Source organism: Callithrix jacchus, chromosome 3, assembly GCF_049354715.1.
Source record: "Callithrix jacchus isolate 240 chromosome 3, calJac240_pri, whole genome shotgun sequence".
Taxonomy (NCBI): Eukaryota; Metazoa; Chordata; class Mammalia; order Primates; family Cebidae; genus Callithrix; species Callithrix jacchus.
In genome coordinates this window covers 58,931,075-59,003,163 of record NC_133504.1, presented here as the reverse complement: position 1 = coordinate 59,003,163, position 72,089 = coordinate 58,931,075, and positions in this window count along the sequence as shown.

Below are 72,089 nucleotides of genomic sequence, written 5' to 3'. Positions count from 1 at the left end.
AATTCAATATTATTTGGAAATAAAAAGGAATGATGTACTGATACATGTTACAACATGAATGAACCTTGAAATTATTATATTGTAAAAAGAAGTCAGCCAGAAAAGACATTGTGTTGTGTCATTTATATGAAATGTCCAGAACAGGCAAACCTACAGAAACAGAAACTAGATTTGCATTTGCCTGGCAGTAGGGAGGAGGAAGAATTAAGAGTGATTATTAAATGGTATGGAGTTTGTGTTTGAAGTGTTGAAATTCTTCTATAATTATATGGTGGTGATGGTTGCAGAACTCTGCTAATATATTAAACTGTTCAGCTGCATGGTTTTTGAATTATATCACAATAAAACACACTCCCCTACACACACACAGCAACAGACCCCAAATCTCTTAAAAGTGATGATTACGATCCTCTTTGCCTTTATGTGCAAATCTTGGAAGACCTTTATTTTCGTCAGTATGTTGTGCTAATATAGTGATATGGTTATATAGAGTGGCAGGGAAATCATTTGAAGAATATAACTTTTTACAGCTCAAGTTGGATGAATACTATTCTGCAACTTTTCATCTCTGATGTGTTGATTTGGGCCTACATTACTTTGCCCTTGGGGATGCCTGGTTTTTTAATTTTTCTGCTGTTATTTTATATGCAATTGTCCATTGGAAAAAGAATCCTGATTGTGTAGGCTGCGAGGATAATGTCCATTCGTAGCCAATGTCTCTTTGAAGGACAGGGAGTGACCTTGGAGAACTGTCTGGATCAATCCCTTCTATTGCCTGTGGCTCCAGTTTGGATAATAAAATATATGGTCCATGATCAGTGTCTATTTAATTAGGTTAAATTATTTAATAAAACAGTTTGGAGTCAGGAATATTTTTTATTTGCTTGAGAAATTCACTACTAAACGTGTAGCTATTAAAAATTACCAAAAAATAAGCTGGGTGCAGTGGCTCACATCTGTAATCCCAGCATTTTGGGAGGATGAGATGAGACAGGTGGATTACAAGGTCAGGAGTTCTAGATCAGCCTTGCCAACATGGTGAAACCCCATCTCTACTAAAAATACAAAAATCAGCCAGGTGTAGTGGTGCGCACCTGTAATCCCAGCTACTTGGGAGGATGAGGTAGAAGAATTGCTTGAACCTGGGAGGCAGAGGTTGCAGTGAACCGAGATCACATCATTGCACTCCATTGCTCTGGGGGCGATGGAGCAAGACTCTGCTTCCGGGGAAAAAAAAATCAAATGATTTGTAACAAATTACCAAGTGATATTTAAAATCTCCTTCTTAGTCCATCCCAGAATCTTACTCCTTCCCTACCTAAGTAAAATGGGAGAGTTCCCTGATCACTCTCTCAGGACTTGCAACAGGGGTGCAGCTTGCCTGTCCAGTCACCACTGCTGCTCAAACCCATTGAGGGAGAGGGATCATGCAGACAGGCAGGAGCAGAGGCTGGGGCAAGTAATTTGGGCTCTGGCCCCATGGTATTGTCTAGGGGAGCGTGCCTGTGGCCCCAGTATTAACAATGCTCTCTTAGCTTTGCTGTCTGCAAACAGCTGTAAGTGTTAACCAGTTCAATGGACCTCTGCCTTTTTGCAAGGGCAGAGGGACAGTGTGACAGCTTTCTGTATCCCAAGCTCTTGCTCAGTGTCCTGGAAGAATCAGGTCACACATGGGCTTGAAGGATGAATGCAAGGTTTTATTGAGTAGTGGAGGTGTCTCTCAGTGGGTTGGATGGGGAACCGGAAGGAGGGGATGGAGTGGGAAGATGACCTTCCCCTGGAACCTGGCCATTCAGTTGCCAAACCTCTCTCCAACTGCCCCCAGCTGAACTCCTCTTAGTATTCAGACATTCCTCCTCTTCTTTCTCTGCCATGTCATTCTACTGTCCATCTGCTTGTCTCCTCATTTCCTTACCTGCTCATCTGCTTCTGGAGCCTGGGGTTCGGTGTTTATACGGGTACAGGACAGGGGGCATAGGAGGCCAAAAGGCAACTTTTTGGGTGTGACAACAGGAATGGCTGTTCTCATTTAGGGCCATGGTTTTTCAGGCTTGAGGGTGGGGCTTTTGCTAGGGAACTTCCCTTTTCTACCCAGTCTTTCCGTGTCTCCTGTCCCAAATCATTTGCATGTTGGGTATACAATTAAGGAAAATTTGGTAAGAGTAACAATGAATATGAGGACTAAATTAAAGATAAGGCTTGAATATAGGTTATGTTTTCTCTAATAAAATTATATTTAAGGACTTAAATCATGAATCTAAAGAAGACTTCTTCCTGATGCGGTTGATGGAAACTGTCATCACCTGCCATCTTACCAGGGGCAAATGTAAGATCCAGTGTAAACAGTTCCTGGTTTAGAACTTCCATTGTTACAGTTGACTGGTTCAATAGCTGGCACATGATTTGGGGTAAGGGAAAGAGAAACATTCTATAAGACATGACACCACTATGTCTCTAGCAATACGAAGGGTAGCAAGAAAAGGGATAACTGCTGACTACTGATCCCTTTCAAAAGTGCCTATAGGTCAAATCATTCATAAGCAAACAATTTACCTCTGTGTTTCCTAAGTCCTACCAATAGAAAGGGGAGCATATTCTAGCTATAAATTACCATATACCAGATATAAAATTCAATACTCCCCCAAAAGTAAGCACTCAAAAAAGTTTGCTTTTTTTGTCTTCCCTTATGTTTTTATTAATTATAAAAACTTCACTAAAACATTTTTCTATTGATTTTCAGTTATACAAACTATAGTTTAAAAGATCTCCTTACCTCAGAGGATTAGGAGTGGTGAAAGCACATTTTTAAAGCTGCTTGTCTATTGGAAAAAGTGTTCAATAATGTATAATGTTTATATTAACAAATGAAGATTATAATATTTATTTACATATATTTACTTATTTACCTGTTAGTTAATGGTGAAACAGAATTGTACTATCTGTTGTAGAAAATCATATTCACTATAAGGTTTAAAATTAAGTGTTAAGTACAGAATTGCAATCACAATTCTTTTCTAAAGTATTATCTTGATCTTGTTTCTCTGCATACTCAAAAATATGCATATCGTTGCCTTCAAAATAGCTTATTTATAGTACGTAAAGTTGTTTAAGTTTTACCCAATATATCTCAAGAAAATATAAAGATAAAAGAAACCTCTAAGAATGGCATAGCAAGTCAAAATTCTATTTACTTTTTTTTACATAGTTGTTCTCCTTTCTGAATTTTGCTCCAGAGAACCAATAAGACATTGGGGTTAAAATAAAATGTGTGTAAGACTTCATTGTCATAAAAGTTAGTAAAAGAAATAAAATCATGTGGGTTTATTTTCAAGTTTTGAAACTTCTATCCAGTGGATATTGTCGTACTTTTAAATTAGTTCAAAATAGAATTATCAAGGTATCTAGATATCCATGACGATGAATCAGCTCTTTTCTAATCAATGTAAATCAATCATTGAGTAATTAATTGGAATAGTTCACAGTTAATTTTATTCACTCGCTACTAGGACAGCTGGAGAAAACAAATCAATCCCTTTATTTAAGACTCTATCCTGTCAGGACTACCTTCTGAAAAGAAAGGAAAAGGATGGCCAACTTCTTGGTCAGGCACATAATGGCCTTTTTCTTTCTCTCTCTGGAAGGTTTTGTGAGTTGATAATAGTAAGCTACTCTTTTCATAATCTGTAATTTCTCCCATTAAATGATTTTATTCATATTTATCCCCTTTTGTTTGTTAGACAAATAAAAATTCAGAGATAGGCTTATATTTTTTCTGCACACAATTTTATATAAAATCAGTCAATTTCAACAAATATTTTGGTTAGAAACTTTCTTAGTATAAACTATCCGTGAAAAGTAAGTTCGATATAGCTGGCTGAGAAAATACTACTTGGTATATTGTAATAAGTGATAATTGTTGTTAGGAAGGAATCTTGTCCATTTTCTGACTCTTTTATCCCCAGTTGCTGAGAGCATATTACTGCTTTGTAATAATATTTAGAATAAAATAATTAGTATTTTTTGATACAAGACGTCTGAGGAACCCCCCTTGGGTGTTCATAATTTGAAAACAGTTAGTATGCATCAAGTTTGTGGAAATGAACTTTTGATATGTTTGGCTGGTCTCATAGAGCTTGATCTTATCATGACAGAACATTTAATTATTATTATTATTATTATTATTTTTTGAGATGGAGTCTTGCTTTGTCACCAGGCTGGAGTGCAGTGGTGTGATCTTGGCTCACTGCAACCTCTGCCTCCCAGGTTCAAGCAATTTCCCTGCCTCAGCCTCCTGATTAGCTGGGACTACCAGTGCTCACCCCCACACCTGGCTAATTTTTTATATTTTAGAAGAGAAGGGGTTTCACCATGTTGGCCAAGATAGTCTCGATCTCCTGACCTTGTGATCTGCCCTCCTTGGCTTCTCAAAGTTCTGGGATTACAGGCGTGAGCCACCAGGCCCGGCCAACTCAGTGAGGATTTTTAACTCACTGAATTCCAGACATTTCTTCCTGGACTGGAAAGAAATGTGTCCCTTCTGGAATGAGCACTGGTACTCAGGAACTCACGCAGGTCTTTTCTGTTTAGTATAGACGCTAAGATGGGAATATCCAAGGTTTAACCTACAAATTTTAGGACAATGACAAGGGGACTGTTAATTCATATGCTCTGACATATCAGAAGTCTGAAACTATGATTGACTTTAGACAAATGATACTTTTTAGTCTTTTGTGTTTTAGTCTCTCTTCCTAAAATGAAGAGAATAATGATGGTTATTGTGGTGGGTGGTAGTGGTGGAAAACATGAGAAAATACTCTTTCCAGAATAGAACAATTTATGAGTTAATGTAGCATTTGTACAGGACAAGAGAATAGTATACTAGCTACATTATAGCATAGCATCATTTTAGGTGAAAGCAAAGAGAGTAGAATATATAAGGCACTTTGGAATAAGGCAGTGAAAGTTTACTTTAAGCAAGTAAATGACCTAATGTTATGTTGATAAGCAACAGACGTTTTTTCTTTTGTTATTGGTTTGTTTTGCTTTTATTCAATTCTATTTTCTTATTTATTTCCACGACAAAAGTAAAGATTTCATCATAGCAGTAATACTTCTTCATACTGAAAAGTCAAATAGACTGTCAAAAATCTTAACACAGTATCAATACCCACAATGTTAACCAAACATTTGGCTATACGAAAAATGAATCACAAAATAGAAATATTAAGTTAAAATGTAACATCGCAATAGAATCTACCAGAATAAACATCTGCTTCATTCTACTTTATGTTCTGTTGAAGGCTAACTAAAGTTATAGTTTTAATCCTTCCCCATTTTCGCCAGTCTTCATGTATTTATCATGTCTTTTTTTTACAACTGTGAGAACTGTTATTTGAGAATTTTATCTTTTGTAGCAATTTTGTGGCCTGTTTCCAAACAGTTATCCAGCAACACCTATACATCAACTAGTATGTGCTTCTAATGGAGAATGGAAACATCAGATAACCATTTGATAATGAAAATCATTTTTCTTTCCTAAAGTACTGATTTAGTTAATACCCATCATAGCAGATTACATTTACATTTCTCAGAGACCCTCCATCCCTACTTGAGTCAAGCAAGGACAAAAGGTCTTTCATTATTTGTTGAACCTATTACGTCATATATGGTATCTTCACAGGTAGTCTAAAGGGAGGTTCATCGGGTTCTGTAATGAGCAGTTGGTTGAATTCTGCAGGCAAATCATTATCAAATTAGACAACATATATATTACTTCATCTGTGGTACAAACCTAGCAATTAATTACAATCCATAAATTGAGTTACATCAATCATTTATTGTAAACTTACAGGGGTGAATTACATGTGACCACCACCACAACAAAAAATCCCAGAAATTGGTAAGTTACCACTTTGCCTGGTGTTCACTCTTTTTCGAGTAGTGATTTTTTTTAAACTTGCGCTTAATATGAGTTTTACTGGTGGTGAAGTATATTATTTCAATGATACATATAAAGGAAATGACAGTAGAGAAAGAAAATTGTACTTCCCGGCTGACTGCATTGTCTTTTTTGAGGACCCTCAATGTAATGACCCTTTCTCTCATTGTAAGAATTAAAAATCAGTGAATGTCTCATCAGTGAATGGAAGCCAGTCTGTGTTACAAAATCTTCTAAATCGAGCTGACACCAATTTCTTCTTCTTCTTAACTTTTTTAAAAAATTATAGATATTACTCTAAAGCTATCCAGTGAAACATGGTCTTGTAGGTTTCTCTTCCTCCCACTGCTTTGGATTGTAAATCTATTGAGGACCAAAACAGTTTTCTTTATTTTTATCATATTCCCAATAGCAATATACATGGAATAAATGAACAATAATTTTGTAAAATCTTTTCACATCAAGGCAAATTTGATAAAAAGTGTACAAACAGGATCGCTGTTACAGTGTCAGAAACTGAAGAGATAATGATTCACCAAAAATGTGAGAGTTGTTAATATACAGAATTTTTTGTCTGCAACAAACTTGTAATTATACACAAAAGAGCAGTAGCATGCTTCCCTTCTAATTACTAAATCACAGATGTATGATTTCGCTGGAATGCAAAATGGCAAGTTTTAGGACTCCATTTATTCTCAATTTGGGTCTTTCAATTCTTTGGCAAACATTAATCTCTTCCCTAATATTTCAAGGAAGCAAGCTATTTGTTTTAGCCTCTATAGTTTCAGGCACACTGGATTGTATATTTTAATCTGACAACAACCACCTAATTATTTCCATTTCCCACTATAATATCAGCTCCAAGAGAGCAGAGATTTTTTTTTTTAATTCCATTACTTGCTGTGTCTGTGGGGTCTGTAACAGAGTAAGAGCTCAATGAACATTTCTTAGAATCATGAATCAAAATAAAGATGCAAATGATCATATAGCTAAGATTGCAAGTCCTGAAGTCAGATGCCCTGGAGTGACCTATCCACAGTAAATGTAGTCATGTTACTAGTCACCAGCCTTGCTTTTCCTCAGTATCTTCCTCAGTGAACTATGGATGATGATAGTATGATCTTCGTGAGGTTGTTATGAGGATTAAATTATTAATCCCAAATAAAGTGCTTAGTAGAGTTCTCTGTGCATATATGCATTTGATAAGTGTGTTTATTGTATTAAATATAAATAATTTAAAATTCAAATACTTTTTATAGCCAAAATTACAATTCTTTCTAATTTGAGAGCCTGTGTTCATTCTACTAAACCTTTCTGACTACCCAGGACATTGTACTTTATGAAGAACACAGTTTTCTTGAAGACAAGTAATATATTAGCACAAAGAGAAAAGCATCGTTTTCTTTAAGCAGAACTTCATACATTCATACTATTAACATTGCTCTAGTACCACTCAGGCTTAAACCTCAATTTTGAGGGAATCACCAAGTATGAGAATTGCCTTTAAGATATGAATTGGTTAGTTATAATTGTTAGAATATTAACGATTCTATGGTTATTAGAACAATAGAAATGTAACGTGACCCTTGAGGTGGGTTGCTCTGTGTGCAGAGCACAGCCACCACCGGATTTCACAGCAATGCTGGTGACCTTCTAACCAGTGCTTTCCTGATGCCCTTGGTGATTGGATTGTCCTCTGTGCCTTCCCTGGAACATAATTCTCTAATAAGTTTTATGGCCTCACTTAATACATTTCAGGATGTCCATATATAAGCTTTTTTTTTTCACTTTCTTTACCAACTGCCAGGTCAACACAGGTATTTTCACTGCCCTCATTATCAATTCCTTTAGGCTTCTAAGAAGCTGCTTTAGCAGCAAGGTTGCCTCAATCTAAGGCCCTTGCCAGAGTGTTAAATCCGTGTCCTGAAAAAGTGCCTCAAGCCAATGAATTTCTTTAGCTTAAAAAGTTTATTTAAAGCTCTGGTTAATGTTTTAATTCTTAAGACAGATTTCCAATGAATCACCTTGGAGTGATGTCTTCAATGACACTGCACACACACTATTCCCTGCAATCAGCTGTGCAAAGACAGCTTACCACCACTCCTCATTGTCACTAAAGGGTGAGTTTGACACTAATATATTTTTAAGAAATGCTGTATAAAGTTGTCACAGTTTGACTATATTTTCCAAATCCCAACTAAGGTATTCATGTCTCTGCATTCTTAGTCACTCTGGGTTTAATGAAAGGAGTTTTTCTCTGCACCAAAAGTATATTTGATGAAAACAGTTGTGACCAGTTATCCTTCAGTTCCTATTCCCAATGCTCCCCCAATAACCCCAGTTGATTGTGTTTGAAATTGAGCTTTTTGTTGTTTTATTGATTCTGCTTTCTTTTTAAATAATTTATTATGGGTGAGACATAACCATAGACATAATATATTATGATCTATCTGATTTCATATATTATACCTTATTAGACAGAAATTCATCAATCTTTAACGTGAAATGGAAAAATCCAATACCAAACTAGAGGGAATATCTTTCTCCTTACTCTGAATTATATGACTCATCACCATCAGATTATTCTAAATTGTATGCAAACATGGTTGCTATCTTATATGTTTAAGGGTATATTGTATAAATATACCCACATACACATTCACATATGTAAGTATATGAAACCTCTGTACATACCTGTATGTAAGTCCAAAAAATAACTTTGTGATTAAAATTTATTAAAATTAATTGTGTTTGTTGCAAAGTGTAAAATTTTGGTGTTTTTATTTTATTGCATTATTTCAACCAATCCTCAAGTAACCATATAATTCATCACCCAAAGCAAGACTTCATTGAGAGTAAAAGAGAGCAGTTTTAATATATTTGCTGGGAAAATGGCATGAAGATAGACTCCCTGGTTACAAAAAAGATGTGCCTTTGCCCTGTTTAATCCTCAAGAGGGATTCTCATTCAAAGAGAAACAAGTAAAGACAGTTGACCAGCTGTGGGTCACACAACTCCTAATTGTTAGGTTTCAAATTCAATTCCTGTGTTTTCAATAACTTCTTGCATAACATCTCACTTGCCTGGTTCTAATCAATTTGGCCAGGAGTGCTCTTTGCTCACTCTTTCAGTCAGTTGACATAGACTTTCTGTGAATTTCTCCTGTGACATTTATCTTACTTTACCTGCGTTATTGATATCTGCATACTTTTCTCATCTTCATTTCTAAACTGTGTGTAAACCACCTATTTCAAATATAACATTTAACCTTTCATTATGCCTTAATTATGTACTTCTTTGTAACAAATTACTCCCAAACCTCATGACAGTAAGCAACAAATATTTGTCCCCATTTTTTGCAGTAGAATCATTTTCTAAGCTTGTTTCCTGGGAGTTCAATGAACCCCTTTCATAGTGTACTGTCTTTCTCACTTACAGGGCAAGCTGGTAGCTGATAGTGTTTCTGTTGGTATAATTATCTCCCCTCCCCCCAAAAGAAAAACCTCTATGTCCTTTGGTGAATCTGAACTTTATTCTGTCAGTCAAAAGCTACACCCACAAATACTTGAAGGGTACTAGTCAGTTCTTTTTAATCTAACAATCTTATATCAATATTATGTCTTTCAGTGACTACAAATACTTCTGTCTCACCTATAAATTTTGGAATCAGTTTTATACTCCTATTGTTTTCCTCATTAATTAAATAAATCATTGATTCATCCTCTCTCAACTTGTAAGAGACTCAAGTTTCTAAGTGTTTTGAAAAGTATATTTTGAAAATATATTAAGTTTGAGGAAGCAGTAAGATTTCTACCATCAACATAATTTTGTTGGTGATAATGATGGCATATCTTTTTGATTTTAAATTATGTTTCAATAAACAAAGTTTATAAATGATAAGTAGAAATGAATGTCAGTAGAAGACAATAGAATCTCCAAGCATAAATAATCTGCCTTAGACAATGGGACCTCTAGGATAAATAATCTGCCTTAAGTAAGCAGGTAATTGGCTGGCTAAGCAGATTTTCTCTTTCTCTTTACGAAATGTTATAAAATTCCTCAGTTAAAAAACGTTGATAGACCTTGTTATTAGAACAGTACAGCTGGCTGGAACTTTCTGCTGGAACCTTTAAATATTTAAATATTCCATTTATTGGAGTGTATAGTGAAGAATTCAAGTCTCCATGGGAGGTGTTAAAGATTAATACAATTTTTTTTTTTTGCTCTGTGTAATTTAAAGTTCACATTAAGGAGAAACCTTGTCATCTTATTTAATCAAGAAGGCCATTAATTGAGGAACAAGTCGATGAAATAGCTAACTTACTTATCTGGAGAGAGACCACAGTAAGAAAGGAGAAATCAAATATTGTCACTTTCAGACTGACTGAAGCCTGTCTCATGTTTCAGATATGCAGAACATACAACAACTAGAATAAACTTTGATTTTCTATAAATTTAGGAACTATTCCCCCCCAAAAAACCCCACTGTAGGCTCAATTTTATGGCATTTTTTGTGCATTGGAACAATTTCAGCAAAAACTGAGGCTCTCAACTTCAACGACAATTAATGATATTGAAAAAAGTCACATATTATAAAATTCAGTTTGGCAAATGGTGATCTGATAAAACAGAAATCTCAAAAAGAAAAAGCTTTCTGCAGAACTAATTTCTTACCTTATATCTAGAATATAGGGATAAAGGTGCCTATAAGTTTAAATAACTTATATAACCATTTTATCTTCTGCCTATTTTCTAAAAAGTTTACTTGAGAAATTCAGAAAAATTTAAACACACCAAATCTTTCTGATATCCTTTATGCTTGCTTGCCCTTCGGTCATGTTCCAACTCCAGAGTGTGCATAGCCTTTAATCCAGTATAATAAATCATGAAATGATTTTTTCTCAGCAAGACAAAAGGGACATTACTTGAAATGTTAGCATGGCATTGGAATAGCGGGGAAGGCTGATGCAATTATCTAGAAGGTCTGTTTATTCCTTCTTCATTCCTCTGTACCTGAGGAAAAAAATTATTATTCAGCTCAGTTAGCTCTAGCTTTGCATCAAGAATGAGATTAGAAAATGCTGATCTATAAGGAGACTTATAGCTGGCATAAGAAATTCAAATAAGCAAAATGACTTAAAGGCTTTTAAATTTTTTTGTTTGTTTTTCTACTCTAGTCTGTTCCTTGCTAGCTATGTTTAAGTTATATAATAATTGATATTAAGAGTTTTGCTATTTATGTCTATATTCACTCCCATCCCAAATATATAACTTTATATTCAATTGTTGTTTCATCTTTGAAGCAAGAGAATTCTAATACGTAGACATATAAATCATACAGTTGCACGATAAATATGCCACAGAACATTAGGCCCCATGTCCTGGGAGGGAAATAAATAGCCTTTGAAGGGTACAGTGTTCTTACAGTTTAAAGCAAATGGTGAGAGGTGGAGGTCCTTATCAGATTTTTACCTTTTTTTTTTTTTTTTTTGAGATGGAGTCTCACTCTGTCTCCTAGGCTGGCGTGCAGTGGTGTGATCTCGGCTCACAGCAGCCTCCATCTCCCAGGTTCAAGCAAATTTCTTGCCTCAGCCTCCTGAGTAGCTGAGAATTCAGGCATGCACCACCACACCTTGCCAATTTTTGTATTTTTAGTAGAGACAAGGTTTCCTGGTCAGGCTGGTCACAAACTCCCTGACCTCAGGTAATTCGCCCTCCTTGGCTTCCCAAAGTGCTGGGATTACAGACATGAGTCTCCGTGCCCGGCCTACCTTTTCAATATAAGTAAAGTTTACTGGGCTTCCTTGAAATATATAAATTCACATTTTTAAATTTCATTTGTTTTGTAAAAGTATACCAGTCAAATACAATACTACATATTGGAATCCATGTGAGCAGAATGCAATACAAATCCTGCTGCTTCAAGGGTGTGCTCCTTTTCATCAGTGCTCTTGGACCTATCTTGTCTTTCAGACCACATGTTTTGAGATGCAGAATAATTTACTAGTCAGCAGAACAATGCCATATTACCAAGATGACTTATTTGAATTGAAAAATCAAAGTATTTTGCATTGCCCTTAATGTAATCTGCTGAAAGAGACAGACGGTAAAACAGGTGTAGGGGCTCATACAATAGACACATGCAGACTTTCTCTGCACACTAATTACAACACAAAATGCCAACAAGCAAAGCCAAAAAAAAATGGATGAACAATTATTTAAAATACCTGAGGAACATTTTAGAAATTATAGTATTTCATCCTGGTAAGCAGGAAGCTGTAATCAGTCTGTTGTACTATGTACTTAAGCAGGGTAATAACCATTGTGAGCCATTTGATTCTCCAGATAAATCATAATTCCTCTAGTACATTTTCTAATCCCCTTTGATAAGATGATCCCCAAGTTATTTAAAATATATTCTCTTTTTATAAAGAAGACCTGGATTAGAGTCATTGATTTCTAACTTCGAGTAGGCCAACTTTCCTCCCACAGAGGGAGGGGCAAATTGAGAACATTCTCGTTAAGGTGTATTATAACTAGTCAACTTGAGTCATTCAGAAATGTTCAGAATTATACATAAAATGGTGATATTTTCAATTAAAATAGGTCACAATTTTAAAGTGCATCTGTGAAATCTATAGTTATAAAATGTTTTGCATCACATTTCAAATTTTGACCATTAAACCTTGCTATCAAGAGCTATGCATAAAAGCTCTTTTATATTTGAGCTGCTTTTAAAAGTAAACATTGATAAACCAAGACTTAAAAAAATTTTTCTTGCAATAAAATCTGGTAAAATGTCACTAAAAGTACCATAAATTCAATTTGTATGTTATTAATTATAGTTTTCAAGCTAGAGTTAATAAAAATCCTGGTATCTATTTTTGAATCTTAATAACAGACACCTATCAAGGTGCCAAAGTTATTCTTTGGTAAATAAGAACAAGATATGAAATATGAAAGCAATTGAATTTAAGATAAAAGAGATCACTGGGTCCAACCTCTTTAATTTGTGCAGGCAGTTTAAACTGGGAAAGACATAGAACATTTAAATATCCAGGCATTTTCCCAGCACTGAAAATAAAGGCAAAATCCCTCCATGATGAATATATGTTGCAAGTAATTTTGATCTGATGGCAAACATGCTGATTCATGTTTTTTATTGACTAATCCACATGACACTGAATTTCATGCTAATCTAAATGACTGGCATTCTGAACCACCTCCTTTGTACAGGAGCAAATCTGAACTTGCAAAGAGATTTGCAAACATGAGCTAGTGCTAACACTGCTAAATCTAGTAACTAGGGAATTAGGAATGAAGAGCAAAAGGATCTTGTCCCTGCCTTGTTATCACTGAAATATCAAAGCAAGTCCTCAAGGATCTTACTTGCATTAAAGGCCTGTGGGTCTTACGATGGGAAGGAAACTGAATCAGAGACTTCTGACCTGGAAATGGGAACTCAAAGTATGATGGTAAAACAGAATTAAAACATCTTTAGTTCTTCAGAAGTATGCTGTAGGGCTATAGGAAATGTTCCCACAATTAGGTGGAAGTGGAAGGGCACTGCAAGGATGTAGCCGGTAAAGTAAATAGCATTTATTCAGAACTTACTACATGTCAGACACTGAGCTAGATTGCTTACATTAAAATATCTTCTCAACTCCTCAGAAGTCTATGAAGTAGACATTTTCCTCTGAATATGTGAGTTTAAGTTTCTTTGAGAAGGCCACGTCATAGAATATATGTTTATTAACGGGTACGAAAGATTTTCTCTCTAATCCTAATAGAGCCCAAATCAGCTATGCTTATAGAATAGTAATAAAATGCACATTTTTCAGAGCCACATTAGCTGGGTCCAATGCCAGCAGGCCAGCCGAATGATAGGGAAGTCACTTCCTCTAAGCAAGTTTTCTTTGTTCTAAGATAGAACAGATAGAGTGTCTGTGGAAGTGAAACGAGGTCATGTGGGTGCAGATCTCAGCCCAGTGCCAGGCAACCAACCAGTGAGATCTCAGCCCCTAGCTCTTGCTTGTATTATATATCTTTCCAGCAGAGGGAGCAATCAACCTATAAAAGCAGTGTTCTTGAGGGACCCAAAGGTCCAATCCTCTCAGAGGAATGGGAAATGTTACAACTTAGGGAAACACACTTTCCTTTTGGAGAAAGCATTATGATGGCTCACAGCAAACAGTTTGGTGTGGAGCCAATTTCAGAAGACCCCAAAAAAACGGCACAAGATCTGGAGACTACAGAAAGGAGGAAGAGGGACACTGATACACGGAAAGCCCAGCAACCCTGACGGTGGGGACGGAAACAGACAGCGTGAGTCAGCTGGGCAGGGCTGCCTGCAACACTTCCTCAGCTCATCCCAAACACCCCACTATGGAGGGAACTGAACTGCTGAGGCAGGTGGGGGAATAATAATGATAATAGCTAACGCAAACGTTATGTCTCAGAATATTGTTTTAGGTTAAAAGGAAACTGAGTGGTTAAGTAGCTTTCCCTGGGGTCTCAAAGTTAAAAGTAATGAAGCTGAAATTCTTACTCGTGGAGGTCCAGAGACACATCTTAGCTCCCGGATGCTCTCCTGTGTCCCAGTAAAAGAGTGTTTTTAGTCTCCCCAAGGGTCATACCTTTGAAAAGGAGAGTGTGACATAGAAGAGGGATCTTGTTTTTGTAATTTCCTGACTCAAATTTCTTCAAGGTCCCTCTACAATATAGACACAAATTATTCTCTGTATACACCAATCTCTTTGTCCTTCTCCAGCCTTGCCCCAAAAGTGTTTTTGTTTGTTGTTTTTGTATAATTTTGCTTCAGAGTTATGTTTAGAAAGTTCTTCAATGGAAAAAAAAAAACAGAAAAGATTTGTTGATGTTTGTATCATTGAGGGTCAGTGAAAGACGCAGAAGCACTAAGAGATAGATACATATATGATAATTTATAACAGATAGTTGACTTCCCAGAAGTGTGCAGGTAGACTTAGTAGTGTCTGTAAAGGTCGCCTTCAACTCTTGTCAGAGGCATTGGAGCCAGAGCAACTCCATCTTGAATAGGAGCTAGATAAAATAAGACTGAGACCTACTGGGCTGCACTCCCAGGAGGTTAGGCATTCTTAGTCACAGGATGAGACAGGAGGTTGGCACAAGACACAGCTCATAAAAATCTTGCTGATGAAACAGTTTGCAGTAAAGAAGCCAGCTGAAACCCACCAAAACCAAGGTGGTAATGAAAGTGACCTCTGGTTGTCCTCACTGCTCATTAAACTCTAATTTTAATGCATAGCATGCTAAAAGGCACTCCCACCAGTGCTATGACAGTTTACAAATGCCATGGCAATGTCAGGAAGTTACCCTACATAGTTTAAAAAACGGAGGGACCCTCCATTCTGGGAAATCTTTACTCCCTTCCTGAGAAAACTCATCAATAATTCATCCCTCTATTAGCATATAATCAAGAAATAACTATAGTTATACTAATCAAGCAGCCGATACCACTGCTCTGCCTATGGAGTAGCCATTCTTTTATTTTTTTTTTACTTTCATAATAAACTTGCTTTCACTTTGCACTGTGAAATTGAACTGAATTCTTTCTTGTGAGAGACCTGAGAACCTTCTCTGGGGGTCTGGATTGGGGCCCCTTTCCTGTACCAGTCTGATGCTGGAGCTCAAATTCCATAGATCAGACAATCAGGATGGGAAAATGGCTGTGAAGTAAGACACAGCAAGCAAACACTGGAACCCACAAATACAAGCCTCTGAACTTGGTAGAAAGGGTGTCTAAAGGAACCTGGGACATTTATTCAATGCACACACTTGCCCAGAAGTCAGAAAAACTGAATGTTTGCAGAGAAATGTGGAACAGTTGCAGGCCTGGCTGCCGCCTCACAACAATAAAGTGAACAAGCAAATAAGCAACAGTGTGTGAGAGTAAAAATGACTGTGGCTGTACTTCTGCCCTCCAGATAATCCCAGAAGAATCTCATGTGGCCATCCTAACCAGAAACATACGAGAAAGAGAATTCTGGGAACTGTAGTTTAATCCAAAGTGATGTAATGCAAAGTGACCACGATCAGCATCTTTTCCATTTGGCATACATCCACATTTCATGAAAAAACACTTAACCTCCAAATAAAGGTAATAACAAAGTCAGGCCTCTGCCTACCAAATAGACAATATCTTGAGGACAATCAAAAGCAAGCTCACCTGGAAATACATGTGCAGAAAGGCAGTGTGAGGAGGTTTGTGGATCAGCTCCCCAGTCAAATAGCCATATTTGGCAAAAATTACTTTTTAAAAAATCGAGTCTTGAGAAATTGTCCAAAGTACATACATTAAAAATGAAGAAACATTTATTCAAGAAAATCTATTAAACTGTGGCAAGAACAGCAAGAGTCTTTGGCATTTGAGCCATGATGTGCCCATTCTTGTCCCCTCCATACTTGAGGTGATGAAAATGCCACTTTAGGTGAGTGTGGCCCAAAACACAGAGACTCCCCCACCCCTCAGTGCAAGGGTTGTGCTATCTCTCCTCAGGATGGATAATCCAGCAGCATTTATCATCTCCCACAGCTCTGCACTGGCCAAGGTAAATTCCAGATGGGTGCAAAGGGTCAGGAATCTCTCAGCAGCTCCCACACTCAGGACATAGGCTCCAGCCCAGGAACAGCAGGCTGAGAATACTGAGGTTCCCATCATCTTCACCCCAGCTCACTTATTGGATGGAGACTGCAGACTAGGAGAGGAAAGCCAAAAAGACCAATAATGACCAACCCTGTCTGGCAAACTGCTCAGAATGCAAGGCAGGGGTCCTAGGAACCAGCACCAGTCTGTGGTCTGTTAGGAATCAGACCACAGCAGGAAGTGAGCAGTGGGTGAGTCAGCATTACTGTCTGAGCCCTGACTCCTGTCAGATCTGCAATAGCATTAGATTCTCATAGGAGCTCGAATCCTACTGTGAACTGCACAAGGGATGTAGGTTGCACGCTCCTTATGAGAATCTAACTAATGCATTGTACTGAGGTGGAACAGTTTCATCCCAAAACCTTCCCCGTACCATCGTTGGAAAAAATTGTTTTCCACAAAACCGATCCCTGATGGGAAAAAGGTTGGGGACTGCTAATGTAAGGGATTACTCCAGGAAAAATGACCTACTGCTCCAGAGCCCCACTCTGGAGCACTGGCTCAGAGTTTTGTACAGACAAGAGATGAGGCTTAAGAACAGAATGCTCTGAAGGTCATTTCAAAGGAACTGACTTTATATATAACAGAATATAGGAAGGTTCATGACTAAGGAAGCTCTCAGAAACCAAGAAAGTTTTGGTTGTAAGCTATTATTAGGAGGCTGATTGCTCCATCAGAGCCAGAAGCTATAGCAAAATTAGTGGACCAAAAAGAAGAAATGGAAAAGAATAACAAGGAAGTCTATAAATTCATAGACCATAGTTTTGACAGAAACACTAAGAAAATCTAAGGCAAATTCATATGCAGTGTGCCTATTCCAGTAAAAATGAGTGCCTTCCATAATCAAAGCAGCCCATTGCCATCAACCTCCCCCCCGTGGAGCCTGCTGATACCCTTGGGGAACGGTAACATATCAGCGTGATCTCACTGGATGACCGACTGGGCACTCATTAGTGGCTATGGTCATACTGGGCTCAGTAAGTGGAAATACATGTATATAACCTCCGTCCTAAAAACATGACCACCTTCTTCATCAGCTGATTACATGAGGCCTGAGGCTGACTGACACACACCAAAGGAATCACCCTCTTTCTTGATTATTATAATCCTTCTATAGTTAATATAGTGAAGCCATTCTTTGGTGAGCATCCACATACAAACATCTCCAAAGCTTATGCCCATTTGCCCATCCAGCCAAAAACATTAGCCGAAGCTTGAGTTGCCAGGCACCCAGCCTTTTGGTCACCTCTCCTTTCAAACTAAATGGACAGCCAGGTATGAACCCTGAATTTGTGCCCACTGGAAAAATTTTCTTCCCTCACTCCCCTTTAGGGCCTTCTCAGAGGAGCACTGTAGTGCAGCAGTCATCCCTCTTGGACTAGTTCATGAATTTTCCTTCCTCAGGCAATTGAGCATAGGGATCTCCCTATGAATTCTGTGTATCTGATCCCTATGAGGTTGAGAAAGAAAAGACACTGTCTCTGAAGTAGAAGCCATGGGCATCCAGGCAACTTTTTCATGCAACTTACTTATGCCTTCAGTGCCCAGTTCCATCTGATGATGGAGTGCTGGCGTGGATGCCTGACTTTATGGTATAGTGTGTAGGACTCCATCCAGATCACAAAGGGCAGCTCAGGTCACATGGTCACTGGGCAGGCCATGGCCAGATGTTCAGTTTCTACCGCAATTCAGTGGCAAACCAAAAGCTGTTCTCAGAAGGAGACTATAGTGTTTCTGCAGAGAATAGCCTGGCTTTGCTCCAAGATCCCAAGCACTTCGTTTTGTGTCACCTTTAGGGGCCTGATGAAAGCTCCAAATAACTTCTCTGTCATTGACACTTTGAGCATCACTGGATTTGCTATGTCACATGATCCAAGGGGTAGAGCAGCTTGCAAAGCAACTGGACCTGTTGTAAATCATTCCCTTGTTCTGAGCTTCACTCAAAATTATTGACCATTAATAAATGTGTCAGTGTACCACACACAAATTCCAAAGATACCTATCAGGGTATTGTTCATTTTTCTTAGGGTTTGGATGGGTCATATGCAGTAACTTGTTCTTCACATTGAAAGGGATATCTCGGCACTGTCCATACAACCAAACAACTGGAAATTTTACCAAACCAGCATACTAATTTCTTGTGATATTTATTTCTCATCATTTGGCATGTATGTGTCCTACCGATGTGCTACTTCCTTCATACCTGACCCGGTCAGAATTATATAATCGATATAATGGATGAGTGTGTTCTCTTGTGGAAGGAAATTGGGATCAGGATTCCTGCACCAGAGATTATAACTTTTTTCTGGGGAGCTGCTATATCCCTGAAGTAGGACAAAGTGTACTGTTGGCCTTCCCAGTTGAAAATACACTGTTTTTTTTATAGTCTTTATGCAGGTCAGTAGCTGTATACCAGATATCAGGGAATATGTTGCTTTGCTCCAGAAATGAAACAGCAGCTGCAATTTGAGTTTCCATTCAATTAAGTTTACTTAATTCACTGCCATTCTCTGAGATCCATCTGTCTTCTGCACAGGCCAAATAAGCCAGTCAACTGGTGATGTGGTGGGAATCATAACTGCTACATCTTTCAAGTCCTTGTTTATGCTGCTAATGTCCGTAGTGCTTCTAGGAATGTAGTATTTCTCTTAGTTTACACCCAATTCATGATGAGGCAGTTCTAGTGACTAATCTCACTTCACAGGTCAGGAAATAAGTTATTGGGTATGTCTTTTCCAAATATGTATTTCAGAAGTGGGTAAATGATGACAGAGGATGTTTGGGACCAACTGGGTCCACTGTGTGAGAACCTAAGCCAAAATCCATTGATCAGCTGACCTCCAAAAGCCCCTTATTTGACCGATGGATCACAGTGACATCTTGGATTTCCAGGACTTAATGTGATTTCAGAGCCAGTATCCAGTAATTCCCTTAAAATGTGTAAAAACTCTTGTCAATGGATGCAGGTCTTATAGAGCAATGCTGGGCAGTGATTAGCATAATATATTTGTGGAAGTGTAGCAAGATCTATCCTCAAAAAGACCCAGCTTTCCTTTGATTCAAGGGGATCTGAGTATGTAATGTGGCTCAAATTGGGGAAATGATTAAGAAACTGTGACTTTGATTTCATAAATCAAGTTCACTGGACTTAGAGTTTTCTGCTTATAAAATCAAGACTTTAGTACCATCTGCAGTAGATTCTTGTTATTCACAGTAGTTATGATCTATAAAGTCATCATGAATACTAGATTAGTAAATACTGAACCATTGCTCTTAGGAAAAATATAGCATTAGGTTCCTGCAAACCTCTGGTCACAATGTTTTAGAGAATTGATCAATAGATAACCTTATTTTATGTGTGTTTCTGTTTAAAGACACTTGACCTAATGGCCAAAAGCTTTACAACTCACTCCTGAGTAAAGCTTATCTAATATATGTATGTTTTTCTGTAAGGCACAGCACAACCTTCCCGCACTAAGGAACACTACACAACACTTTAATACTAAGATGGGGGTCATTTTAAACAGCAAAATCAATCATTAACAGGCACAAAAATGCAGAAAATGTGCCACTGCATAGACCATGAAAAGATCACTCATTCACAGCATGAGAGCTGAGATGAGAAGGCATAGCTAGGCCTTCTGTGACCTCAGCTTGGAATATATGTGTCTGCGAATCAAATTTTTTGCCACTCTGCACACATGTATGTCTACAAATGATCTCAAAAGCAGTGCTAGTGTTAATTTTGAAGTTAAGTAAACTTTAACAAGTAGGTGAATTTGCAAATACAGAATTAATGAATAATGAGAACTAACTCTGTTTTAGTTTATGGAACATCAAACTTAATTAGTCAATGCCAAAGAGCTTTGAGCTATGCTATTCTGACTTTCACTCTGCTGTATGATAAGCATGCCCACTTCGTCTTTGTCAATTAAGTTCTGCCATTGGTCCCTTGCCACCATGAAACCTCATCATCCTCATCACTTCTAGGAATCCCAGTTTGATGGCAGCACTCCCATGGTAAGATCTGGTCTGCAGAGAAGAATCATCCCAGAACTCTTTATCAAAGCCATGTGGAAGAGAGTATCCTCTGGACCACCCTGAGATGGTAAGCAGATCTTACATGATAAATCCACTCTAGCATTCCAATATTCATAAGCCTTTGAATTCCTTGTTCTTCTGTGTATGAAGATGATTTGGGTATTTTCATGTTATTTAGTTTGGGCTGCATTTAGATCTATGTATAAGTCAAGCAGCCAAGCAAGGGGTTAGAGCAATTTCTAGCTGCTCTCAAGCTAAGCCATCATATTTGGAATTTTTACTAAGTGGACTCATATAATTAAATTTATCCTAATGCAATTTAATGTTTCTTTCTTAAAGTCCCTTTCCCACAGATAGCTTACAGATTTTTGTCACTATAAATTGGAAAAATCATGCAATTCTTTCTGTTTGTATTGTACCTCTTCATAGGTTATGCTTTCACCATACCCATTGGTGTCTACTGGGATTTGAGTTTGATTCTAGGTCTAGAAGCAAGGAGAGGATGTGGAGGTATGTCTTGAGAAGGATCAGCAGTGCCTTGTAAGTCAACCCACTCAAGGGAAGCCTTTACAAGTTCTTCAGACAAGGAGAGGCTAACCGTCTCAAGTAAGAATAGAAGAATACTTCAACTGGTAAAGAAGGCTTGGGCAAATATAGGGGATCAAGCACTCGAGCATCCTCGAATCTGCTCATATGTCCTTACCACTATGTTCACAAACCCTAATCAATGCCTTAACTTTAACAAGAGACTGTATGAGGTTGGGGAATCATTTGCATTGCAATTCAGTCATGCTCAAGACTAACATTGGATTTTGATTTTCACAAATCTCAGCTCTGTAACTCCAAGAAGTAGGGAAATCATAGAAGCTTTCCAGTACCATGTGCAGTCTTTGAGCTGGAAATTTAAAGTCCCGTACCTGTCGTGTATTTTCCCCAAGGTCTCCAGCATAGTTATAAGCAACCAACCAACGCCATTAGACTCATTTTTTTTTAGTAAAAGATTTTATGACAGGAAATACATGGTCACCAGAGCCTGGCTGCCTATGGGAACTTGATTGCAAGTATCTAAAAGTAATAATTTATGTAACTGCTTTTCCATTGCATGAATAGTCTAGCCCTTTCAACCACTGGAAACGTGTAATGACCATCATTTGTAATTAGATCAAAGAACTAATTACAGAAAACCCAGTTTGCAACCAAACTAGTATGAAGATTTTACTAGAGAAGCAGTATTGATATAGATACAGATAGATATCTGTATCCCTTTGTAATTAAACCAGCAATTTAATACAGGGATTTGACCTTACGAAATTTGGGGAGCCAATGAATCAGTTGTCTTTGCATTTAATTCTAAACCTTGAAGTCCTCCATGCAAGCAATTGGAAAGATAGATCTAATGTGGTAGAGAGAAAGAACCAGATGGAACTCACGAGCCTGAGCTGGGACCCAGAAGGACAAACTGAGACTTCTGTCAGTCCTTTTTGCCTTGTATGACCTTGGTGAAAGAGGTATCCTGTAGAGGCAAGGGCTCATCTTCATGGGGCTAAACACATACACCCAGGAGTCAGAGAAACGATAGAAGAATCTGGCAGAAGACAGAGCCTTTGCTGGCCTCACTTATGCCTCACACCAATATAGGAGACAGGTCAGTAACATGTCAGTAACATATGTGAGCTACAGAGTGGTTAATGCTTCATCTCTAGCCTCCAAATCTCTCACAAGAATATGTCTTGATCTTATCATAACCAGACACATACAGGAAAGGAAATTTAAGAAAGTTAGTTCAACCTTGCAAAGTCGACACATTACAAGCCACCACAATGTCATTAAAACTCCACTCTGAAGAATGTAACATTCAGAGCCAAATGAGACTGCTGATGCCGATTCCTGAAAAGACAACAACAACAACAAAAAAAAATGAGAAAAGCTGGTTTAATTACAAAAGGAATGAGCAGGATGAAACAGACACCTCTGAAGGGAGACACAAAAAAAGGAACAAGGACAGAGTCAAAAAAGATACTTCTAGCACCACTTCAAAATAGTCTCTGCACTGACTAAATGTGATCTGAAAGGAAGAGCAAAAGAATGTTTACACTGTGGATTCCAGACATATTTCTAGTCACCTTGAGTACGCCTGGATTCTTTCAAGTGAGGAGCTGAAACTATATGCCTTTTCCAGCCTTGATAAACTCTAATAGCAAATTTATAATTCATGATGCAGGATTTTTCTCTCCTTTGTTCAGCTAGAATCTGAGCTCTTGTCTCATGACCAGAAAAACTTAGGCACAAAGACACACTGGAAGATGAGGAGGATGGAATTTATTAAGTGAAAAGGAAAACTCTCAACAAAAAGAGGAGTCCTGCATGCAGATTTTCCACATCACAAAACTTGAATACCTGGACACCATACAGGAGCTGAAGAGGGCCGGCTCCTCCCCTGCATAACGTGTGAATTCTGGTGGCTCCACCCCCATTGTCCCAGTGCGCATGCGGGCCCTTAGTCTGAGCGACTCCACAATGACTTATTTCTGTTACTGCACATGTGTTAAGGGACAGAATTTTTCACCATGTGCATGTTTAGGCAAGCCGTCTGAGCACAGTGACCTGGGCAACATTTGGCTGTCTCCTGCCTCTATCATTAGGACACAAAATAAGCTCTTCTCTCATATAAAATATTTCCACCTGCATGCCTTCAGAAACTTTTTTTAGCCAGAGCACTAGCTTTCTGCAAAACTTTTAACATTATAAAGGCAATCTTAGACCCATAATTTTACTAGGACCAAGATCCCTGCAGTAGTGAGGAAACCAAGTTAAAGCAATTGATCCACAGAGTCATTAGCACTCGGCTAAAATTGCCCAGATCATTATAAGACTTAGACTAAAAGGGAGTGGCCAGTGGGTTAAGAGGTGTGGAGTTCCCAAAATGGCAATTATCAGCATAGTGCTCTGACCCACTTTCAATACCTCATTACCAACTTGAGAGCAAGAGAGCCAGTGTGATCAGCATGAATGTGAAGACATTAAGAAGTAAATTTTATTATCTACAAAGTTATAGAAGCAGAAGTAATTCAGGCACATTACTTAGAAAATGGAAAGTTCATAGGTCCAAAAATTTTAAAACGTAAGTCTGGTTCAAAGACTGAAAATATTGACATTCTAAATTATAAATAAAACAAATTTGGCATTCAAAATAAAACAAACAAAAATATATAGTATTGTTTGTCAGATCATTTCAATTAACTAACACTTGATAATGGAAATAACATTCTTAGTTATATATCATTATGTAGCCTCATGCATAGTTCTAGAAAGAACAATTTGGAGGGATACTTTTAAGACCAATTAAGGAATGAGTTAAGAGTGTCATTACAATGTTTCGTTCTGAATTAAACATGCAGATAAAAAAGTAGGCACTACCAGACTTACAGACAACCATTTCAACTATTTAGCCACATCGCCTTGATCAATGCCTATAGAACAGACTTTATTCTCATCAAAGTGATTTGTAAAGCAAAGACACTTTTTGGAGAGGAGGGGTCAATATCCTTCTTGAAACTCATAAAAGTGATTTAAAGGAGTGTTTCAAGTCAAAGTTGTCTTTCCCTTTCATCACACTGGAGTACCTTGTTAAACAGCAAGTAATGGTAAAAGAGCATTTAACAATCTGTTTCACGTACACCTCTTTTCCAGCCAAATTGCACCTATAAAGCTAAAACAGAACCTCTCTGGATTCTCAGCAAACATGAACTGAATATTTTATGGTTTGTGCAGTAGTTACAGTGTGTTGCCATTTCTTAATTAGCACATATATGGGTGCCTTTCTTTCATTTCACGTTATTATAGTTGCAGTAACTCAATAAAAGTATCCTAAGCATTTAGATTGTGGAGCATTTTTATGATTTATACCAACAGAATGGCAGACACAGTGTTGTACATCTGCTTTAAAAGTCATCACTTTATTTCATATTCTCATATCCCTTTTAAGAACAAGAAATATTGTAGTTTTCAGAACATACTTTGACTTTTTATCATTTCTATCTGTGAATTTCATTCTTTCACATATTCCTTAACAATGCTGAAAGCAATTCTGCTGAATGGCGGCAATGTTTTTCTGAAATCTCTCATGAGAGAGTAATGAATTGTCCTCTTAATTTACTCCATTATATTTTTATTTTTAAAAATAAGCAACATTTTCCCCTGTCTGGTCACTAACTAGATTTACACTCAGCCTCTTCAAAATGACTCATGAATAGTCAAAAACACAAGCCTTCTATAGAGACATAAAATGTATGTGTAAAGGAAAATTACTGTAATTTCTTTATAGTATTGATACAGGAGGGGGGCAGGGAAGTGCTGGGAAGAGAAGGGCATGGTCCCTGGCTAAGCTCCACCCCCAGGCCTATGCCCATGGACTAGGTGAGGACAAGGACTCCTGCTTTTGCCAGAAGTGTTGTGTTTCCCAAGATCACTCTGGCCTGCCATGCCCCCATCCTGTGCCTATGAAAACCCGTGAGACCCTAGCAGGCAGAGACACCAGCAGCGGATGTCGAGAGGAGCAAATGGACGGAAGAAGCCACAAGCAGCTGGACATCTTCCCTGTTTCAGTATGACGTTCTTCTAAACCATTTCTAATTTCAGCGTTCAAAGAAACAGGTTTCAGTTGAACAAAATCATCATGTAAAACATGTCTCAGATCGTCAAATTGTTTCCCTTTACACTGTTATACCTATTTGTAACACAAGTGAGTCCTAGTGATTTGCTCTGGCTTTGAGACTTCTTCATTTGCATAGCCCTGCTGTACCCACTTGTCTGCCTTTGCGTTTATTCTGCATACCTTTCTACTTGGCCTCCTGTAAATATATAATAGAAGCAGCAGGTAGCAGCTTTAAAGAAGTTAGAGAGATTTTTTGAAGTACCATTGAATGTTTATAGCATCAAAATTAGAAATATCAAATTAGAGATTTGGGGATGATACTCAGTTATCTTTAAGGTGTTGCTTTAGTGATCAGCAAAGACCCTAGAAGTAGGAGAGAGAGGCTGAGCTCTAATCTGGGCCTCTGGATGACTGCTAGCAGAGTGAGAGGCATTTGAGAGTACAGCATTCTAAGCACCCACATTTATTGTTTCCCAATTAGTTCTTAGGAAATCTCTGTGGATACAAGAGAAAGGACAGGACTATAAGCATTGTTTCAATATCAAGAAATGGAGAAAGCCAGACTTACCTTGATATTGGATAGAAGCAGCCTTTCTTTCCCTCTACTAGAAATTTCAGAGCGGAAGAATGACAAGGACCACACAGGGAAAGGGAGCACGACACCAGGGTTGGAACACCAGAGAACAGCAGTGTGGTTCAAGTCAGCATGACTGTCAGAGTAACACGAACAGCAGATAACACCAGTGATCAGAGATACAAATGCAGAACATCACTTACAGAAAGGCAAATGTTAAAAGCTACAAACAAAAATGGACAAAATATTCAAAATTCTATAGAAGGAATATTATTATGAGAATTACTGCTGATACTTCAAATTTGCCAAAGACTCTTAAATATTTTGTATATATTATCTTATTTAGCATCCAAGCCATTCCTATGGAATAGGGACAATTATTATGCGCTTTATACAGATGAGGAAATTGAAGGATAGTGAGCTTCAGTTACTTACCTATAGGTACTTATCAAAAAAAATGTAATATGTTGAACTTTGAAAGGTGGAATTTTACATGCAGTCTGTGCTCTCAATCACTGCAGATTCCTGGCCACATTAAAGAGGAGGCTTGGGTTTGCATGTCCAGGACGCCCACTTTAAGTATTCAGGCACTCTTTTTGACACCATTACTATTGTTACTTAGATGTATCTGCTTGGTTGTGTTTTCTCATTCTGCTATAAAAACTGAGGAAACACAGGTGGGTAACAGAAAATACAACTTAATCATAGCGATCAATGATAGCACTGGCTATTTTTTTTTATTTTGTTATTCATTCACTTATCTATTCATATATTGAACAAGATACCCCACCCTTTACTTCATTTACCCAGCATGCATCCCAAGTGGTGAGTAAATAATCCATTAGCACTTTCAGGCCTATGTGCCCACCTCCTTTCTCAGAGGAAGCCATGTACAGTCTAATAGCACATATCTTGATTATTTGCTTCCCAATCTCTAACTCAGTAATACAGAAAGAAGGTCAGAGTTCAGAATTCCTCCACTACTACAATATAGCTATTAATATATTTTTAGTAGGTCTTTGTATTCACAGTGAAAATATTTCAATACCAAAATACGAGGCTAATAGGCTGATAATTAGTATTTGATAAAATGTTTTTTCTATAACATTATTGAAATGCCAAGTTGAGTTACATAAACACACATACTCAAAAAGATTTTGAATTATCGAATATTTCCAGTAGAGTCGAAGTGAATTAACAACAGCATGCAAAGAGGGAAAAGCCCAATTCTCTAAGTGAACTGAAAATTCTCCAAATGTTAAATGCCATTCAGACTTTGTTACAAATGAAAAGCATTCACAAAGAAATGAATACCCTTTTCAATCAGTTCATACATACCCACACACAGGTACTCTACCTAAAATGTACTGATCAGTGACCAAAATCAATACAGTTATATAAATTCTATATATAAGCATGCAAAATTTTCATGCTATTTTACCACCAAATGACTTAGTTGATCTGAAATGGAAATAAATCTACAATCTACTGCCTCATTTTTCTTCACACCACCTGATTTTGAAGATGCAGAGTAAATTAAAGGTCACTCAGTGACTCGTATCTAAACACCGCATGCTTAATCCTGAACATCTACTTCCTGAGAGATTCAACCAATTATGCTCTGAGCTCCACGATCGATAAAACGTACTGGAGTCTTGAATCCATTGAAGTGTTTTTAAATTCAGCTGGTATAATCCTTCATGCAAGTGTTCCACTGCTTTTCCCCCAATGTGTTATCTCTCCCGGGAGCTGACACGAAGTAGCTGTTCCATACTTTAAAAAGGGAGCACCAGTTGCCAGACTTGAAATTGCTGTGGGGATTACAACAAATTCCCAAACAAGCAGCTAGTGTCGCACAGCAGAAACAAGCAGCTAGTCTCATAGGTTAGGATAGCAAAATGAGATTGAAGAGAATCAAACTTACACCACAGAATCTTTTGTAACAACCATTAGGTAACATTGGTAAGACTTGAAATTCAGGATATTTGGCTATAATAACAACTGGGAAGAAAGGTAAACACTTGTAACTAGGACAATGAATCACACATACACACACACACTCTCTCACATTCAACCTTAAAGACTGAAACATCTTGTCATTTGCACAACGTGACTAGATCTAGAAGACATTAGGCTAAGTAAAACAAGCCAGATACAGACAGAAAAATATGATAGGATCTTGCATGTGGAATCTAAAATACATACATACATACATACAGCATATAGAACTAGCGAATTAAACTGCTATGGGGATCAGAGGAAAGAGGAAATGGGAAGCTACAGGTCAGAGGATGCAAAGTAGCAAATATGTAGCAGGAAGAAATCAAAAGATCTGATGAGGACTACAGTTAATAATAGTGAATTGTATTCAGGATTTTTGCTCAATTACTGTTCTTACCACAGTGAGGGGAAAGTGGGTAACTATGTGAGATGATAGATATGTAAATTTGTTCCATCCGGGCGAGGTGGCTCACGCCTGTAATCCCAGGATTTTGGGAGGCTGAGGCGCGCGGATCACAAGGTCAAGAGATTGAGGCCATCTGGTCTATGTGGTGAAACCCTGTCTCTACTAAAAATACAAAAATTAGCTGGGCGTGGTGCACGCCTGTAGTCCCAGCTACTTGGGAGGCTGAGGCGGGAGAATTGCTTGAACCCAGGAGGCGGATGTTGCTGTGAGTCTCACAGCACTTTATCCTGGGCAACAAGACCGAAACTTCGTCTCAACAACAACAAAAAATTGTTTCACTATAGTGACCATTTTATATATAAATGTAAATTTACATATGTATTTATGTATATAATGGTCACTATATATGTAAATGTGTATATATATGTATAGATTATATATAAACACACACATATATATGTTTTAAGATAAATATATTTATCTTATAAAATCATGTTGTATACCAGCAGTCCTCAATCTTTTTGGCACCAGGGACCAGTTTCCTGGAAGATCTTTTTTCCGTGGACGGGGGGGTGGAGGTGGGAGGATAGTTTTGGGATGAAACCGTTCCACCTCAGAGCATCAGGCCTTAGCTTCCCATAAGGAACACTCAACCTAGATCCCTCACAGGGGCAGTTCACAGTAGGCTTAGTCTCCTGAGAGTCTACTGTTGCTGATGATCTGACAGGAGGCCGAGCTCAGGTAGTAATGCTCACTTGCTTCTCACCTCCTGCTGTGCGTCCCTGTTACTGACAGGCCACAGATAGCGACCTGTCCATGGCTCAGGGGTTGGGGACCCCTGTTGTATACCTTAAATATACAGAATAAAATTTATATTAGAAAAGAAAGAAGTGATTGTTAATTTTAGAAAGTTATGCAGAAAGATTTAATTAGCACATTATTTATTATACACAGCATGTATTGCCTTGTGGTTTAGTTATTTCTGTAGTGGTGTGTTCAAAGTAGGGTGTAATCAACATGTTACATGAAACATGCATGTTTTGTTCATTTTTGTATCCTTACAGAGCTTAACGATGCTGTGCACTTGATAAGTATTTAACTGAATCCTCAAAACATAAAATTTTAAGTCATCATCTTAAACATAGCAAGGCTTAAAGTATTCTACCAAATCAAACAGTGGCCAGATGGCTATTTTAAAAATTACAAACTCATATAATTATTTCATTCTACAGAGACTAATCAGTTATTGAATGCTATTATGAATGAGTCTTTGAAAGGAATTTTGCCCCATCTTCTGCCCTTCAAGTATGCATTTAGCTGTGCCATTCCAAACAAATGAGAATCTATTCTTCTCCAGAACTGCAGGGAAATAAGGCACAGTCCTCCTCAGTAAACCCTGCCACTGATAATATTACCCTGTATTAAGCTGCTATGAATGAATTTATTGACTAATTGACAATATGTCAATGGGAGAATTTAATCTTAAGTGTACAGTTTTCACAATGCAGCAAACTTTGAAATTACTATCAAAAGCCAGAAGTCTTTAGAGTATATTAAAAATTCAGTCAAAACTTAAAAAAATTAATAGGAATAGTCCAAGGCTTGCTCTATAGATTGTTTGAAGGTTGCTATTACAATGCTTGAAAATGAAATATGGTGTAGAAAAATTAAAGTCTGGTTAATGTCCATTAATTATAATGCAATGTTTCAGCCAAACAACAGCTTGGCTTTAAATCAATACTCAATTAAATACTTCCTGCAATTCTAGTCATTAATTGCTCTGAAGCTTAAAAAATAACATTCTAACTACTTATAGAAAGGTAATCAAAATTGGCATGTGAAACTCAAATTTGGTTTTTTGGTGATTATCTTTCCTCAAGAAGGAAAATTAACCTTTTCAGTGACCTATGGTTCATACATTTCAAATTCGCTCAAACCTGTTGAAAATGGAATACAATAACAAGTAATAGATGTTTGGTTATAGGATAATAGTCTGCCTAAAGTACAAACAACGCAAGAAAATGTCATTTTCAATATTCATAAAAGTATCATCATTGAAAACAAATAATTATTTTTATATATGTCTTTAGTTGGGAACATACAGAATTCTTGCTGCCTATGCAATATTATTATAGATGGGAAATGTTTAAAAGATACCATCTTCCTGCTTGCTGGCAAGGGAACATTCATCGTTAAAAAGGAAATGCTGCCTTGCTCTGGAATGAGGAATCGCTCTTCAGCTCAACTCTAAGCACAAAGTGACTCAGCTTGCCAAAGGTGATTTACAATGACCCTCCTACTGATGCATCATCCAGAATGCTGATTGTGCAGCAGGACAAATACAGAAGCAGAGGAAGAAAATGTTAAATTAAAGATGCCTACGTGATAAAGAGAGCTGCGGAATCTAGGAGAATCACAGAAATCATCAAGATAGGTAAAAAGCAAGGATAAGAGAACATAACTAAGATTAACAGCACAAATAGAAACATCATGCAGGCAGGAAGGCAGCACTGAGTTGCAAAGGTGATAACTAGGGATTTAGAATATTTTTGAAGTAGATGTATGTCTCATCCTTACACAGCATGTGGAAGAAAACTGTGGAAACAAGAAGAGAAACTGCAGAGCAGAGACAATGCGTGTGGAAGAGTAGAAGCTCCTCAGGAGAGGATCCCTTTCTTTTTCTGTCCTTTACATATGCAAGTCTTAGAGTAGAAGGCTGAGAAGTAGGTGTTGCAAAGTGTTTGTAAAACTTTTATTTATAGAAGGTTTGAAATTATCCATTATGATTCACATGTGCAGATATGCAATTACCATATTTCTCCCTACTGCATTCAACTTATTCTCTGAGCCTTCTTTTAAAAATGTAATGTAGGCTTCTTCAGATAACTCAGTCACATCAGTTTGGAAAAGATCTCTTTGAGGTAATTATTTTGTTAATAGAGATACAAAACTCAGACAAGTCATTTTTCAAACTCTTTAGCAATAATACATATACACGTTTCTCATATGCTTGCCTCTTGCCTTACTCCTCCATGAGAAAGCTTTTGAGAGTAAAAAATTGCTAGCAAAGTATCACAACAGAAGCCTCGCAGGAATGTATTTTACAAGGGCTCTACTCAGGTTCCAATGGACTGTATTACTCTTCCAATGAGTCTTTTGTGGCCATCTTGATTCTTTCTGTATCCACATTTGATGTAAAGTGGTCCTATCTTGCTTTTGCATACCTATAAGCATCCTTGCTGGTACCCAAAGCCCCTAGCATAGCCTCGATGTCTCCACATTGTATTTGCTCATCTCAGTCCTAGGTCTCCTATGATTTACCAACCTTCTTTGCAAATGCACCTGATCCATTAAGGCATGAAGTAATTTCTTGATTTTCTTTACACCAGGTTTTTCAGAACTCTGAGATGTAGTAGAAGACACTATCTCAAGCCCTTTTTCTGCCTGCAAAATTGAAAACCTTTGGATAGAACCCTTTGGGCATCCCATTTGGAGAGCATTATGAAGTTTTGCCTCCCAAAGTAAAGAGAGCACATGCCTCTTCTCCCTGAAATTACCAAAGATGTGGGAGTGAGCTTCTCACTGAAGGCTGAATGTGTTTTCTTGTTCCAATGCTTTCTGCTAGCTGAGGAAAGCTTTTATCTAATCCCTGTTTGGCAGGAAATTTTCCCTAAGCTATCCTCCTATTTTATTGTTTATAGTAAAAACGTCATGTTCAATTCTCTATACTTTTGTTCCTGATGTTTAAAGGGAAAAATCTGGAAATTAAAAAACTGTTCCCAAATGTTTGTTTTTTTTTGCAAGTTTTTTAATAATAAAATCTAAGAAATGGACTTCAAGAGCCTATTTTAAAGGGTGAGGGGTTGACTTTGACTCTTTTGTTCTCTTTGCATTTCAGCTGTAACAATCTTAATGTGGTAATGTGCCGCTTGGAAGGGGATTGCAACTGCTATAGACATCTTGCTGAGTACTTGTATGTATTATTCATTTTACACTCACAACATTGAACAAATGAGGATACTGAGGTACAGGGAGATTAACTAACTCACACAGGACCACACAGCTAGTGATGAAACCAAGCAATGAAGCCAGAGCCTACACTCTGCTATGCTGCATCACTTAAAGCAATATACACTGATCCAGAGGGGGAGGAGTCACATATAAAGAAGCAAAAAACAGAAATTCCATTTCAAAACATCTATATATCTATAAATATATTTATTAGTGGCTAATTTAATGTGTGGTAAAATATACAGTTCCAATTCTGTTTAGGGTCTCAACCATTCTCAACAAATCTTTTAGTCATATTTGGAAACCCTAGATTAAAGACCTCTCTGATACCATCATCTATTAATTCTGGATGGGATGTGGAGAACTTAGCTATGAGAATGCACAGAAATTCACAAAACTAGGGAGGCACATCCTCTTTCATAATGCTGTGTCCACCAAGTATATTTCTCTCCTGGTGTATCCTGTCTTTCATTGGAGCTAATAATCATGTAAGTTAAGCTTTCCTCCTATGCCTAAAAGTGTGTTTTCGTTTTCACATGGATGGTTTCTCTTTGTAATTATGTGAACAACTCATAAGCATGCTTAACGAATCACAACCTGATTCATTGCAACTCATCGGAGAAATACACTATCATAGTTCAAACATAATCAGGAAATGTAACACCTATTAATGGGTTCATTGTGACAAGTAATGAAAATATAACAATGTTTAACTTGGAATCCAGTAAACAATATTAGAAGAGATTTCCCAAGTATAATTATGATTTTTTCTTTGTATGTGTCAAAAAAGATGTGTCAAAAGAAAGATCAATGTATTAACTTATCTTGTGATTCTTATCTTGATTTGTCATGTTATTATTTATACACCATGAATTAATTCCAAGAAGACTTAGTATACTTTAATATATCAAACTATGAAATACAAATTTATTGTTTCTTTCTTGATTTATATTCTTATTTTGATTTGAGATGTTTTATCATGCAATTTGCATTTTATATCATATATAAAATCAATGAGAGAATGTATTCTATATATATATCAAAAATAAATAATACTAAATTATATTAAATATGAATGAGCGTGGAAATAAAGATAAAGGGAAAACGAGTTTTGTTTCTGAAGTACTGTCCTTCCACCACGTATCATTGTTTAGTTAACGTAATAGAAACTTCAATTGGTATTTCAACTGGAGGAAATTTAATACAGGGAATAGTTGCAAAAGGGTCAGAAGGCCTGGAATAGCCAGAAGAGAAAAATAAACTTCCTTGATTGGTACCTGCAGGAAGCCACCACCATCGAAGGCTAGAGGAGCAGAAGGGATATAGTGTCACCTACAGCCATGGTCCCGGCCCACCTGGAGCTGGTGGAGCCCCATTGCTGCTACTGCTGATTGGAACCACTGCTGAAGCTGCCTTGCTGAAATATCTGGCCCATTTTCCTGACAGTGTGGGAACCTTGGGGCCCAAAGCTAACAACGGATGTCACAGAAGATGGAGAGTTGGGAAAGCTGGGACAGATAGAGGCAGGACACTGTGCTGCCGGAACTGCTGCTACTGCTGCTTTGCTATGACCCACAAAACCTGTGCTCCCGCTGGAAACATGCCGCAGGAACCCAGTGCTCCGTATCACCTTTTGTGACTGCTGCTGAAGGAGTCACTGAATTAGCACTCCCACTCCCCACCACCAAAAACTTTTAAATTGTGTGAGTGATATGGTTTGGCTATGTCCCCACCCAAAGCTCATATTGAATTGTAGCTCCCATAATTTCCACGTGTTGTGGGAGGGAGGAACCCAGTGGAAGATAATTGAATCGTGCCGCAGTTTCCCCCATACTGTTCTCTTGGTAGTGAATAAGTCTCGCAAGATCTGGTGATTTTATAAGCGGTTTCCCCTTTCTCTTGGCTCTCATTCTTTCTTGCCTGCCACATGTAAGATGTCACTTGCTCTTCCACTATAATTGTGAGGTCTCTCCAGCCATGTAGAACTGAGTCCATTAAACCTTCTCCTCTTTGTAAATTACCCAGACTCAGATATGTCCTTATCGGCCGCATAAAAATGGGCGAATGTAGAAGGATTTTAGCTTTTTCCTTCCTTCCACCTTCCAATCACTTGCCAGTGCCTCCCATCGTGAGAGCCTAACAGAAGCTAGCAGCTGGCAAAGAAATTTCTAGGCAAAATAGTTTTCAGGCGTCCAGTCCTCTGTTCTACACAGCAGGGTACAGAAGATCAGAAGTGACTCTCGCAAGACCCTTCACTTCCTAAGTCAAGGCCAACTTTCAGTCCCCTTTCCCTGTCATCAGTCTTTGATAATCTCCAGAGACATTTTTAATGTTGTCTTCTGTTCTTCTTTCTCTTCTGCTCATCTGGAAACTAGAAAATATATTTCTGTTTTTTTAGTAATTAACTGTACAATTTGAACAGACATTCTTAACCAAATATTTTCTGGTAATGCCAAAATTTGTTCAATATCTCTATCATCCCTGAATAAGGAGCAAAATATTGTCACTCTTCAGTGTACTGTCTCTTCTTCCTTCCACATTACTGCTGTCCTTAACTTTAGTTCCACATTTATAAACTATCTTTTTACTATGTTAAAGATAAATTTTGCCATTTTAGTAATTTTTAGATTCACAATTCAGTGGTATTATTATATTCACAATGTACAATCATTACTTCTATTTATTTTCAAAACATATTTATCACCCCAAGCAGAAACTCCACCCATTAAAAAATAACTCCCTATTAAACCTATCCCCAGCTCCTGGTCACTTCTTATCTACTTTCTCTCTCTTTGAATTTGACTATCTTAGATATTTCATACATGGAATCATACAATATTTGTCCTTTTGTGTCTGGCATATTTCTCTTAGCAAAATGTTATCAAAGTTTATCTATGTTGTAAGCTGCATTAGAATTTCATTGCTCTTTATGGCTAATTACATTTCATTCCACACATACGCCACATTTGATTTATCCATTCATCTATCGATGGACATTTGGGTTGCTTGTGCCTTTGGGCTATTGTGAAAGTGCTGCAATGAATGCTGGCATTCATGGAGATGTAAATGGTTCACATTTTGGTTTTGATTTGCATTTTCCTAATAACTAACGGTGTTGAGCATCTTCATGTGCTTATTGGACATTTATGTTTCTTCTTTGTAGAAATGTCTATTCAACCCTGCCTGTTTTTAATTGGATTGTTTGTCTGTTTGTTATAGAGTTGTAGTATTCTGGAATCTAAATACATATCAGATATAGGATTTCTGAATTCTGGAATTTAGACACATATCAGATATACGATTTGCAAACACTTTCTTCTATATCATAGGTTGTCTTTTCCCTTTCTTCAACTTTTATTTTAGGTTTAGGAGCACATGTACAGTTTGTTATATGGGTAAATGGGATGTCACAGGGGTTTGGTGTACAGATTATTTCATCACCAAGCATTGTACTTGGTAAGTAGTTTTTGATCCTCATCCTCTTCTCACCCTCAACCCTCAAGTAGGCCTCAGTGTCTGTTGTTCCATTCTTTGTGTCCATGTGTACTCAATGTTGAGCGCCCACTTATAAATGAGAACATGTGGTATTTTGTTTTGTGCTCCTGCATTAGTTTGCTTTGAATAATAGCCTCCAGCTCCATCAATGTTGCTGCAAAGAAAATGATCTCATTCTTTTTACGTAGTATCCCATGGGGTATATGGACCACATTTTCTTGTCCAGTCTACCATTGATGAGAATTTAGGTTGAGTCCATGTGTTTGCTACTGTGAATAGTGCTGTGATGAGCATGTGCATGTATGTGAATTTTTATTTGTTTGTTTGTTTGTTTGTTTTGAGACAGACTCTCGCTCTGTTGCCCAGGCTGAAGTGCAGTGGCATGATCTCGGCTCACTGCAACCTCCACCTCCTGGTTTTGAGCAATTTTCCTGCCAAAAACTGGGACTACAGGCACACACTGCCAAACTGGGCTAATTTATTTATTTATTTATTGTATTTTAGTATAGTTGGGGTTTCACTGTATTGCCCAACCAGGTCTCGAACTCCTGAGCTCAGGTAATCCTCCCATCCACCACCCCCGGACCAAGCACGTGAATTTATGGTAGAAGAATTTATATATATATATATATTCCTTTGAGTATATACCCAGTAATAAAATTTCTTGGTTAAATGGTAATTCTGTTTTAAGTTCTTTGAGAAATCACCAAACTGCTTTCCACAATGGCTGAACCAATTTACGTTCCCACAAACAGTGTATAAGCCTTCCTTCTCCACAACCTCGGCAGCATCTCTTATTTTTTTTTTTTTCTTTTTAATGATAGCCATTTTAACTAGTGTGAGATAGTATATCATTGTGATTTTGATTTGCATTTCTTTAATGATTAGTGATGTTGAGCATTTTTTCACATACTTATTAGCTGCATGTGTGTCTTCTTTTGAAAAGTGTTTGTTCATGTTTTTTGTCCACTATTTAATGCCGTTGTTTGTTTTTCACTTGTAAATCTGCTTAAGTTCCTTAGAGATTTTGGATTGTTAGACATTAGTCAGTTGCAAAGTTTGCAAATTTTTTTTTTCATTCTGTGCATTGTGTTTTTATTCTGTTGATAATTGTTTTTGTTTTGTTTTGTTTGCTATGCAGAAGCTCTTTAGTTTAATTAAGTCTCATTTTTTGATTTTTGTTTTATGGCAAGTACTTTTGGCATCCTTGTCATGAAATCCTTGCTAGGTCCTCTGTCCAGAATGATATTTCTTAGGTGACCTTCTAAAGTTTTTATATGTTTAGGTTTTACATTTAAGTCTTTAACCCATCCTGAGTTGATTTTTGTATATGGTGTGAGGAAGCGGTCCAGTTTCAGTCTTCTGCATATGGCTGGCCAGTTGTCCCAGTACCATTTATTAAATAGGAAGTCCTTTCCCCATTGCCTGTTTTTGTCAGCTTTGTGGAAGATCAGATGGTTATAGGTGTGCAGCATTATTTCTGGGCTCTTTATTCTGTTCCAGTGGTGTATGTATCTGTTTTTGTATCAGTACTGTGCTGTTTTGGTTACTGTTTTTCTTTCTCAATAGTGTTCTTTAATGTAAAAAAGTTTTAAATAATGGTGAAGTCCGATTCATCTATTTTGATGCTGTTTTTGTTGTTGCTTGTGCTTTTGGTATAATATCTAAGAATCTACTGGCAACTTCAATGCCATGAAAATTGACCCCTATCCTTTTGTCTAAGAGTTGTATTGTTTTAGTTGCCATATTTAGGTCATGATCCATTTTGAGTTCATCTTTGTCTATGCTGTGCAGTGGGGTCCAACTTATTCTTTTGTCTATCAAGATGCAATTGTCCCATGACACTTTGTTGTTGAAACTCTTATTTTGTAGATGTTTTACAAGTTTCTGTATACAAGATAACATCGTCTATGGATAGATATATATAGAATCGCAACTGATATATATGTGTCGATCTTGCAACCAGCACCTTGGCTAAATTTGTTTATTAACTTTCCTACATATTTACATTTTTTCTTCTCTTCATGTTGTTGTGTTATAATCTGAGTGAGTTATTCAAAACAAATATCCAATTTCACTAATTCTCTTTATGATTGTGTCTAGTCTAGAAATTTTATCCAGTAGATTTTTAAATTTCAATGACTACTACTTCGTTTCCAGTATTTCTCTTTTTAGCTTATATCTGTCTATTAATACATTGGTTGTTTTCTTTTAAATGTAATTTTTTGGTTGAGCACAGTGGCTCACACCTGTAATCCCAGCATTTTGGGAGGCAGAGGTGGGTGGATCTCTTGAGTTCAGGAGTTGAAGACAAGCCTGGCCAACATGGTGAAACCCTGTTTCTACTAAAAATATTTAAAAAATTACCTGGGGGCCGGGCGCGGTGGCTCAAGCCTGTAATCCCAGCACTTTGGGAGGCCGAGGCGGGTGGATCACGAGGTCAAGAGATCGAGACCATCCTGGTCAACATGGTGAAACCCCGTCTCTACTAAAGATACAAACAATTAGCTGGGCATGGTGGCGCGTGCCTGTAATCCCAGCTACTCAGGAGGCTGAGGCAGGAGAATTGCCTGAACCCAGGAGGCAGAGGTTGCGGTGAGCCGAGATCGCGCCATTGCACTCCAGCCTGGGTAACAAGAGAGAAACTCCGTCTCAAAAAAAAAAAAAAAAAAAAAAAATTAGCTGGGTAGCAAACCACTATGGCACATGGTATAACAAACCTGCACGTTCTACATCTGTACCCCAGATCTTAAAGTAAAATAAAAGAAAAAAATTAGCTGGGCATGGTGATGCATGACTGTAGTCCCAGCTACTCGGGAAAGCTAAGGCACAAGAATTGCTTGAACCAAGGAGGAGGAGGTTGCAGCCAGCCAAGACTGCACCACTGCACTCCAGCCTTGGCAACAGAGAGAAACTCTGTCTCAAATAATAATAACAATAATAAATGTAATTTTTATTACCTCATAAGTTTAAAAACTATTTTGTGACTACTTATATTAGTTTGTAAGTCCTTCCATAGTAAAATGTCACAAACTAGATAGCTGAACAAACAGAAATTTATTTTCTTAAACTTCTGGAGGCTAGAAGTCTAAAACCAAAGTGTTGGCAAGTTTGGTTTCCTTTGAGGCTATTGCCTCTCTCCTCAGCTTGAAAATGGCTGCTTTTCCCCTGTGTCACCTTGGGTTCACAGTTATAGCAGTTATTTTAGCAGGAATTTCTTTGATTCTTTCTGTGGCATCTCTGGTAAGGTGTATGCTTCGTTTGGTATTAAACCCTACCCATAACACTTCCTTAATTAACTGGTTTTGACAATGTCCTGAAACACAAATTGCCCAGCAGTCTGATCTGACTAAATTTGTTGCCTTGGGCTGGGCATGATGTCTCACTCCTGTAATCTCAGCACTTGGGAGGCTGAGGTGGGCGGATCACCTGAGGTCAGGAGTTCGAAACCAGTCTGACCAGCATGGTGAAACCCGTATCTACTAAAAATACAAAAGTTAGTGGGTGTGGTGGCCCACATCTGTAGTCCCAGCTACTCAGGAAGCTGAGGGAGGAGAATCACTTGAACCTGGGAGGCAGAGGTTGTCGTTAGCCAAGATCACACCACTGCACTCCAGCCTGTGTGACAGAGCGAGACTCCATCTCAAAAAAGAAAATTGTGTCTTATGCAGGATTATTTTGAAGGCTGTCTTTGAGAATTTTTTTCAAAAACCCTAGCAGAGCTCATCTTAGGTGTCTCTTTTCCTGGTTTTCTTTGTTAAACCAGCTGGCCTATGGTTTAGAGTATTGCTGTCAATTAAGGGTAGCTACTATTTATAGGTATGCCCTCATCCTTAAACTTCCCCATACTCTGTTTCAAATAAAATCATTTATTTAGGGAGAGCACCAGAGCTCTTTTTTATCACTGCTTCTCCCTGTAGACAAATTTTCTGAGCCACTATTCTGGGCACAGCATACCACCGTAGCCTCTACTGTTCTTGGTTTGCCACTGTCATCATGGAAACTCTTTGCTATGAGCAAGTTGAGATTAGAGCAATCTTGGTTCAAGTATTCCCAGCTTTCCCCATATGGGATACAGTTACCATTCTGTAAACAGGGGCGGGATGGAAGCAGGTAATCCCTGAACTCCCGGCCATACTCACCAGGATTTTCGCTTCATCTTGAAGTTGGAGGAAATGAGAAGTGCTGGAAGCTTTCTCTCATAATGCAATAAGGTCAGATTTTATTGAAAGCTGAGGTAAGAAGAAGCCTTAACTATTGGCTTCATGCATTCTAAATGAAAATTCTGTCAAACTGAGATGGAGTCAGCAAGAGAGAGGAAATGGATTGTGATTCAGATACCATACATTCATATCTTATTTTATTGAATAAATGTTTCTTTCTTTGCTAAATACTTGTTTAGCAAACCATTGTCGGAGACTTTAGGTGATTGGTGTCTTCTTTTCCTTTCTTTTCAATAGTTTTCATCAGCTTTTCATATGTCACTGGGGCATACATCCTTAGAGATTGTCACACTATCATCTTGAAAGTGGATCTCTTGAATTTCAGTTTTAAAGGTAAGATAATTTAATGATGGAAGGAGAGGCTTCCAGAGGGCTGCCTAGAAGCATCTGATACTTGCCTCCTCTATGAAGAGGAAGCAAAAGAGTGAGTAGATAATTACACTTCAAATAGATTCCCTAAAGGAAACACTGGAACAAGATAGGGAAGCCCACTTTAACCACTGATATTGAACATAGTATTGGAAATCCTAGCCAGAGGAATTAGGCAAAAGAAAGAAATAAAAGACATCCAAATTGGAAAAGAGGAAGTCAAATTTTTCCTCTTTGCAGACAATATGATCTTCTGTGTAGGCAATCCTAGAGACTCTACCAAAAGAACTATATAACTGATAAATTCAGTAAAGTTGCAGGAAACAAAATCAACATGCAAAAATCAGTAGTGTTTCTATACAACAATAATGAACAAATATGTGAATTCAATGCAATATTTATTAAGATATTAATATTATTTTATACATAAATAGAAGAAATAACCCTAAAATTTGTATTGAAAAACAGAGCACAAATAGCCAATCCAATACTGAGCAAAAACAGCAAAGCTGGGGGACTCACAACTACCTGACTTCAAAATATATTATAGTAACAAAAACAGCATGGTATTGGTATAAAAACAAATACTTAGACTGATGAAACAGAATAGAGAATTCAGAAATGCACCCACATATTTACAGATAACTGATTTTTGGCAAAGGAGTCAAGAACATACATTGGGGAAAGGATATTCTTTTTAATAAAGGATGCTGAGAAAATTAAAACTCCACTTGCAGAAGAATAAAACTGGACTCCTATCTCTCACCATATACAGAAATCAACAAAAGATTGATTTAAAATTTAAATGAAAGATCTGAAACTGTAAAATTACTAGAAGAAAACTGAAGAAATATCTTAGGACATTAGTCTAAGCAAAGATTTTATAGTTAGGATTTCAAAAACACAGTCGACAAAACCAAAAATAAACAAATAGCACTATATTAATCTACAAAGCTTCTGCACAGCAAAGGAAACAACAGAATGTAGAGACAACATGTTGAATGGGAGAAAATATTTGCAAAGCATTTATCATACAGAGTACTAACATCTGCAATATACAAGGAACTCCAACAACTCAACAGTAAAGAAACAAATAATCTCTTTAAAAAGTGGGCAAAGGACATGAATAGTTATTTCTCAAGAGAAAGCCCACAAAATGCCAACAGGTATATAAAACAATTCTCAACATTAGTAATCATCAGGAATATGCAAATCAGAACCACAAAGGCAAAAAAACAACAAATGCTGGCAAGGATGCAGAGCAAGAGGAACACATACAGTGTTGGAGGGAGTGTAAATTAGTACAGCTCCTCTGAAAAACAGCATAGAGATTTCTCAAAAAAATGAAAGATAGAGCTACCATGTGATTTAACAATACCATTATTGGGTACTTATTCAATGTAAATAAATCATTACATGAAAGCAGTACCTGCACTCCCATGTTTATTGCAGCACTGTTCACAATAGCAAAGATATGGAAACAAATGGAAACCTCCTAAGTGTCCATCAGTGATAAATGGATAAAGAAAATATGGTATATGCACACACTGGAATGCTACTTGGCCATAAAAAAGAATAAAATTAGTAATTTTCAGGAACATGGATGGAGTTAGAGTTCATGAGGTTAAGTGAAATAGGCCCGGTACACTGCAGGTTCTTACTCATATGTGGAAGTTAAAATATTTGATTTCATGGAGTTAGGATGTAGAATGATAGCTACTAGAGGCTGAGAAAGGTATGTGGGTTGGGAGAAGGAGGATGAAGACAAGTTGGTTAATGGGTACAAACACACAGAGAAGAAATAAGTTCTAGTATTTTATAGCAGAGTAAGGTGATTATAGTTAAGAGTCTATTATATATTCTGAAATAGCTAAAACAATGGACTTGAAATGTTCCCAACACATAAAAAATGATAAATGATACTATCCTAAAAACTCTGACTTGGTTATTATACATTTGATGCTTGTAACTAAATATCACATGAACCCCATAAATATGTCTCAATATTATGTAATAATTTAAGAAAAGATGATGTAATGATGATCCAAAACTAAAGTCCTTATATCAGTGACTTTAGTTTTTGTATCCCATTGACCTATTGTCATCTTCCTATTACTTAAGTCATTATGACTAAGGGTATTTATTTCTCTGCTGCCCATTCTATTTAAAGAAAAGAAAAATTCCACTAATATCTTTTTGCATCAGATCTCACCAAGTATCATTTTCTTCACTTAGTCTCTACCATTATATTTCCAACAGAGGGCAGAATAGACTGGTGTCAGAAATGAAAGAAAAAATTATATTTCCATAAATGACCCATTAAAAGGTCATTTGTGCTAATAAGCAGCTGTGTAATCCCAGGTTTATGATAGGGATTACATGAGTTTAGAGAATAAGTTTAGATCTCCAAGCCCAACTAACCATTTCCATTAATTAAAATAATCCGGAATAATCTTTAGACAGGCCAGGATCATCTAGTTCTACAGTTAGAAGTGATCTTATTGGACATTTGGTTCAACCATTTCATTTGCAGCAGAAAATACAGGGGGTCACTTTTTGTCAGATATGAGACCAAATTCACATCTCCTTGATCAAAAATCACTATAATTGATTCTACTATTCTGCTTGTTCTATCAGTTGTACTCAATTTACAGCTATGCTAATACAATGTAGTGGAAAAGTTTATTTTTATCTGGTTATGTTGAGTGAATGAGGATACATCTGGGCAACTCCTGGCTCTTATAACTTATTTTTAATGTACAATATGAAAAGTCCAAATTTGTATCTGTGACTTCTAGCTTGATATCTCTTCTATTTCTTCATTGCTATTTTCAGAATCTTTATAATTTGGATGCTATATGTTATGTCTCTTTTTCATATTGAATTTTACTTTGTAGTTTTACCGTCTTTAGTTCATTGTCATTCTTGGTTCATCTTGACCTGTATTTGCAGTGACAATTTGTTAAACTCCTCCAAATTTGTTGCCATGATTTTTTTATCCTTTTCCAACTAAATATTATTGAATAAGGCATATGATAACCTTTTCCTCGATTATATTTTTCTCAGTTGGTTTATAGCCCTCTATCATTACCTTTCAGTTTATAGCAATTCATTCACATCCAAACTAAAGGATTGCCAAGTAAAATTATACAAATACAATTTCAGATAAAAATAAACTTAGTTGCATTTTGTACGTGTAAATAATGTATGCCTGTTACTAATATGTATTTCTATTTTGAAAGTAATTTCAGATTGTATGAGATCAGAGCATAATGGCATCAATTAAAATGTTTTACTTCATTGCCTACTTAATTACTTTACAATGTATGCATATATCAAAAAATCACATTGTACTTCTTAAACATACCATTTTTATTTGTTAAGTATACTTCAATAAAGCTGGAGTGGGGGAATTTCAACCCATTCCTCCAAAACCCTTTTACTTGCTGTATATTTGTTAACGAATATATCACCTTCTAATAGAGTATATCTGTTCTTCTTTTTTGTGACTGTTTAACTGAGTTTCTCTCTTTTAATTTTTTGGCTTAAATGTAAGCTCCATCAGAGCAGGGCTCTTTATCTAAATTGTATTTTATGTGGCTAGGAGAGTGATCAGCTTTGTTCAAAGATGTTTCTTGACCACTATGTTTAAGGCACTGAACTTAGCTGGTAAATGAAAAAGAAGGTGGAAGCCTGAACATACATAGTTACTAAATGCATTTGGTAAGCTTAGCCTCTATAGTAGCACTTCAGGAAATCATCAGCAATCAGGTGTGGATCCCTTTATTTTTAAATTAATTAAAGAGGATTTGTGATATAATCTATATCAGGTAAAGAGTCAACATTTCTTGATAATGAGAATGACATTTTTTTTTTTGAGATGGAGTTTTGCTGGTGTTGCCCAGACTGGAGTGTAATGGCACAATCTTGGCCCATCACAACCTCTGCCTCCTGGGTTCAAGCAATTCTCCTACCTCAGTCTCCTAAGTAGGGGGGATTACAGGCATGCATCCCCATGCCCAGCTAATTTTTGCATCTTTAGTAGAGACGGGATTTCTCCATGTTAGTCAGGTGATCCGTCCACCTCAGCCTCCCAAAGTGCTGATATTACAGGCATGAGCCACTGCACCAACAAGAATAAAATTAACATGGAAATAGAATTATCTTACAGAGCAAACAAACCCACAGTGTAGAATATTAGATTTTTTTAATGCCTCTGTGAGGAAGAAGTGGTCTTCTCCGGCTGGATCACCTGGATGTCCTTCCCCCCTCACTCATCACTCAGTGAATCACTCCTCTCCCCAGATAGGTGCCAAAATCTGGCAGAGCTGGAAGCATTTTTAATCCATGGCTTATTCCTCAGCATGAATTCATTCATTCATCTATTCATTCATTTAACAAAGTTTTTATTAATTCTTACCTCTTTGTTGGGAACTCTTCTAGGCTTTGGAGATATAGTAGTGAAGAAAACATTCTAAAATTACTATGCTATAATATGCAAGACACAAGGGCAAATGTGTGACTTGACAATTTGCAAAACTGGGGAAAATTATTTTGGAAAGTGGGCAATAGCACTACAGAAGACTGAAAAGCCCTGAAAAACAAAAAAGGAAAGAAAAGAAAATTTCGAGAAAGAGAGAAGAATTAAAGCTGGGAAAGAGAAATTATTCTCATGGTAAATCCCTGGAAACTTATGTATCATTCATTTGGGACTCCCTTTAAAATTTTAGGCCAGTGTTGTGAAATACAGTAGCTATTAGCCACATGTGGCTACTAAACAATTGAAATGTAGTTAATATAGCTTAGGTCAAGCAGGAATATTAATATGTGAGTTATCAGGTCAATAACTCATTTCCATTTTGCATAGTTCAAATTTATCCCTGGAAATCAAAACAGCTTTCAGGGATTGCAAAAGCCAATCCAATAAGTAGGAAATAAAACACAATATAGTCTGGAAAGTTTGTGGTAAACTCCCTTTGTCCACCATGATTATACTTTTAAAAGCATTAAAATTCAAGAAAGTCCAGGAACAGTATTAGCCAAATTTTAAACATGCTATATTCATGCAAATGTGCATACTGCAACCGCTGTTTTAATATTCTCAGATGTGAGCAAGCTTATATTTGTGTATAATTAACTGCCTACCTAATGCTTGAAACAGCAAAGTATAACAGAGCCTCCCTCATGCAATACCAATAAGCAATATCAGATAAACTTTCTTTCTGGGATAGGAAAAAACAGCTTAGGGAACCACTTTGTTATAAAAACAAAGCTAAAAAACTATTATGGTTATCACATACTCATCCCATAACTATCACTACCTTGTCACTTTATTTCATAAGATACCCAGAATACCATCCTGCAGAACAAAAGACTATATCAAATTACTTTAACTTAAATTATCAAATTAGAACATCTTAACAGGCAAGTTGGTCATGCTCCTAACCAAAGCAGGAAACTGTCTGTCATCATCCTTTCCAGGTAGTTCTGTGACAATTCACTACTTTGGGCCTCACAAGTCAGACAAATCTAGCTTGAAAATTTTAAATTGCTAACATCTTTCTCATGTTGAGCTCCGATTTCTCAACCTGAAGCTTCCACCCTTTATTCCAAAATTCTCTTAGTTCCTTTAAAACTACATCAGATAAATCTAACCTATCTCCTATAGGAAAGAGCTTCAAATAGGTCACGTGTTATACTCTTTCTCCTAATCTTTTCCAAATCTACAAGAATCATCTTCCTTAACTCACATATTCCTCATTCTGTGAACGCTTACTCATCTGATTTTAACCTGTAACTGTCCAGTGTTCAATAAACAGGTTTGGATTTGTTATTTTCAGCTTCTGATCCAATATTACAGATTTGAGTTTCATTTTTTGGATCTAAGTGCTAGATTTATTTATTCCTATTGATTTTATCACACTTAGAATGAGAAATCCTCCCACATTTTTTAGTATTTCATTTTAAATACTGCTTTTGTCATCAATTAATTTAGTTACAGCAACAGTGTTTGCAGAACACATAGATTTTGTTCATCTGTCTTTTTTTGTATTTTTAAGCTGTTGATAACATGCTGAATACGATAAGCCAATAACTGAGAAACTCGATAAATCATCCCACTAGAAATCTTTCATTCTGATTAGCAAGGACACATTACTCTTTCCAAGTAAGCTGTTAAAACTTGGAAAAACAAAATCTTGTATTTATGTAACAAAATCTTGTATTTATGTATTAGTCGATTCAACAAACATTTACTAAATGATTTTTATTTTCTAGGTACCCTTCTAAGAATACGGATGCTAATATGAACAAGATACAAATAATAAGAAAAGCTTTGTTTACATTTTTTGTTGTTGTTTGTTTTGAAACAGAGTCTTCCAGTGTCTCCCAGGCTGGAGTGCAGTGGCACCATCTTGGCTCACTGCAACCTCCACTCCACAGGTGCAAGCAATTCTCCTGTCTCAGCCTCTCGATTAGCTGGGACTATAGGCACTTGCCACCACACCTGGCTAATTTTTGTGTTTTTAGCAGAGATGGGATTTCACTGTATTGGTCGGGCTGGTCTTGAACTGCTGACCTCAGATGATCCACCAGCCTTGGCCTCCCAAAGTGCTAGAATTACAGGTGTGAGCCACTGCACCTGGCCAAACTTTGCAATATGAAGGAGTTTATTCCTGCTGCCATAAGATTAGCAGAAAATTAAATAAATGACTCCCCATCACAGCCAGTGCTATCATCTAGAAATATGTAAGACTGCATTTCACTTAGAATCTTATTAGGCTTCACATAATGAAAACTCAAGTATAATGGGTTAAACAATTTAAGGCCAGTTTTTGTTTTGTTTTGTTTTGTTTTGTTTTGTTTTGTTTTGTTTTACATACAATAAGTATAGTGGAAGTAAGTTGCTAGATTTGTTCATCATACTAATGATAACAAATATCAGATATTTATGATTAACTTGTAATTTCCACTATGGTCACAAGGCTACTAGAGCAGCCCTAGTCATTATATGTGTGCTCAATAGTGGGAGAATGGATAGGAAAATAAAAGATATCTGTTTCAAGACTACGAACTTTTTCCCCACATCAAAATTTGATTATGTCTCATTGGTGAGAGCTCTGTCATGTGGCCATGACTGCATAGAGGTATTAAAGAAAAGGGGCAGGGTGTGGTGGCTCATGCCTGTAATCCAGCACTTTGGGAGGCTGAGGCAGGTAGATCACAAAATCAAGAAATCAAGATATTCTGACTAACATGATGAAACTCTGTCTCTACTAAAAATATAAAAATTAGCAGGGCATGGTGGCACATGCCAGTAGTCTCAGCTACTCAGGAGGCTGAGGCAGGAGAATCACTTGAACCCATGAGGCGGAGGTTGCAGTAAGCAGAGATCACACCACTGCACTCCAGCCTGGAGACAGAGCAACACTGTTGAAAAAAAAGGAAGAAAGGAAGGAAAGAAGGAAGGAAGGAAGGAAGGAAAAGAGTTTAAGTAGGGAATGGCTGAGTTTGCTAGCAGTGCCTGCCAAATTATAGGAATATGAGGTGTGGCACCCAACTCCACCTGAATAACAGGTAGGGGTTAGAGAATACCTCATAGAGTTGCTGAACTGAAACATGAAAAAATAAATAGAAGTTTTTTATGTGCATTTTAGACAAGAATGAGATAAGTACCATTATCATAGCAGAAAAAGTAACAATATTTACCAATGCGGAAATATCTGAGAAACAATGCTGTGTTCATATAAGCAAATATGACAGAGTGGCAGGGAGGAAGCCTATGTTTTCCTTCTTTCTCATTTTGCATTTAGGATGTTCTTTCAGATTTAATGTCAGTCATGGAGACTGAATTCCCCTTGATCCCAACCCTAGCACATCCTGTGTTGTGGCTGAATTCTCTGTCAGATCTTTTCCAACTTCTGTCCAGTGTTTAATGACTTCCCATTCCTGGCATGCTCTCTTTTAATTATTGTATTAAAGTAGAATCTTTCTCAACCCCAATTGTTCTCTTGCCTAAAGCCCAGAATGATCCATTGAAATGGACAGTTCCATGAATAAGTAAATGAAGTTGTTGGCTTAAGATGGTTTGAGTTGGTCTCCTGTCACTCGAATTCTGATGCTTGAAAAAGATTCTTGGCTGGGTATTGTAAGGCTGGTTGCCTCGCCAGGAGCTCAGATACACCCACCCTTCTCCCCGCCTGAAAATTACATCACCAGAATATGCCCATCATCTAGCTCCACCTTGGAAATCTCCTCTGCACTCAACACTCAACCCCGCCCTTGGAAATCCCCTCTGCACTTGGCATCTAGCCCGCCCTTGGAAAGCCCCGCCAAAACCTGCCGAATAGCACATTGCCCTATCCGGAAATCCCACCTACCTACCTATAGCAGCTTGCCACGTCCACGTCCTGTTTCTCCACAGCCAATCAAACACCTTCATGCCCTATAAAACCCCATGCCCAGAGTAGTTGGGCATGACTTCTATGGCCTCTTTTCCTGGGACCACAGAACCTCACCCGGGAGCCGAATAAATTGGCATTTAATCTTTTTGTGCTGGTCTCAGTTTCCTCATTTTTTACTCAGCCATAAACCTCGCAAGACAATACCCTTACAGATATGGCTCATGCTTGTAACACCAGCACTTTGGGAGCCCAAGGCAGGTAGATCCTTTCAGGTCAGACGTTTGAGACCAGCCTGTCCAACATGGTGAAACCCTGTCTCTACTGAAAATACAAAAAAAAAAAAAAAATTAGCTGGACATGGTGGCTCATGCCTGTAATCCCTGATGGTGAGGCAAGAGAATTGCTTAAACCCGGGAGGCAGAGGTTGCATGGAGCCAAGATCTCACCATTGCACTCCAGCCTGGTAAACAAGAGTGAAACTCTGTCTCAAAAAACAAACAAACAAACAAACAAAAATGATACTTGATGAAGATGGATTTACTAATGAACCTATGAAAGCAATCTTCAATGAGACACACTTTGCTAAATATTGATTATGGTAGTCAGGATTCTAAGATGATCCCCATAATTTCCATCGTTTAGTGCTACACTCTGCATTATCTCCTCCCCTTGAGTGTGGGAAGAACCTGTGACTTGCTTCTAGCTCCCTGAATATAGCCAAGATAATCATAGAATAATATCTATCACTTAGGTTTTATTATAAAGTTAACAGGGTGTCACTTTCATGATCACATTATGTCATATTAAGTTATTTTTAGAAGGCTGGTATGAAAGGCTGATCTGCTGCCCTTGAAAAAGAAAACAGCAATATTGGTGATACCCATGGAGAGGACCATGTAGCACAGAAGCACAGAATTACAGACAGCCTCCAGGAGTGGAGAGCAGCCTCCAACTGACAGTTGACAAAAAGCCAGGGCCCTTAATCATACAGCTATGTGAAAATAAATTCCACCAATAACCTAAATGAGCACAGTAATGGATTTTTCCCCAGACAAGCCTCTGGATGAAAACACGGCCCAGAGATCCCCTGAGTGCAGTCTGTGAATACAGATGACAAAACTAAATTATTCACATGTATAAAAATTAAACTATACATTTGGATTGTAGCTTCCTGGAAGATAAAGTAAAAAGAAAAAAGGTTTATTTACCTCATTCTTATCATATAAATACCCTATTTCTTATTCACATAAAAACCAATAGCAAAATGTGATACAGAGTATCTCAGTATTCAATGCTGTGCAAGTTCCTGACCCTTAAGTTCAGAACCCTTGTAAAGTCTAAGCTAAAGTTCACAGTCTAAGTGCTCAAAAAGACCCACCTAATTCTATGAATCTAATATCTTCAGAACAGCACACTCATGCATTCCTAAGAAAGAATGAGGAGGAGGAGGAGAGGGACAAAGAAAGAGAAGCAGAGCAGAAGAAAGTACCATATCCCAAGAAGACCCTTCACTCACTTGACCCATCCAGCTGCATAGATTCAAGAAGGGAAAGAGAGATAAGAAGCCGGCATAGATGGGCACAGTGTTATTGCACAGTAACTCCACCCACAAGTCCATGTGGCCTGGTTAGCTGCTCTGCACACTGACTAATCGAACTAGTCCCTTTTGCTTCCTTAGAAGGGCTAAAAATTGTATTAGCAGAGAGAAGCATGGCTTGAATGGAGCCTAACATTTTCTTCTCTCCTTTGTACCTGCTCGTTTTTATTCTGTTTTAATCTATACCCAATGACAGGTAATTTAAGGTTCATCCAGTGAACTGGTGTCTCTCTTAGGAGAAAATCTCTTTTTGTAGTCTCCTAGGCCAAGTGAAGTAGAAAATTAAGTTTTTGCCCACTAAGTCTCTGAAATAGGCAGAACAGACATCAAACATTAAAACACATTTAATACTAGATTACATTCTCTTTTTATTCTACTCTGACTCTCTGTTTACGCTCAGCTACATGATCCAACATGGTTCACAAGAGAATGTTATAGAGTGAGCACCACATGTTAGTCAGACTCTTCTATTATAAGTTACAGAACACCATCCCAAACTAGGTTTATGCAAGGAAAAGAATTTATTGTTTCACATAATTAAAAAAATCCAGATGTAGCAGCAGCTTCAGACATGTGCTTCGAAGTACGGTATCAGGACTTGGTTGTGTTCCCCCTCTTTCTGCTTCCCTCTGTGTTGGCTTATTCTCAGGCAGGCTTTTTCGTGCCACTAAAAAGAGAATCAACATCGCTGTGATTTGTACTTACTTCTACCTTGCTAATCCATCAGAAGGAAGACCTGAAGGCTTATACCACATGCCTATCCCAGGAACAATAATCCCTGTGACTCTATAGGTTGGGTGTCCTCTCAGTCCTAAAGTCGGGAGGTAGAGTCAGCCCCTCCCAATCACGAGAAGAATGGCTTGATAAGGCAAAGCAGCAGTACTTTTATTAGTGAATGGATATCCAGCAGGCCAAAAATCACAGATGCCTTAGGCACACAAGAGGCCATCATATTCCAAACACTAGGATGAAACATTTCCTCAAATTTGAACACAATGAACATTCTTTCATTATGATTTTACCACACAGGAATTAAAACACCAAATAAAAATCCTGTCTCCTTGTAAAGTAGTAAAAATATTAAAGTCCAATATTCTCTCTCTCTCTCCATATATATATATATATATATACACACACACACATATATAGACACACACACACATATTTTAAGCTTAGTTCAGCTCCACAGATTTCATTCAGAAGTCAGGGCAAATCAGTGCCTTTTAACTGGTGTTATGAGGCCAAAAAAATACACAATCCACTGAAATAAATGTTAACTCTTTAAACATTTCTGAAGTTTAATTAATCCAGTGCAAGTCTCTTGTATGTCAAGAGACATATTAGTATACAATAGTCCCTGATCCTCAATAATGTTTTGAAAACACAAATAATTTCTACCTAGCTGGGCAAATTGCTTTATTAAATAAAATTAAAACTCTACTACTAAAGAGAAAAGAAGATTGCATATTGTTAACAGTCATAATCTCTGCCACAGACCATCATATTTATTTTCTTACATAGTCAGTAGAAGAAAAACAGACTTAAGGTCTAAGTATTTTTCTAACTAGCAAGAAAAGTTACACTTTTTATATTGGTAGGTTAAAAAAAAAAAAAAGCTATGAGGTCATAGCCCATGAGTTAACTATAACAAGGTTACTGAGAAAATTCAATTATCAATGACAAATATAGCCTATAAATTTGTGACCAAACACAATTTTCTAACACATCAGTTTTATAAGTCTTGGAATCACTGCTTCAAGTTAGTTAAAAGGTTGTATTTCAGGAGGGGAAAGCAGAATCATTGTGGCTAACAGCTAAACATGGGAAAAGAGTTTCTGCTCTTCTTAGTAAAAGTGATAAGAACACAAATCTCTAAGGAAAAAATTCAGAATTCACAGAAATTAAATTTGAATGAAGCCCTTTGCTTTTTCTGGGAAACTCTCTAACAGACTTGTGGCCATTGGTTGGAGAACATTTGCAAACCCACGTTTATTCCCCTTAAAATTTTTATCATCAACCATTATAACATACATTTTTGGTTTTAACCAGGCAGGAGTTAAAGTTTCTTTAAATGTATAATTTTTATTTGCACTAGACGTTAGCTGTCCCGCTGTTTGTTCTTTCATAAACCTTGAGAAAGCCCTAGGGTGTCTTTATCTCTGTGCTATTCCCCGTGCATGGCCCAAACTGGGCTGGTAGAGGCCCAAAGAAAGGCAGCTCTCCTGGCCGGATGCACCACCCTGCTCTTGCCTTTCTTCAGCATTAAGTTCCCCATAGTTTGGATAGTTTTCACTACCCTGGTGTCAGCATAAACATTTTAGTTCCCACCTTTTATGTTGTTGCTCCAGCAGGACCTAACTCTACCAGTCCCCCAGCCAAAACTAAGAGACAGGATAAAATGTAAAAGGCTAACAAGACAAAGATGGGTAGACTCTTTAGCAGTTAATCTGGCACTGCCCATCAAGGCTGAGTACTAATAATAATCCAAAAGTCCAAATTTTCCCATAATAGAGATCCATTAATATTTAGCCTGACCTTTGTGCTCTGCAGCAACAGTTGAAAATAAAACTTGTGGCAGGGTGCTGTGGCTCATGCCTGTAATCCCAGGGCTTTAGGAGGCTAAGGCGGGTGGATCACGAGGTGAGGAGTTCAAAACCAGCCTGACCAACATGGTGAGACCCCCGTCTCTACTAAAAATACAAAAAAATTGGCCAGGTATGGTGGCATGCACCTGTAATCCCAGCTACTCAGGAGGCTGAGACAGGAGAATTGCTTGAATCTGGAAGGTGAAGGTTGCAGTGAGCCAAGATCATGCCCTTGCCCTCCAACCTGAGCAGCAGAGCAAGACTTCATCTCAAATTAAAAAAAAAAGAAAGAAAGAAAAGTAAAGAAAAAGCTTGTTTTATGATGAAATTGTTCTGATTTAGCTAGAGCTTGACCATATGGAACTCTTACTCTAGGAGCTGGCCTTGTAGTCAGTCTACAAGGGTGCTGGCTCTGACCCCCAATGAGGGACTGTGCATCTTGGGCCTCATTATTCTTTTTGAAGTTATTGCCTATCCTGTCCCACATAAGCTTCAGACAATTCTCTTGAGTAGCACCACAGTTCAGGTATGGAAGAAACTAACCACATGAACAAGGTCTGTTAAATCCACAAGGGCAGCAACCTTCTCCCTTCACAGAACATTGTCTTAAATGCTTGTGTTTCTTCTTAGGCCCTCACAACACCCTCACATGGAGTGCTCATGTCTTAGGGATGATTTGCATATCTCCGTATTATTTCCTTAAACTGAACTATGAGATGCTATTATTACCTGGTAACGTAAAACAGAAAATGGAAGACAGAATCAACCTTTTGAGCTGAATAATTCCAACAATTAAATACACTTCTGTAATAATGTCTCTATATTATTGGCATATAATGCTGATATTAAGAAATACTTAATGTAAGTACTGCTGTATTCTGAATGTTTGTTTCCTTTCAAAATTCAACTAGTGAAATCAATGTGATAGGATTAAGATGTGGGACCTTTAAGAGGTGATTAGGTCGTGAGGGCAGATCTCTCATGAATGAGATTAGTGCTTTTACAAAAGAGACCCCAGAGAGCTTGTTTTCCCCTTCCACATATGAGGCAGAAGAGTGCCCTTACTAGAACCCAACCACACTGGACCTTTGGTCTTTGACTTCCCAGCCTCCAGAACTATGAGGAATAAATATATCCCGCTTATAAATCGCTCAATTTACAATATTTTTGTCAGAATGCTGTAGTAAAATCCGGGTTCTTGTCACAAGACCAGGAAAGATTAGGCTCACAGACACTTTGAGGAGTGGGGAATTTATTGGGCAAAAAGGAAAAAGGACAAACAACACAGCAAAGTGAGACGGGTTTCTGTTAACAGGCCCTCATCTCACAGATGGAATCCCCAGTAACCACTCAGGAGAAGGAAGGGCCAGGCTCCTTCCCCGCTGCAAATGGCATGAACTTCCTGAGGCCCCACCCTCCTCCCAGTGCTCAGGCCAGTTGGAGATTCTCTGAGTTCTTTTTACTTGGCTGTCTCAGTAAGAGCCCAGGGGGACTAAGATGAGCACTTAACATAATTATATTTTTAGACTTATTTGTTACTTGACTATGTGCCTGTCACCCCCACTAGACTCTATGTTCTTCGAAAGCAGGTAAAATGCCTGGTTTGCTCACATCTAAGTAATCAGGGCCTAGTTTTACTTACTGAAGAAAATGGAGTCTTTGGGCTTCATATTAATATTTTTATAGCATCTCTAAATACATGGGGACAATTTATAATTTCCTCAATAAATGATTCTGTCAGAAGCCAAGGCACTCTAATTTACAGAATTAGATATTTGATAATCTGACTCAATCCAAGCCAAAAACAAATAAGCAAATCAAATCTAAAACCAAACCTGAAATATCTAGAAGACAACTAAAAGATATAAAAACGCCTTCCATGTAAACTTTTAACAGGAGTAGGATCCCAAGTTTATATTCTCTAGCAAGGCACTGGAGTATTTATGGAATAAGAAATGGCAGATTAAATTACTAAATGGTAATGTGGCCATCCTTTTGTAAAAACCCACAAGCCTCATCAAAATTCCATCCTGAATGGAGAAATATATCACTTCAACAAAGCAGGACTGAAAGATTTCCTTCAGAGAGAAATGAATCTTTCTTAAATAAATTTTAACTTTGCTATAAGAACAATACATTAATCAATTCTCCAAAGTTCTACCAGAGACAATAACCTTGATCAAAGCCATTCAAACTGCGGCCCATGGACTGGTGGTGGTCTGCAAACTGCTACCAAAACATAGCGAGATAGGTACAGAAATTGAGAATAAGCAGCAAGAAATTCATATGACAATTGGATATTGTCATGCCATCCAAGCACATGATAAATGCATTTTACAAAAGAGTTGGTCTGTGACTATGTGAAACAGGTAATAACAGGAAGACACAGTCCTTCACCACTGATCGTTTGAGAAGCTTTGGTCTAGTTTGTTTAGCTTGAAAATTTTCAAGAAAGTTTTACTATCGCTTAAAAAAACAGAAAATTTTCATTACTGAAATTATATAAAGAGGATTACTGGAATGTCTGCTAGGGTTAATTATTTACATAATATGTCCTAAAGTAACCAAATGAATTGGCCTATTTTAGAGAACAGTATCAAACACAATTATGTTCTTTTTTTTTTTTTTTAAGACTCCGTCTCACTCTTGTACCACAGGCTAGAGTGCAATGGTGCGATCCCAGCTCACTGTAACCTCCGCCTCCCGGGTTCAAGCGATTCTCCTGCCTCAGCTTCCAGAGTAGCTGGGATTATAGACGTCTGCCACACGCCTGGAGAATTTTGTATTTTTAGTACAGACAGGATTTCATCATGTTGGCCAAGCTGGTCTCCAACTACTGACCTCAGGTGATCCACCCACCTCGGCCTCCAGACTTCTGGGATTACAGGTGTGAGCCACCTTGCTGGCCAATAATGTTAATTCTTGATTGACTCACCTTAAGGCATTACTGCTGACAGTAGCTGAAGAGAGTTAGGAATTGTCCATTCAAGTGAAGTGAAACTATAAATTAGCATAATATAATGCATAAAATTTATTTGCAGTTGGAAAAGTAATTATTTTTGTTCTCACACACAAGCTGCCGTCTCAAAAGGATGAGGGATACTTTGAGAAATAGAGGAAAGAATTTGGATAAAAAGGTCTAAGCAAAATTTTATGAATAAAATTTTGGAGCTGTATAAAGCCTCCCTTTTAGTTAAATCTGTACCTCTCAATTAGCAACTTACAGAGTGAAAAGAAAAGCATGGCAGTAGTTGTGAGCATAAAGCAACACTGCATCTTGCCTCAAGGTTGACCAATGCCAAAAAACACACAAAAACAGGAAAAAGAAATTGTGGAAATGTAGCCAGTTACATCAAATTTTTGTCAGTCTCCTCTCAAAAATATGAGGAAGTATGGACATGGTGGCTCACTCCTGTAATCCCAGCACTTTGGGAGGCTGAGGCGGGTGGATCACCTGAGGTCAGGAGTTCAAGACCAGCCTGACCAACATGGTGAAACCATTGTAATTAAAATTACAATAATTAACAGGGCATGGTGACACGAGGTTGTAGTCCTGGCTACTCAGGAAGCTGAGGCAGGAGAATCGCTTGAACCCAGGAGGTGGAGGTTGCAGTGAGCCAAGATCGCACCACTGCACTCTAGCCTGGCAACAAAGCAAGACTCTGTCTCAAAAAATATATACATATATGAGGAAAATGAGGTCAGATCGATGTCTTAAATATAATTTAAAACCGAGTAAAGTCAAAAATCTCAAAAATGTCATTCAATTTGTCCTGAGAGAATTTCCACTGACCTAACTTTTTTAGTGGTTCTTAATGTGTAACCGGGAGCTCATATTGGGTTCTTGGGAAAAAACCCACAAAACATTCGGACCCACAAAGTGTCCACTCTAAGCCAAAGAGGGTCATAAAGTATTCTTGTCATAAGCTAATAAATGTAGTAATGCAAGTCAGCATTGGAGTAGGTTTGGTAGCCTAAAACTAACATCACTAACATGCAGCATAACTGGAGGTACTCATAATTTGTCAAAGAGAAAACTCACAACCTTTAGATGAAATGCTTGAAAATTTAAATTTAGATTCAGAGATATTTGTATCATCATGGAATAAAATATACTCTTTCTCGGGAAAGAGGCTGATGAGGGGTTTATATAGCGTTATAAATCTCCAGTAAACAGTTAACTAAAGGTCCAAGTCCTTCAATTATTTAACTAATTACCAATTTTTAAATCAGTTGCTCTACATGAAGCAGTCGAAATGTCCCTACCAAAGATAGGCCTAATAGCTACAAAATTTTGGTAATTGTTCTGTTATTATTGAGACAACAAATTAACTGTCAGGTTAAAAATAGCCTCATTGTGGTTTGAAAGTTCGAACCCAATGCATATTGCCTAAGCTTGTTGTATTTTAAGAATGTAGAAGCAATCAGCTATACACAAAAGGTTAAACAGGATGACATCCTGAGTAGCCGCTTTCATGATTCTCTCTAGCTTCACTGATTTTGTTCCCTCTTATTTTCTCCTTTCCACACAGCTCTTGTCAACCCAGAAACTTTAAGTCCAAGACCCATATCATTTCAAACATGAAATAGATCACACTATACCAATTATCTGTTGTTAAGAGAAGAATCCTCACTTTCACCTTCAATATAGACAAAGCAGTTTTGAAACATTCAAAAAAAATTAAACTAAAAAAACTTGAACATAATAGAATAAAAATTGAATAATAGAATTAAAACTTACACTACACTTTCTTACTCTTTTCAAAATTGCCATCTCATTAGTCAAAGATATAAGTAGACCCAAGAACACCTTCATCCATGTTAGATACATCAAGATATTTAGTCTAAATCTGAAATGGTAAGCAATGAGCTAACTATAATATCATCAGTAACATTGTCTCAGGGGTTAAAATATAAATGAATTTTTTCTAAGAAAAAGTGATTTATTTCTACCAAGTTTTCCCAATCAGCTTCCATTTAATGATACAAAACTTTACTTAGAAATACATTGGGAAATAAGTTTTCCATTAAATCAACACAGATCTTTGTCAAGAAATGAATCATCTTAAAACAGTTTTCCCTAGGACAGCTTCTTGTTTTCTTCTACAGGCTTTCACAAAAGTGGAATTCTACAATTATCTCCTGCATATATTTAATAAATCAAGTTTAAAAATTATCACAATTTAAATAACTGGACAGACATCACATGTCTTTGTGGAAGAAACAGATACATATAATAAATCAGAAAAATTATAAAATAATTATAGAAGAGCATCATAAAATAAATATAGAAAACCAAATTAGAGAGAAAAAAAGCAACTTTTGAGGGAAGTATGGGTCAGACAGATTAATAGCTTTATCTTTGCTATTTTTCCCCATTTATATTTCAAAAGACTATGGACTTAAAACTTGGAGAAAGCTATTTTTTAAAAAATTTCTAGGTTACCTCCATGGTATTAAAATCTAAGTGAAAAACACCCTATGTGTGAAGACTGTACATTAGTTTTCTTGCCAAGGCACAATTTTGAAGACAAATCTTTGAATTTGGAAGGCAATCTCCATAGAATCTGCCAAATATGAAAAAGCACAATCATTATCTTTACGAAGTTTCAGGTTAAATCTATTGGTGCCAGTTGGATGATGTGTTTCGCTCAAAACAAGGACTAAGTATTCTAGTAGGAATTCTCAGGAAAGAGAATTTCCTGTCTTTCTATAGAAAGGGCCATGTACATGGGTCCTGAGCTAGCTGGAAAGGAAGCCAAGCAAGTATACCTTCAGCTATTACTGGGAATAGTAGAACAGAATGTTGACTGGGAACAGCCAGAGGGTTCAATTACCTACTATTCACTTTCATACTAATTAATTGGTGTTGATCAGTTTGGTCTCAAGAAAAAAATTGTAAACTCCTAGGAGAGTCCTAGTTTATGCTCGTTTTATTTATTTATTTATTATTTAACACTCTGCTTAGCATGGTACTGTTTATAGAATTCTCCCTGCTGAACTGTGGTTAAACTGAATTGTACACGTATTAATCCCTGAGAGAAAGATGAGGTATTTTTAATTAAAAACATCAATCATGATAAAAGAGTATTAAATCTAGTAGATCACTTTACATAATGGGAGTTTTAAATCAAACTTCTATTTTTGGAACTTGAAAAAATATTTTTCTACAGTCCCACTTCTACAAAGACATTCTTCAGCGTACGCTGGAGACCAGTTTATGGAGTTTATACTGGAGCCTAGTCAAATTCTTCCACACTCTTCCTGCATTTCTTTGTATAATGACCCCCCTTTCCCCAAACTCTATCTCTGTTGTTAATTTCCTGAGGATTGTATAGAATGCCGCTTAAATGAGAAACATCAGTACTGAGGATGTAGGCAATGCCTTAATTGATCAGATAAACATGGTCCATTTAGTTTTGCTTTAACTCAAACTTCAAAGTATCAAGCTGAACGTTTGCTTCATTTTGGCAGAAGCAAAAAGCCTGAAACTCTTCAGGAGGTAAGGAAGCTATGGAAATTAGGCATCTGCCCAAAATCTAGGATAGAGAATAAACACTTAAAACTCATTTTAACATCTACTTTGAACTGAAAAGAAAAGGGCTCATGAGAACATTTGAATATAGGAAAAGGACAATTTTCAAGACTGTGAACTTGAACCCATTTGACAGCAGAGAATGTGATCTCAGGGCCCCGCAGTACTGGTCTGTCTTCATTAAAGTCCCTATCAAGATGAAACAAACTTTCTAAATCCTCCTTTACCTTCCAACTGCCGTATGTGAGCTCTAGGTATGGAGTTGCCTGGGGAGGATTTATATATGCCTTTTGAACTTCTAACAGAGTCTCTCTTTGGAGTAACCATTTAAAAGAAGATTAAATTTAATTAGACTGTATTTTTTCCTGTGACATGGGCCTTCAAAGTCCACTTTATTAACTTCTTTTATCCTAGCAGCACACTAATGCTGTCAGGTGTAGGGCACCTTCAGATCCAGAAAGAAAGGAAGGAGATATTTATATACTCACTTAATCCCCTGGGAATATTTTAGGAATGGCCGACATCCGACATCCATGCCTGCCCAGCAACACTGCCTGGGCAAATGTTGCTCAGGAATCAATTTGGACATGTGACAGTTTGGATGAGTGATCTGAGACCTCCAAACACCTGCACTAGCCAGGGGTTCAACGTGCCCTTGGGTTGTATCATCTAGTTATGCCCTAATTATTTCTCTTTTGATGTTTTTTCTTTTTCTTTATTCTTTTTTTCCCCTTGAAACAGAGTCTTGCACTGTCACCTGGGCTGGAGTTCAGTGGCGCTATCTCACCTCACTGCAACCTCTGCCTCTCAGGTTCAAGTGATTCTCCTGCTTTGGCCTCCGAGTAGCTGGGATTACAGGCACCCACCACCATGCCTGGCTAATTTTTTTGTAGTTTTAGTAGAGACAGGGTTTCATTATGTTGGCCAGGCTGGTCTCAAACTCCTGACCTTGTGATCCGCCTGCCTCTGCCTCCCAAAGTGCTGGGATTATAGATGTAAGCCACCTCACCCGGCTTTATGTTTTTCTTATTCTCTGAATTTATTGATAATAACTACACTTCGATAGGAGTTGGTATCAACCTACTTATGGAGCAGTATTTTTTTTTTTTTTTTTTTTTTGAGACGGAGTTTCGCTCTTGTTACCCAGGCTGGAGTGCAATGGCACGATCTCGGCTCACCGCAACCTCCACCTCCTGGGTTCAGGCAATTCTCCTGCCTCAGCCTCCCGGGTAACTGGGATTACAGGCACTCGCCACCATGCCCAGCTAATTTTTTGTATTTTTAGTGGAGACGGGGTTTCACCATGTTGACCAGGATGGTCTCGATCTCTTGACCTCGTGATCCACCCGCCTCGGCCTCCCAAAGTGCTGGGATTACAGGCTTGAGCCACCGCGCCCGGCCGCAGTATTTGTTTTAACCTGAACGTGGGGTATGATTTACTTAAAGATTATTTCAGAGTCCAACCTGCCCTTAAAACGATGTTTATACATTTACTAGAAATATAAATCAGTGTCAATGGCATAACAGAGATTGATGGAAAGCAACCCGTGTTCAACAATTAAGTCATGCAGAAAATCACTAGATGTAGGATTCAGTAATTTTTACTTTTATTGGTAGAATTTTGAGAGAAGGGAAAGAAATATGACAAAGAGAAGCAGACATTTAAAGAAAAGGTAAAAGTCACCATTTGCAACCTGGCACTAAAGACTCATTCGTGTTCAAGGAGAGCAGATGTAACTGCTCAACTGCCTCACAATGCCTTTGGTGACAGCTCTTGCTGGGACGTGTAGATGAATGCAGTTTTCTCTCTTCATAATTGTGTTGTTGCTTCAGCCAGGATGCTGTGGCATTTTACCAGTCTTTCCCTCCATGGTCACATTTTTTACAAAGATAAAGAAGAAAGAAAATGAATGCATTGTAAGTAATTTCTTCTTCATTTTGGTGTGCTATTAAGTCACACCGGTGCGCCCTGTGGCCCTGGCTACCGGCTTGACTGCTAATGTCCTGGGACCTCTAAGCCTTGGACAGGGGGAGGCAGAGGACTGTTTGTGGTGTTTTTGCTTTTTGCCTTTTCATTTGCGTGACAGTGCCCAGCAGTCTAGTCTATTCTCTCCTTTTTCATTTTTTTCTCTGGTGTGAAGGGGCACAGTCACTTAGCAAAAGAACGACCTGCAGCTAAAGGGAGCGGAGAAGAAAGAAGGGAGCGGCCAGCCTGGCCTTTCTCTGTGGCCTGAAACTGCCTGAAGTTAATTGCTCACATAAGAAGAATAACTGGTGGTCCTGTAATTGAATTTTTATGGAAATAAACAGGTGGCAGATTTACTATAGCTGTGGGGATAGTAGGGGGCGAAATGCTGTAGCCACATTAACCTGTTTAATTTAATAGCTTCGGTACTCATTGCGGGGGGTGGGGGAGGAGCAATGTTTCTTTTGGAGTCAGTTGGATGCCAAATGTAAATAACTACAGTTATCCTAGCATGCCCATGTGGTTGAGCAAAAAAAGGGCATTGTGCCAGCTTCGACTTGGTTTTCATGTTTATTAATTAAGCTCCTGGAAGTTTCAAAAACAAGTTTTAACTCACCAAGAACTCTGGGAAGAAAAAGGAAGAGGATAGAATTTGGCAAAGGGAAAATAGACCAATAGAAGACAGACAGACAGACAGACAAGCAGACAGACAGGCAGGCAGGCAGGCAGGCAGGCAAACAGACAGACAGGCAGGCAGGCAAACAGTCAGACAGGCAGGCAGACAAAGGCTCTGCTTCCATTAATGACACAGCACAAGTCTGTGATAGACTTTAGGACTCTATAGTGGACACAGAAGGAAGAACTAAAGGCTAACTTTGCACGATGCTGCCCCCCAGTGATAAGATTTTGAAAATGCATTTTATGTTAAGTAGAAAAATCGGTGACTGGTGAGATATGCAGAGCACCATTAGCTTCTTGACATACCTGACATTTACTTTTAAGCCAAATAATAGGAATAAAAGTTTGGGTTGAAATTTTTGTCCATGTGACTGCAGACAAATGCAATATGCACTATCCATCTATCTATGTTATTATTTTTTAACACACGGATTGAAACAAATTTTAAAGGAAAAAAGAACGTTAATAAGTAACAGCAGCATGTACTTTCGGGTGGGCACCTCACAAGCATTGTGAACATTGAGGTGATGTTCACAATGGGCTTCCTCTGCCAGCTTTCCCAGGCTTGAGTGGCGGGCAGATTCCTAGATCAAGAATTTAAGATAAAATGGAGTTTGCTACGTACTAAAAAGCACACAAAGAAAAATTAGTGTGAACATGAAGTAGAGAGTATCCAAAATTCTTTTTTTCAGCAAGAAACATTTTACACACTATTTGAATTACGTTATCAAATACCTAATACCCAAGATTATCAGAACCAGAGATATCCAGCCAAACGTTGCAATGGAACTAAATAGTACAAACAAACCCAAGACTAAGCTAGGAAGAAGTTAGAGAGCCTGATGGGTGCTCTTTCCTCTTATCAGTTTTGTTTTTAGTCTCATAAACCTTTAGTAAGTCCTTGCTGAGTGCATCACACTTTACTGACTGCACTTTAGGGTGTCAACTGAAGAGTGATTATGTTCATAAATTTGAAAGGAGAGCCTAAAGGGTTCTTCTCAGGAAGGGTTGCAGGCTGCCAGCGACCGTTCTGACAAACTGAGAAGTGTAGCCTCTGGTCAGAAGCTAGAAAAGGGCAGGTCAAGGGTAGGATAGGAAAAAGTAAGATGGATTTATGGCTAACAGGGTAGCTAAGTATACATATTCAGCAGGTCATAGGAGGAGATATGGATATTCACAAAGGGGAGGCACAGCATACACAGCAGGCTAACATGCATGTAACATGCATCCCAAGTTCACTCTGGGGTAAAGACGTAACATTTAAAGGTATTACAATTAGACCCTATACATCAAAAGACGAACCAGAGGACACAAAGGACGTCTTATGCACAGCCTCCATAGACAAGCCAAGAGCACTTCATGGTCAATGGTCTCTTATCAGCAAGGAATACTGGTCAGTTGCTGTGTCAAAACTGTGAAAAGGGACAGGTGTGGTGGCTCACACCTGTAATCCCAGTATTTTGGGAGGCTGAGCAGGTGGATCACCTGAGGTCAGGGGTCAGAAACTACCCTGACCACCAGGGCAAAACCCCGTCTGTATTAAAAATACAAAATTAGCCAGGCGTAGTGGCAGACACCTGTAAATCCCAGCTAGTTGGGAGGCTGAGGAAAGAGAATCACTCGAACCCAGGAGGAGGAGTTGCAGTGAGCCGAGATCGTGCCACTGCACTCCAGCCTGGGCAACAAGTGTGAAACTCCATCTCAAAAAATAAAAATTAAAATTAAAAATAAACTAAAAAAAGAAAAACTGAAAGGGAGGGGCAACATTAAGTAGTTGCTACATATCGGTGGCAGAAGTTTCAAAGGGCTGGTTTCTGTTTAACCCCTAAGGGAAGAAGGCCTAGTGGCAGTAAGCAAAGGAGTGGGTGTGAGACACAGATGACCTCCCATCCTGTCATGGCTCTCAACTTCGTTTTTAAGGTGTCTCTGAGGTCCCCTTGGCCAAGAAGGGTCTATTCAATTGGTTTAGGGGCTTAGGGTTTTATTTTTATGTTTCAAAGGGCACCTTTACCTTCTGTGTGATGTCTGTCAGTGCACAGCCTCAGGCTCTTCTCTTCTCTGTCTGCATTTTCTCCACATAACTGACCTGATATCCCATCTATGGACCAATGACTTCCATATTTATTTCATCAGCAAATGCGTTCCTATGCTTTATCCTCATGTCTAATTTCTCCCTCAACATCTTCATATGAATGAGTGCCAGGCCCCTTAAATATTATAGGTCTAAGATCATTGACCCCAAACTTAATCAGCATAAATATGATGAATATATTCCTGCCATGCAAAGCAGAAATGTAAGAACATTGTTTAACATTTTCTACTGCCTCACACCCACTATTAAATCCATCACCAACAGTCAATCATGACTACTATTACTTCCTAAATATCTCATAAATCTATCTACCGATTTCTACATTCATGCAACAAACTCCCACTTCAACAGTTCAATAAGATACCTTGCCACTCTCTGTTCATGCCCATACCGCAGCCAGATAATTCTTTTGCATGTCAATCATGATATTATATCTTCCCTGCTTAAAGCTACACACTTGATTTCTCATTGCTATTCAGATCAGAGAAAAGCCAGCAAATTGAGGTCCCTGTCTACTTTTCAGGCTCGTCTCTGGTCACTCTGACCCTTCCATTCCTCACTCCGGGTGTACTGTCTTCCATTCACTTCTCAGGCACACTCTTCTCTCCTGCTGTGGAATCATTGACCAGACTCCTTTGTGCTGTTTATAACCTACCTCTGCCTTAGAGCTCATCTGAAGTATTGCTTGCTGAAGTAAGACTTTTCCTACCTTTCCCATTTTCTCCTCCAAAACTCCCTGCACATACAGAAACGCAGATACACACATGTACCAGGAAAACAGAGGGTTCCCCTGTAACCCAAGCTTATAGAATTACCTTGAGCTGTGGCTGTCTAGTTTGTACAATTAAATTATCAGTGCTATAAAAGCAAAGACCATGTCAAGATTTGCTCATCATTGTACCCTTGACACCTAGCACAAAGCATGAATCTTGGTTGCTACTGAATAAATATTTGTTAAATGACCATCCAGGGGTACAATTTATAATTGCTCAGTATCTCTACATCTTCTAAGCCTACACCTTTTCTGCACAGGACAAAATAGCGACACAAAAAGAATCATCAACACAACATCTTTCAGGCTTTTAATCATATTTTTAATTTCCATAATTCATCTAGGAATGCAATCCTGCTTTGGATTTGAGTGCTTTAGTAAGTAATGGCAATTCCAGAAACTTGGCTTTTTCTGTCACAACAGCCCTACTCCATGGTGCAGAGGCCCAGTTGGGGATTCTGCCAATTGCTTAAGAGAACTATTCCAGTCATATACTCCGAAAAATAGCCACAAGACTGGACTACCTAGAGGCCAACTGAGATCAAAACTCAATGTATAACCTGAAGTACAATTTGTCATTCTGATCGGTAGAGACAGTGGCATTCTCAGTCTCCGGAAATCAGTATAGCTCTGAGTTGGTGTTTAACAGTATCCCGAAGCTCTGGTTATCTCCGTTTTTCAGGGCATGTTTACTGTATGTGTTTTTGCTGCACGGAATTTTACAGCTCCTTTGCATTCTATTCACATTCCACTGCATTCTATTCACGTATAAATAATACCTGGCCTGAAATGTCTGTGTAGCCAGATTCTAGGAAGTATTTTATCAGCATGACCTAAAATGCAAGCAGTCTATTTTTGTCACAGTTAAAAAAGTAACATTGGGTACCTGAAAATGTTTATGTGAATGCTGACCCCTAAAAGCATATTACCCTTAGAATGTAATATCACGATTCATGATGTTTGCTACATCGTTGGTGTAAAAGAGCAGTGGCTCTTTGGAATTTTTTTCTCCAAAAGGACAGCATTTTCTAGCCATTCTGAATAAACCCCCAAACAAAGACTAGGCACACCAGATTAAAGGTTATTTATCCGCAATATCTGCAATAACCAAAGATCCTTTGCTGAAGGCTGGGAAAATTTATCGCACAAACAAGTGATATTATTGCTGAATTCATCTTCAAAGGATTCTTGATTATGGAATTAACTCAGGTCTGAGAATTGGGAGAGAATGAGTAACTCCCCTTAATGATGACCCATGGTCAGACCTATACTTCCCAGGTGTGAGGTGTTTTCCATAACACAAATCAAGAAGGACTAATGTACTATCACCTATTTCAGTCAAGGGACCATCGATTGGTGAACCACTACCAAAGATTTCTATAATACATAACATTCTGCTGGTCAACTTGCTTGCCCTACTGCCTTTTATGATAACCACAATGATTTTGCATCCTTCCTTTGAATGCTGCTACTTGGCCTCTGCTGCCCTAGAATAGTGTCTGTCTCATTTCAACCAGGGAAACCATGCCAACTGAAGCATCTGGAATCAACATTGTCAGCCTAGGAATAACAGTAGAACAAACTCCTCTGAAAACTGCTGTTACTCTCCTCACCAACACATTTCTCAAGATCTTGGCAAAGAAATAATATTCTAGACATCTTGGGTAACAAATCAGGATGAAAGTGATTTATGTATGATAATTCCACCCTAGAGTACTTGCTACCCTTCCCTGCATTATTTAAGAGATTTCTGGGATCTCAACTTCACTATCCTAAGCCTCCATGAAACCTAGATTATAACTAAGCAAATGAACCAAGAATCAGACCCACTGCAGCCATTCTGGGTAACTCTTTCAACATAGAAGCTTAGAGTGTTACATTCATTATTTTGAAAAATTACACGTTACCTGTCTAGGGTCAATCTACTAGTACACATAGTCCCAAGTTTTGTTGTCATAAGATGAAAGAATGAAACATTCTCATCCCTATTTTATAATACATTTTACTTCTCTGGGACGTGTTGAGATTTAACCACTAGTTCAAGTCTGGAGATAAATGGAGATGGGGTTGGTGTTCACAGTTCTAAGTCGTAAACAGATCCTCTCTTGCAAAATCAGCCTCTGTAAAAGAAAGGGAATACGGTCTCCAAGCAAGAAAAGACAACCCCATCGAAGAAGGAGGATGCACTTCGGTGGTGCCAAGAACAGTACTGCACTGGCAAATGTTTAACAATCCATTCTGTGGCAAGGGGGGCAGGGACAGCCCTGATTTGTAGCGTTTCAAATACTTGTACTGTAACTGACTTCAAATTGTCAATATATCACGGACACAGAGTAGAGATGAGATAAATACAGTTGGCCTCAGGAGCTGTCAAGAGCTGGCTCCAGCACACAACTAAGACAGGGAAGAGGCTGTGAGTTCAAGGCTTTGAAATCACCCCACATTGTCTAATTGTGATGCTAAGGATCCTCCAGTCGGACAGTTTTGTGAGCAAAGCTCTCTCTCTCACTTTCTCATACAAAGACCCCAAGACTGTAAAAATCAATTGATAGTACAATTTAGTGATCATAATATCAAAGTTGGAGTTTGATTTTCAACTAACCGCAAGTTGAAAGAAGTGGAAATAACTGAGACTCTGTTAGCATTTTGAGAGTTCCAGGAACTCAGTCTCTGCCATAATCGAGAATTTAAGGAGATTAACTATCATTTACATTTTTGTTTTTAAGCTATCAGTGCCCTCCGAACATCCCCTGAATCCCTACAGTCATTTATCTTTTTAATGACAGTGGCAACTTGGCTTCCCCAAAACCTCTCCTGGAGTAGGCATTGCATTCCAAGAAAGCCTTTCATTCCAGGAACAAGAGGCACTGTTTAGTTAGTTCTTTCACTACGGAATAGGATAGGCTACCAGGATCTTGTCTGTGAGGACAAAATGGGATTTCACTCCTTTTGGCCCTAGTCTGAAAACAAATTTCACTTACTGACTCTTCACTCCACTTTCCCTAAAACTTATTACATTAAACCGATTCCCAAGTATGACTTTATGAAGTTTTTAGTTCAAAGGAAGTTAAACCACATATGTTTCAATTAAGGGAAGCAAGTAATTTATAGCAAAGATATTAGCCCACAGAATTATATAAAATTTAGACAAGAATGCACAGAAAGTCAGTGGGAGCCAAGGGAAATCAGTCAACAGGAAACACTGCATAGGAAAAGTCTAGCTTGGTACGCCACAGCCTCCATAACCAGCACTATCACCTCTGTTCCAGTCTCTGCTGCTGCTGCTACTGTGGCTCTGTGGATCGTTTTTCCTCTGTCCCCAGATGAGACCATCAGACGGCCAAATGAAGGCTATATGCCTGTGTCCTCTCTGCCTGGATAGAGAAAGGCAAAGCTTATGACCTCTTCATCCTTGGACGTGAAGCCCTGCCTTCTGCCAAGACTTGAAAACTCCATGTAGAGTGTTCATACGCCCAATAGTGAAATGATCATGATTGTATTCAATAGATTAGGAATTCCATGCTTTCGAAGGACTGTGTTAAGGAAAGCGGAGTCCACAAGGGGCGTGGTTTCAAAGGCAAGAACATCCCAGCGCCATGCCTCCATCCACGCCCGCATCCGGGAACGTGAAGATCTCCGTCTGACTTTCCCCTACGTGCCAGGTAGAAATTCCAGGCGTGCTTCTTTGTTCAGAAGGCCTGTGAAAAGCTCTGGGAGGAGTGAGCTCTAGTTGAGGACCTAGCAGCCAATCCAGCATCAGAGTCGAAGATCAATCATTCCAGAGGAAGTTTGAAAGAACTCCTTTCATTGGACAAGAACATGAATGAGGAGGGAATAACACAGGAGTTAAAATCCCCCTGCCCTTTACCTATACAAATTTCTCTCTCTGGCAGACCCACCCCAGCGAGACCCTCTTCTACAACAGCATGGGAGCTGTCTCTCCCTCTCCCTGTACGGATATCCCCTATGGATTCCCCTCCCAAGGCAGCATGGGAACTCTCTCTCTTTTTCTCTCTTTGTCTAATAAATTATTTTCTGCTGAACTCTTTGGGTCCGATATTTATTTGAGCAGTAAGCTCACCGCGCCACCAGGGCCCTTTCTCCTATCCCTGAGGCGAGTGAGCCCAAGAACCTGGGCACTCCCATTTACATCTTTGGCTAGCACAGGAAGGGAGCTGAGCCCCTGCATCGGACAACCGGGTCACACTTTCATAGAACAATCTCAAGGGACTGGGGAACAGAAAGTGAGACTGCAATAAAGTGAGGAGTAAATTAGATGAGGAAGAACGATTACAGGAACTAATGATGACAGACTAATCTTTTAAGAAGTTTCTTAGAAATAGAGGAGATAGTAGCTCGAAGGGCAATGCAGGGTTGGAAGTAATGCTTTGTTTCTTTTCTTTATAAGAGGTAAATGCAAGTTAATCGGAGAATGCACTTAAGAGAAAAAGATTGAATATTTCAGTAATTACGGGAATAACTGAAGAATGACTGGAAATGGGTAAAATTAAGAGCATGTGTGTGGATTAACTTTATAAAAGAAGAGGGTAATATTTTCCCTAAAATAGGAGAGAAGAAAAATTAATGATGACAATGATATCATAAATCAAGGAGGGGCAGGTAACAGTTGTTTATTACAGAAGATCAGGCAGCCTTGATCTTTTCACTTCAACAGCACATAAGAGCAGCGTCCAAAGCTGAAGGAATGAGGCAGAGTTAGAAACCCAGGATAAGTGAAAAGCATTTAGAAAAACCACTGTGAACAGTGGTGGGCATGAATCTACTAGTGGAATTGGGGATTGCTTTACATCTGCCTAAGAAGCTGCTCAATAATAGTCACTGAAGTGGGGCTGATAGATTTTTCCATTAGGAATAACATGTACTAAATACAGCTTCCACAGTCCTAATAATAGCCTTCAATGTGGTTATACAAAAACAGAGGCAGAAGATTTTAGCCTCACACCCCCAACACACATCAAACGCACAACTGCTCACCATCTTGGAAGTGTAGTAAGTAGAATAAAATATGGTGAGAGGATGAAATGATTGTCACACATGATAAACGAGCATCAAATATAGCTGTCTATGACAGCTTTATCTGTGATTTTGTGGTGTCTTTGATACTTATTTAAAGGAACTAGAATTTAACCACCCATTAAGAGTCCAGATCAGGCCTTGGATTCACCTTGGTCTTCTGAGGTTTGTCTCTTTTCCACAGAATCTTCCAGATGCATTTTTATAATGACACTCTATCAAGGCACTGAGATCAACTGCCAGAGCTCAATCTGCTACAGGAATCTTGCTAGAAGAAAAGAATGTTTCATCAGAGACAGTCATTCATCCTGGCCCACACCTTTCCTGCTCTGATCTTCCACTGTTAAAAGCATAACACACTGGAGGAAGATTGTGCTATATTTCATGCGTGCTCTGCGCCACCACCAAGGGACAGTCCCATCTGTTATTTGCTCTCAGCTTTGCTTACTGATAAAACAGGAAGGACAGCTTGCTGATGGGCTCTTTGAAGCAAATGGATCCTCTCTTTCCTGCAATTAATGTTTATAAATTATTTCTACAGTAGACAGCATGTATGTACCATGATTTCAAAATTAGTTTCAATAAATTAAGGGCCTGCATTCATTACAAGGGGAGCTTGATTACAATGCAACTCGTGGAGTTTATGTGGTGCTCTACCTTTTGTGGAAACTGCTGCGTGAAATCAAACACTCTCATTAATTCTGTTGATTATCATCCCCTCTTAAGATCTTACTCTCACATGTTCAGTTATTGAAATTTCATTTTATGTATATGATCGAGTTTTAGTTGTTCACTGAAAACAGGATTCAGGACACTTCAAAATTTCAGAGACGAGGTTAATAATCCTCCGGCTTCAGCAAAGGGAAGTGGCTTATGAGAACAAAGCACAAATATAACTGAAGTGATCCGGGTTTTTTTTTCCCAGAATATTATGTTGTTTCAATCAAATGCCATTTTTAGAGAAAGAATTATATGCATTATGACTTCTGCACTATTTCCAAAAGGATTTTAGAAGATGAATCTATTTTTCTAAACTGAAAACATCCTTTTAACTCAGTTTTTCAAGTTTCCTTTTTATTTCCTCGCCTCAATATCTGTGACCAAATTTGTCTATGTTTTCTTTGTAAACTAATTTTTTTCCATGTTAGGTAATGGTATGTTTTCTTTTAAAAAAAAAACAGTGACCTCGAAATTTATATTAGGCTTGCCACTTTTAAAGCTTTAGACCAGGAATTTTAATTTCCAAGCAAACCTATCAGTTCAAAGTACTGTTGTCACTCAATATCCAGGGGAATTTGGGGCATTGATTCCAGGACCTCCTGCAGATCCCCAAATCCACAGATGCTCAAGTCTCTGATATAAAGTGGTATAGTATTTGCATACTACTCACATACTACCATACACTTTAAGTTATATCTAGATTACTTATTATACCTAATACAATATAAATGCTATGTATATAGTTGTTATACTGTGTTGTTTAGGGAATGAGAAGAAAAAGTTTGAACATGTTTGGTACAGATGCAAGTTTTTTCCCAAAAACTTTCAATCTGGTTCGTTGACTCTATAGATGTGGAACCCCCAAAGACAAAGGGCTGATTCTGCAAACAAGAAAAAAACTGAGTCACAGTTTTGAAAGACTCTAGATAGTAGAGTAAAGCCTCTAAGCGATTGAAGAGTCATTCAAAGACTCTTAAAAGCTCAAGAAGGCCACCACATCTTTATCCTTGTATGAGGTGGCTAAGAAACAGCAGACATGCAAGGAGGATCAAGGGGAGAACAAGAGATGCCAAGATTTCTAGCTGAAAAAAATAACACTGTACTTAATTTGAAAGAGCTACTCCTTAGTACACATTAATAATAGCAAAATGAAAGAAAAAAATTACTGAACCACAGAGAAAGAAAAACGGGCATCAAGAACCCTCATGCCACTAACAGGATGTATTTAGGAGAAACAATTTTACAAAAATGCAGCCCAGCACAGTGCCTCATGCCTGTAATCCCAACCTTTGGGAGGCCGAGATGGGTGGAT